We start from the raw sequence: 71,207 nt of genomic DNA, 5'->3' as shown, positions 1-71,207 counted from the left end.
TATCCACTTATTTTAGAAGAAAAATTTATTTGTGAAATTTAGTTGGGATAATCCTGCCCCACAGTCTTCCAAAATATTAGGGTGCATGACCCAGCATTGATACATTTCCCAAAGCCTGGATTGTCCTTTCTAAACAACACAACAGATGAAACACCAGTAACCTAGTGCAAGTAGCACGGCCCCAGGCCCAGTTCGCTCCTTCCCTTTTGCATAGCACAGCCCCAAGCCCAGTTCATTCCTTCCCTTTGTTTTCCACCTGACCTGACCTTAACTTACTTTCCCCCTCCCTTTCTCTTTTTCTCTTTTTCCTTTACAATGATCTCTCCCCGAGTGCAGAGAAGTGCAGAGAAGGCCAAGCTGTCAGGGTTTCTTACAGCCTGGGGTGCTTGTCTAGGGACCGCCTGTGAGGAGATATGCACCAACTCCACAAAAATAAGCAACAAAATATTTGTACATTGTGGTCTATAGCCATATTTGGGCAAGAAAATTATTCTAAAAAATTATTCTAAAGAATCACAATCTGCAGCAATGTAACTCTGACACAATAATTACAGCCTTTACATTATTATCCAAAGGGGTTAGCTCCTTGGAGCCTAAGCCGCATTATATCTTCTTCCCAGAGGAGGTTCATTCCCCACTGGGGTGATTTCCAAGAAGAAAGGCCTCAAAAACAAATTCAACTTTCTATCCCTTAGGAGGCAGGAAATCGCAGGAACTTTAAATTTACAACGTTTAAATATTCTCTCTTCATTAAGGATGTGTGTGTGTGTGTGTGTGTGTGTGCATGCATGTGTATGCGCCATTTATATATAAATAAAACTGGCTGGGAGCAGTGGCACTTTGGGAGGCTGAGGGGGGCGGATCACCTGAGGTCAGGAGTTCGAGACCAGCCTGGCCACCGTGGCAAAACCCCGTCTCTACTAAAAATAAAATAAAATAAATAAAAATACATTAAAAATTTTAAAAAATTAGCTGGGTGTGGTAGTGTGTGCCTGTAGGTCCCAGCTACTTAGTAGGATGAGGCAGAAGAATCACTTGAGCCTGGGAGGCAGAGGTAGCAGTGAGCCGAGATCATGCCACTGCACTCCAGCCTGGGTGACAGTGAGGCTCTGTCTCCAAAAAAATAAATAAATAAAGTAAAACCTTGGGATCTGGCCTCAACCTGTGTTTCATTATTATTGTTTGATAAGGAAGAGAATCCTGTATTAGGCTGGGAGCACTGGCTAGAAAATGTGGATTTTGCTTTGTTTTCTATAAGTGGCTACAGCATAAAAATAACCTCTGAATCCCAATGGGCATCTATTGATATCTAATGCCAGCTCCTTTTTCTAATTATAATGGTCCCTGGAAAGTGTTGTTCAACTTCGTCATTACAACGCTGGAATTCTAGTAACTTTGGAGACACTGGTCATTTCTCCTGTTGCAGAAGAGTTAGAATACGATTTAATGGGTGACAGCTGTCCTCAGGAAATGCCGTGAAGATCCCTGCCTTGTAGGCTAACAATCAAAGGAGTAGTTGACAAAAATATAGTGAAGAGATTCTGGAGCTGGTAGTTTGAATTCCTGTAAGTCCTTAAAATCACAAATGTTAGGGAACCTGGTGGTATTTAAAGAGAAGAAAACAGATTTTTTTTTTTTTTTGCCATTCGGAATTGTGTACTTTGAAAGAGGAAGTGGGATGAAGAAAGCGCTGTAAAGTGAGTTATCGTGTCCAGTGGTAGCCCGCAACAGCTTCCACTCAAAACAGCTTGAGGACACGCTTCATTCTCCGGGTCCTTAAAACCATGATCTCTACCCACACTCCCTAACTGAGGATGTTTAGCCACATCTGTCCCTCATCTGAGAACACCACATTTGTGCCTCTGTCAACATCTTGAGGAGCTCTGTGCCAGCAGCCACCCTTGCAGTTTAGTTCATTCCTCCATCAGGCTCCAGTTTGGAATCAAGTCCCGATTTGACCATAGCCTCATGGGAGATGCTGTACACTGTCTAGTCACGCTCGTGACTGCTGGAAACCTCCACACGCCACATGCAGCTGCCCAGCCTGGGCACCCACAGCCCAGCTTCTCTCCACATGCAGACCTGTCCTCCCTGACTACTGGCCCAGCTCCTGCAGTCACCCAGCAGCTACCAGAGGGCCCGGCCAAAAATCACACAAGACTTTTACCCAAGTTTTCTAAAATAAGATTGCTTGTAAATGCCACTGACAACCATGTTCATGGTTTCGACTTCTTAATTTCTGCCAGCATTTCTACCTTAGAAGTTTCCACCAGCTTCCTACCAAGCAGTCTTCATCTGTCCCCCTGATGGACTCCTGAGGACCTTTCTATCTGCACAAGGTAAGAGGGAGGAGCTGGAGGGTTTCTTCTAAGACGATTCTGTGGAAGAAAATCCAGAAGACAATATGTGGAAATTATTAGATAGGAGATTAGGATCCAACAGGACATGGTATTGTATCTGCTGCCTCAGCCCCCACAACAAAGAGTTCTCTGCCCAAAATGCGAAGAGCACTGAGGCTGAGAGACCCTGAGCTAAGAACATGAAGATACACCTGCTGACCCTCATCTCCTCAGAACTACAGAGTTATAAAAATTACATTTTCTGTAACCCAAAGTTACAGAAAAATAGGACCTAATCTACACCAGTGGTCCCCAACCTTTTTGGGAGCAGGGACTGGTTTCACAGAAGACAATTTTTTCACAGACCAAGGTTGGGGGATGGTTTGAGGATGCTTCAAGCCCATTACATTTATTGTGCACTTTCTTTCTATTACTATTACATTGTAATATATAGTGAAATAATTACACAACTCACCATCATGTAGAATTAGTGGGAGCCCTGAATGTGTGTTTCTGCAACTAGAAGGTCCCAACTAGGGGTGATGGGAGACAGTGACCGATCATCAGGCATTAGATTCTCATAAGGAGTGCGCAACCTAGATCCCTCCCATGCGCAGTTCACAATAGGGTTTGCACTCCTACGAGAATCTAATGCTGCCACTGATCTGACAGGAGGCGGAGCTCAGGCAGTGATGTGAGGGATGGGGAGTGGCTGTAAACACAGATGAAGCTGTGTGTACTATGGACAGGTACTGGTCCATGGCCAAGGGGTTAGGGACCCCTGATCTACAGGATACATTTACATTGGAGAAAAATAACCTGGACACACAGCATACCTAATAAAGACTAACAAGTGGCCCAGACAATAAGTGCTCTGAGTTCAGTGGACAAAGAGGGTCCTCCTGGGATCTGCTTCCATCTGGCACAGGTAGAGAAGATGCCTCAGTGAATTGCAGACTTGAGAAGAACGCTGAGAAATGGGTAGGAGAGGCAAAAGAAGGACATTTGCAAATATCTGATGCTGGAAATTTACAGATGTGTTGGAAGGCAGGGAGTAGACTGGCTTGTCTAGAATGGGGGATTGTGAAGAGAAGTGTTAGGAATTTAGGTTGTAATGGTGTGTTGGGACCAAATGATGGGGGCCTTCAGGTGGCTTGGGATTTTACTCAAAATGATTTTTTTTTTTTTTGAGACAGAGTCTCACTCTGTCACCCAGGCTGGAGTGCAGTGGTGTAATCTTGGCTCACTGTAACCTCCACCTCCTGGGTTCAAGCAATTCTCCTGCCTCAGCCTCCCAAGTAGATGGGATTACAGGTGCCCGCCACCATGCCCAGCTAATTTTTATATTTTTAGTAGAGATGGGGTTTCACTATGTTGGCCAGGCTGGTCTTGAACTCTTGACCTCAAGTGATCCACCCACCTTGGCCTTCCAAAGTGCTGGAATTACAGGCATGAGCCACTGCACCCGGCCCACAGTGATTTTATAATCACTAGAAGGCATCCAGTAAGTTTATAAAATAAATGATAAAGATGAGAAGGGAGACATGCATTTTGAGTTCTCCTCCTGCAGTGTGGCTGCTAACAATTCTATTTCATGCCTCTGCTGCCTTCCCCCTAGACCCAAGACAAGTAGACGTCCTCATGCTGCCAGTAACAGATGGCAGCAGAGGGGGAAGAAAGGAATGTAGATTTTTTCAACCATGGGAGCCAACAGCAGGGAGCCCTATATCCTCACTATCCTGTATTCATTCAGGCAACAAACATTTATTGCCAACTGTGTACAGATGCTTTGAACATTGATTCATTATGGAATCATAAATCTCGGGTAAGAATGAACCTAAACCGTAGTCCAGGGCCTTAAACAAGGGCCTTCAATGAACTTGAGTACAAATAAACCCCTGAACTGAGTGAGTTTCCAAGGCCACAAGAAGAGAAGACAGTCTGTTTCATACCTGTACCCAGCAGGCCTGTAGCCAGAAGCCCTGGGCCAGTGCAAGGAGGGAACTGGCTTTCAAGCTGTGTCTGGCAGTGGCAGTGGGATTGTCTTGCTTCACATTTTCAAACTAGAAACAACACCGTGTGGCACTGTTGGTGTTTGTTAAGACATTGGATACCAGTAATTCCAAGAACTAACTGAGCCGCAGCAGCTCTGCATCCCCACTGCCGGGTAAGGATTATGGTTGGGCTGTGGAGCCCATCAACACGTGAAAAATAAAACGGACCCCATGGTCACCTCCCCATGGTCACCTCGCCGTGGTCACCTCCCCATGGTCACCTTTGCCAGAGAATCAAGTCCACCAGGCAGTAAATTGCCAAGACCATCTCAGTCGGTGAGACCCTAACCCAGTGGCGCTAGAGGAATTAAAGACACACACAGAAATATAGAGGTGTGAAGTGGGAAGTCAGGAGTCTCACAGCCTTCAGATCTGACAGCCCCGAACAGAGATTTACCCACATATTTATTAACAGCAAACCAGTCATTAGCATTGTTTCTATAGATATTAAATTAACTAAAAGTATCCCTTATACGAAGGGATGGGCCAAATTAAAGAAATAGGTTGGGGTAGTTAACTGCAGCAGGAACACGCCCTTGAGACACAGATCGCTCATGCTATTGTTTAGGCTTAAGAATGCCTTTAAACTGTTTTCCACCCTGGGCGGGCCAAGTGTTCCTTGCCCTCATTCCGGTAAACCCACAACCTTCCAGCTTGGGCGTTAGGGCCATTATGAACATGTCACAGTGCTGCTGAGATTTTGTTTATGGCCAGTCTTGGGGCCAGTTTATGGCCAGATTTTGGGGGGCTTGCTCCCAACAGTAAATGGCAAGAGTGAGTCCTCTCCCTCAGAACTGCTTTTAGACAAAGACCGCTGCTTGCCTGAGGTCACAAAAGCGGTCCTTTTCAGACGCAGCTTCCCAGAGGCTCAACATCACTGAGCGGTGCCCTCGTCCTACTGCGGGAGCCCCACCCGGGAAGAAGAGAGAGAAATGCTGCTCCCTGGTGTCCTTCTAGCCAATAGCTTTGGCTCTGGGGGACAAAGTAACAGGAAACCATTTCTAAATCTTCCTTGTCTACGATTTTTGCCAAGGCAGTTTCAGGCAACGGGGAGGAAGCAGCCCTTCTGGAGTAATGTGTGCTCTTGGAGAGGCTGCCCCACCCTGCACCTCTGGGGGACAGCTGTTAATGGCCTGTGGACCAGGGCCCCCATCAGCATGGGGAGGGGCAGCTTGCAGACAGTTTTTTTGTGTTAAAACTGCTAACAGTGTCCCGTCCAATTCCCTCCTCCCCACGGGTGAGCAGTCCTCCTTATGAATATCTGAGCCCCACACCATAACTTCAAGTTTTTCACAAGCTGTATTTGAGTTCTACAAGACTCAGCCATATTCATGTTAAGATGTAAATCTCACATCGCACCTGTGTCCCTTCTCCTCCCGCAAAGCAGACCCAGACAAGCCCTGGGAGATTTGTGAAGTGTGTGCATTGTGGGGAGGGGTGGTAGGAAAGTAGGGGGCAGGGGCCGCTCTTTCCCCTTCCCTCTCCTGGCTCAATCTCCGACAGGGGCCGGGGAGGACGAAGAGAGACAGAGACAGCTCATCTCCAACACAACACCCCTGGCAAAGCCTCTCCCTCTGGGCTGATCCTGGCTGCACTTCCAGCCCTGGGTCTGAGGGCTAATGTGCAGGCTACAGGCCAGCAGCCCCATCCACCCAGCAGAGCCCTGTGCCCTGGTCCCAGGGAGGCTCGGAGCTTTCTCTGGCTCCACGGCCCTGCCTTTGGGATTGGAACCTTGGGTGACGGCCCTTGCCCCCTCCTCCTGGCTGTCCCAGTACACCGTGCCTGCTCCAGGAGCTGTGGGCAGGTCAGCTTCCCCATGGCTGAGCGGATGCCTTGCTGGGAAGGACATGAGGTGTCCTTTCCTCGAAGACACCTGGGACATGATGAGGGGTTCCCTTGGGCCTTGCTGCTCCTCTTTCCCCACTCTCCTGGGGAGGTGCAGGGTGGGGCAGCCTCTCCAAGAACACACGTACTCCAGAAGGGCAGCTTCCTCCCCGTTGCCTGAAACGGCCTTGGCAAAAATCATAACAATGAGAAAATTATGTGTCGATGAAGAGTTGAACTCTGTAAAATATTTGAAGAGATTTACTCTGAACCAAAAATGAATGGCCAGCCCTCAGGAAGTCCTGAGAACATGTGCCCAAGGTGGTCGGGGTGCAGCTTGATTTTATACATTTTAGAGAGGCAGGAACCATCAACCAAATACATTTAAGAAATACATTGGTTTGGCGGGCGCGGTGGCTCATGCCTGTAATCCCAGCACTTTGGGAGGCCGAGGCGGGCAGATCACGAGGTCAAGAAATCAAGACCATCCTGGCCAACATGGTGAAATCCCATCTCTACTAAAAATACAAAAAATTAGCTGGGCGTGGTGGTGCGTGCCTGTAGTCCCAGCTACTCAGGAGGCTGAAGCAGGAGAATCACTTGAATCCAGGAGACGGAGGTTGCAGTGAGCCCAGATTGCCCCACTGCACTCCAGCCTGGGGACAGAGCAAGACTTCGTCTAAAAAAAAAAAAAGAAAAAAAAGAAAAAGAAAGAAAGAAAGAAATACATTGGTTGGTTTGGTCCAGAAAGGTGGAACAACTCAAAGACTCAAAGCAGGGGTGGGGGACTTCCAGGATATAGGTGAATTTTAACATTTTCTGGTTGACGATTGGTTGCCTTTGTCTAAAGACCTGGGATAGATAGAAAGGGAATGTTCAGGTTAAGATAAAGATTGCAGAGACCAAAGTTCTTCTGAAGTCTTATAGTGGCTGCCCTTAGAGATAATAAGTGACAAAGGTTTCCTATTCAGATCTTAGTTAATCTCTTCGGGATTGGGAGGGTCTGGAAGAAAAAGATCTAGCTGTGTTACTAGAGATTCTTTACAGATGCAAATTTTCCCCCACAAAGAACAGCTTTGCAGGGCCTTTTCAAAATATGGCAAAGAAACATGTTTTGGGGTAAAATGCTTTGATTTTCTTCTTTGTCTCATAATGTTATGCCAGAGTCATTTTGGAAAGTACATCACAATATATAGGGTTAAATAAAGCCCATCTGATGAGAATTTGTGATTTGTAGGGCATGACTCCCCAGATCCCTTAGATAGGAATTTGGGCAAGATAAAAAAAATCAGAGTTTAGTCCTCATATGGCAGTGAGGGAGATCTGATCTAGCCAACACCCATCTTGCCTTTGGCCTTCAAATCACCCTTGATTATTCCTGGACTTGGGTCAAACTAACTTTGGGAGACAGGGAGTTTATAGTTTAGATGATAATAGCCTTTCCCTAAACTCAGTCACCTTTGTAAAGCTAATGCAAAGCTACCAGGCTAGGAGGATGAGAGGGGCCTGAATTCCACTAAGGTGTGGATACAAACATTACAAACCATTATTCCAGAGGCCACAGGATATGCACCTTCCCCAATTACTCCTGCAGATAACATCACTATTGTAGAACCTTAGAGAGGCCTTGTGAGATATCATTTCAGGCTTTTTTTTGCATGTCTGATGACTGAAGGCTCTACCTGGACCCACCAACTGCTCCTGTGGCCCCATGCAGAAGTGACTCATGGTGCATGAAGACCATTTCCCACAGCCCTGTGATTGCACCCCCAACCAGTCAGCAGCAAGCACCCATTGCCTAGCCACCCCCACCATTCTTCCCCCAAACTGTCCTTGAAAAACCCTAGCCTCCAAATTTTTGGAGAGGCCGATTCAAGTAATAAAACTCCGGTCTTCCATTTAGCTGGCTCTACGTGTGTAAATCTCTTTCTCTACTGCAGTTTGCCGGCCTTGATAGATGGGCTCTGTCTGGGCACCAAACAAGGACAACCCATGGGGTGGTTACAAGTCCTCCCCTGATGCCAGGTGGGGCTCCATCAATTGCTGCAATGGGGTCTTTAAGCAAGCCCCAGGGGATGACGATCCCAGTGGCTGTGGTTTTCTAAACAGAGTGGGGAATTCTTGGTGCCCCCAATCTTACCCCTAAAGGCAGCCGGTGTTAAGTTTCTTATGATTCCTTAAACCCCTTCCACACTGTGCTTCTCTAAGCATACATTAATCTATCCATTTATTTTTTAATGGCACTAGAGGGACCCTGCATGCACAGAGCCCCGCATCTCATTTTTCCTATAACTACATTTTGGAGAGTTTGTCATATAAGCCTACAGGTAACAGCTACGTCCTAGTCCTTCAGGTGCGTAAAATGCCATTCACCCACTACCAGCTCTGTACTAGTGAAGACATGGTTGGTTCAAACTTTGTGTGCTGTTACTGACACAGCTGCAGCAAGCACCCTTTCCTCGTCCACAGCATATGCTGCCTGCAGAGTTTGCTTCTGGTCTTTTTAATGCACGTGATTCTGCTAGGAGAGTATCAGCTCCATAGGAATTCCCCGACTTTGATGAAGGATCATTGTTACTAACACTCTGGCTAATGGTAACCCTTACGTGTGTGTGGCATCTTACACCAGACCAAGCATGCACACACCTACCTTCTATTCAAACCTCACAACACCCTGCCAGCCAGAGGATTTCTCTCCCTCTTGGACACATATTGGAACCCGTGGGTGGGGGACTTTAAACATCCCCGTATTTGTTACCAGTGGCAGGTATCTGAGTTACCACAAGTTACTGGTGGCATATTCGGACAGGTCTGCAGCAACTTCAGCCCTTGCCTCCTCAGAAGAAAGAATTCGACGAGGGGCATAAAGCAGAAGAGACCGAGAAAAGTTTCAGAGCAGGAGTGGAAGATTATTATTATTATTATTATTATTGAGGTAGAGTCTCCCTCTGTGGCCCAGGCTGGAGTGCAGCGGCATGATCTCAGCTCACTGCAACTTCCTTTAGAACAGGAAAGAAATATAAGATTCACTTGGAAGGGACCAAAGTGGGCACCTGAGGGTCAAAAAGCACGTGCCCATTTAACTGTGATTCTAGGACTTTATAGGCCCGCCTCTTTTCCATGATTCTCCCCTCCGGGCGGGCTTCTCACATGTGCAGTGCCCTCTTTACCCTTAGGAAGTGAGCATGCACAGTGCATTTAGGACGTCATATGCATGCCCATCTGAGGCTTTCTTCCCTTTCCCGTGGAGTGCCCCTGGAAGGTCAGACTTCGCCATTTTGTCTCTTAATGTGCACGCCCAGGAAGTCTTTTCTCCCTGGCTCTGCATTCAATGAACACTTTAATGTTAACAGCTGTGGATCATCAGGAGACTGTCTCTCCTTGGTGCGCTGGCACCAGCTGCTAAATTATCGTTTTCAGAGAGGCAGTGTGATAATTGTCGAACCATCACCCGGCATTCCTAGTGGATGGGAGGAGAGCCCTCTTCTGCCCCGCTCATGCCTGTCTAACTACCTGTAACATATTCAGGTCGTACCCTACAGCAGTTACACCAGAGCTCTGAGGATGGGACCCAGGTCTCAATGTTGCCTTTAAAACCCTGGGTGATTGCAGAGGGCAGCCAAGGTTGGGAACCTCAAAGCCATTCTGGAAATGTGAGCAGAGGCCAGACGGGAGGCGGTGGTCTGACTCCACCTCAGTGCATGTGGAGAGTAAAGGTAAGACACTCCTGGAGGTGTCTGTCCATTTATGAAACCAAGACAGACTCGCCATCTGCACCTGCTGCGTTTTCTCAGCACCCTTTTCCTCTTAGCTACTGCATTCTGACTCTCCCACCTGTGGAGTCCTAATGAGGGAAAGGGAGTCAGGCTGGTAGGACCAGGGGAAAGCAGAAAGAAAAAGCAGATAAGCTCTCAGTCTGCCTTTCTTTGTGGTCCAGGACACATAGCCCTCCTGCACAAATAACTCACAATCTTCCTGCACCTGGCTTATCCTCAGACACCTTGGCTGATAAAAACATGCAAGTTAGCTCACTGCAACCTAGGCAGCCCTCCCCAGCACAAGCACCATCCTAGAAAATGCCCCACAAGCCTGCATCTCCTGGCAGTCAGCTCCTCTCTTGCTAATTTTCGTCTTGCTTTCTTGCAACATATTTTCCTACTTTTTCTAATAAACCTGACTTTCTTACCTACAACTGTGTTGGTAAATTCTTTTTACCACCCACACCACAGGCCCCAGATACTGGCTACCCGCACCGCCACCCCCATCTCTTCACTGAAAATATCCCTAACAGAGGCCACCAAGACCAGATCACATGCCCCCCTCTCAGCCACTGCCATGTGGACTCACCCTCCTGTGACATCAAGCGGGTGGCCCCCCTCTTCCTCCTGAGGTGTGTCCCCAGGCTACGGGACACCAGCTGCCTTGGCTTTCTTCTGTCTTTGGTTGTTCCTCCACATATTCCCATTCATCCCCCTCTCCTTGTATGTTGTGTTCCCAGGATTCTGTCCTCCCTCCTACACTCTCCAGAGACCTGGTTCACTCCGTGGCTCTAATTACCACTTACATGCAAGCAATTTCCAGATCTGTATTTCCAATGCAAACCTCTCTGCCTGAGCTCGTTCAAGCTGGCCATCTCTACATCAGTGCCTAGTTAGCACCAATGTTCATCAGCAAATGCCTGAGTTCTGACTCTTACCATATTCTCCCTCAGTTGCTGCAATAACCTTCCCAGCTAGTTTACACATCTCTGGACTGGCCCCCGCAAACCTGATCCATTCTTACGATGCAGCCCGTGTGATCTTTCAAGATGTAATATTTCCATCTCCCAGATTTATAACCACGACGACTCCTCCAAAACTTTCAGAGGATGATTCACTTGTTTTGGCTTAACCTGCAAGCCTCACTCCTCTCTAACTTCATGATTGCCAGGACCCTTTTGTTCCCAATACAGCGTTACCCTTCTCCCAGGCCTTTGTGATCTTTCCTCTTGGCCAGAAATGCGTTTCTCAAGGTGGCATAGCTCTAAAGCCCACCTCCACCGCTCCCCCTTTTCTCACATCCGTGGAGCTTACATGCAGCTGTCATCTCACATTTACTTGGGCGTACCACCTCCCTCCCAAGCCATCAACTCCTTCAGGGCCATTCTGGTCTTATTTTGTTTTATTTTTTCAGCCCCAGCACCTGAGAAAATATTAAAAGAACTTCTGAGATCCTGAAATGAGTTGTTTTTATATATGTTATTTATTATTGTGCTAGTTCAACCAGCCAGAGAAGTGCAGTGTTGCTTCTTACATGAAATTAACTGGATACTTTTCTTTTGTTGTTAGTTTTGTAGCCAGAACAATGGTTGTTTACAGAAGGAACAAAAATGAAAAGGATCTGCAGGTACAAAGTCACCTGTTTCCTGCACACACCTCTCTGTATTGTCTGGGTCCTGTATTAGTATCTTTCTCATTAATTGAGAATATAAATGTTAGAAATAAATATGTAGGCACACATAAGGCATTGCCAGTAAAATGTTCATCAATGACCAGATACAAAGAGGTTGGGGAAGGCTTTAAAATTCCTGGCTTGGAGTGCAATGAAATTTCATCAGCCCCTTGGGCCTGCTGGGACCAGTGCAAAGCTGATGGGATGTGCTGCTTGAGGCTGCCAGGAAAGTGTTAGCAATGGGTGAGGCTGCAGTTGTGCCTCAGAGAACGGGTAGGGTTTTGGAACCTGGAAATGTGGATGCAACAGCAGATTCAGAAACTGGAAAATCCAACAGCAGGTAGGCAAATGGTTGGATGTACATGCAACTTCCAAGAGACATGTCTATGGCATGGAGGTACCTGCCACTGCACAACTCCATCTCATGTGTTGACTCCCTGAGGGCACAGAGGGCTGAGTAGCACCTACAATGGGTCCCCAAAGTCAATCCATGCAGGACCTACTGTGGGTCCACAGGCAGAATAGGCCTGAAAATGCCTTTGAGGTGCTTCTGGTGGATGGTGGCAGCCCAGATGATGGTCCCCAAAGCACGGTGCATCTTCAATGACAGTGGTTCCTAAATCCATGGAGTCCTCCCTTTGGCAGATTTAGTTTGGGCACCCCCAGCCCAATATAGTTCCTGCATCTGGTTTCAGTTTGAGGAAGCCAAGGTTGGGGTTGGAGTTCTCTGCATGGAGTTTGGGGAACACAGCCCATTTCTCTGCCAGGAAACCAGTGGAAGTGACATAGCTAGGCTCCGTGAGGAGAGCCTTGGTTTTGTTCAAATCACAAAGACAGAGCTGCCTTCCCCTCCCTGCCAGCAGGGCCCAGGTGATAGTTAATTTATGTGCCAACTTGACTGGCCCATGGGGTGCCCACATATCTGGCTATACATTAATTGTTTTTCCTCGCTTTGCTTTTTTTTGGAACTAATTAAACTCTAGACTTTATTTGAATTTGATTAGTTTTCCACTTAGGTTTTTTTTTTTTTTCTTTTTCTGGGATGCAATCCATGATGCCACACTCCATTTAGCATATATAGATTTTTGAGGAATGTGATTAAGCACTGGGCTTTTTATGGTTTTGCTTTAAAAAATCAAATTTGCTTAAACAGAAGGAAGGAAATTGCACAAAAATCAACACAGTTTGTTGAAACTATTTTTGTTTGACAAATAAAACTTAACCAAATCAACTCACAGGTCTGATAATTACCACACACACACACACACACACACACACACACACGTGCTCCTCTTGACAGAATATAAAATGCACAATTGGAACAAAGGGAAACTAGGTGAGCGATTAGTGCTGACTGCCTGCTGTCCACTCAGACCGCAGCCAGCCACCAAAAGCCTCCCTCCCCTGGAGATGGATTTGCCCCGTGACCTTCCCAGCATCAAGTCTGCTACTCACATGCAGAGTGGCAGGCTGGGGCCCAGAGGTCAACCTCACAAACTGGGACTTGCCTGAGACCCATAACGGAGGCACTGGTAGAGCAGGGGCCAGAAAGCAGGTCTCCCCGTGTGCCTGGGGTCTCACTCCGGGAGCTGGCTTCAGGCACACAGAGTACACCCAGGCACTGGCTTCCAGGACCAACCTGGAGCATGTCAGACTCACGCTGTGAGAGGAAAAGGGACAAATCCTAACACCATGAGAAAATGAAGGAAAGAAAAATGCTTCCAGACTATCGCTAACCTAATATTTTCTTATTTCTTAAACTTGGAAAACCTTTGCCCATTTTCAGATCTCTGGGCATGTTCCCAAGAATCCTGCTACTTCCAGTGATTAAAAGCCCCCTGGGAGAGCACTCTTGGGCACTTAGGATTCCAATTTCTATATTACGGTCTCATGTTTCCCAACTGGAAATACCGCAGTTAATGTATCTATGTTTAAAATACAGCACTCGAAGTATTTGCTAATGTTTCACTTAATCTTGCATTTCTCTGGCACCTGTAGAAATTAGGAGCCTGGGGAAAACAGTGACTAGCAAGCATTTATAGCTGATAGCACCCTGTAATTGCAAAAGGAACTTTTAAATGCTTTTAAGCTGTTCATTTCCCAGTCCCTCTCCTGTGAGAAGGTGGCTCTATTCCAGAAAGTTTGCTAGGCCATTCCAAAAAGTTATAGCACACATGTGCGGGAGACAGAATCCTCGCCATTCTCAAGCCCGAGTTTGTCTGCTCCTGTAAAGCACATGGAGGCGCTTCCTCAGCACAGAGCTGGGTATAAACCTGGGATCAAGTGGTTGCCCTCTGCAACCTTCCACCCCATTAGCACCCAAAAAAGAGGAACCCTTCACCCTAGCAAACTTCAGTACATAGAATGCACAAATCACTTGGATGATTTTTCTCTGACATGGTAAATCCCAGCTTCCTCAAGTTTCTTCATGTCATTCCATCACATCAGCATAATACTCTTTAGGAGACCATCTTCTTTTAAGCAATAAAACGTCAAGCGCAGGAACTACGAGTTTCCATCTTTAGTTGTGCAATCTAAAAAGCCGATAGTCTGAGGGGTGCAGGGCCAGGCCCCAGAAGGGGCACAACTTCAGTGAAACTGCTTCTCCGTTCCCCTGTTTTTAAAAGAGGAGGTGGTACCTAACATAAAAGAATGCATTACTCGGCCAGGTGCAGTGGCTCACACCTATAATTCTCAGCACTTTGGGAGGCTGAGGCGGGTGGATCACTTGAGGTCAGAAGTTCAAGACCAGCCTGGACAATGAGGTGAAACCTCGTCTCTACTAAGAATACAAAAATTAGCTGGGCGTGGTGGCACGCATGCACCTGTAGCCCCAGCTACTCAGGGGGTTGAGGCAGGAGGATTGCTTGAGCCTGGGAGGCAGAGGTTTCAGCAAGCTGAGACAACACTACTGCACTCCAGCCTGGGCAACAGAGCGAGCGAGAGTGAGAAGCAGCAGAAGAAGAAAGAACAAAGAAGAGAAGAGAATACATTACTTTACTCATTGTGGAATCTCAGGTATCTGCAGGAGTAAGGAGGGGCAGGAAGAGGGATCCTCCTCCTCAATGTCTCAACTCAGACAGTGGAAGCTGCCTGGGAGGTCGCAAGGCACCTATGGACTCCTCGGTGTACTCTAGGACCATGGTTCTCAAAGCCTAGTGTGCACCAGAATCAACTGTAAGTTGGGTTGGGGCCCGCATTTCTTACAAGTTCCTCGGGGTGGCTCCTGAGGCTGGTCTGGGGACCAGGGCACTCTGAGAGCCACTGGGCTGTACCTGACAAGCAGCATCCAGCCCACGCTTCTCTGACTCACTGTGCTGCCAGACACTGGATTTGAACTAAGATGTGTGCTGCAATTCCCCCCAACACCATCCATATTTTCTGTTTACTGTCTGCCATAACAGAATACCATAGACTGACAGCCAGGCACGGTAGATCACGCCTGTAATCCCAGTACTTTGGGAGGCCGAGGCAGGCGGATCACTTGACGTCAGGAGTTTGAGACCAGCCTGGCCAACATGGCAAAACCCTGTCTCTCCTAAAAATACAAAAATTAGCTGGGCGTGGTGCAGATGCCTGTAATCCCAGCTACTCAGGAGCCTGAGGCAGGAGAATCGCTTGAACCTGGAGGCGGAGGATGCAGTGAGCCGAGATCACGCCACTGCACTCCAGGCTTGGTGACAGAGGAAGACTTTGTCCATTTAAAAAAAAAAAAATACCATAGACTGAGGGGCTTAGACAAAAAGCATTTATTCCTCACAGTCCAGAGGCTGGAGGTCTGAGATCGGGGTGCCCACATGGCTGGGCTCTAGGGAGGATGCTTCTCCAGGGTACAGACTGCTGCCTTCTAGCTACGTCCTCACATGGCTGAAGGAGGCTTAGAGGGCTCTCTGCAGGCCTCTTTGTGTGTTTGTTTTGAGACAGGGTCTTACTCTGTCATCCATGCTGGAGTGCAGTGGTATGGCCATGGCTCCCTGTAGCCTCAACCTCCTAGACTCAAGCCCTCTTCTTGCCTCAGGCTCCTGAGTAGTTGGGAGTACAGGCACACACTATCACATCTGCCAATTTTTTTTTTGTATTTTTGGTAGAGATGGGCTTTTGTCATGTTGCCCAGGCTGGTCTCAAACTCCTGGGCTCAAGCAATTGCCCGTCTCAGCCTCTCAAAGTGCTGGGATTACACAGCACCTGGCCTGGGGGCCTCTTGTATGAGGGCACTAATCCAATTCGTGAGAGCCCCATCCTCATGACCACCTCCCGAAGGCTCCACCTCCTAGCACTACCACACTGGGCATGAGATTTTGACGTGAATTTTGGGGTGGACACAAACATTCAGTCCATAATAACCATGTTTAAAGTGACTGAACTAAATCACTTATAGGGAAAAACAACAATTTTTAATGTGGAAAAAAAATATCAACTGTTTTGTTGTTGTTTTTAAAGGAAAATTCCTAGGCTTTGAAAGTCTCACCTTTGGAACAGAATAGTGCTGATGCGTTCCTGTGGAGAATATTGAGCTACACAGGTGAACGTGTACTTCACTCTGCTTCCTAATATTAAGACTCACATTTTCTACAACCTCTGAGCTTATCTTGTTTTACCAGCCACAGAGTATATGTAAGAGTTGCTATGTTTTAAGGCAAGAGCAGAGGGATATTAAAGAACTCAGTCTAAAAGCAGAAAAAGCCAACAGACGCAGAGATTATTTAAAGTTCTAGCACATGTCCGTGCTTAAGATGAACGGGTTCCAAACTGCCCCATTTGCCACTTAACAACCTCCTTTCCCTCCACCCACAGCTGCATTTGGGGGATGGAACCAGAAGAAACATTTTCCCATGCTTAGTGATTCTCCTCTTCCTTTTCCTCTAGTAAGTTCTGGAAGGATTCTTATGCAATCAAAGAGCATGAAAAATGACTTGCAAGAGGAAAATAGACAAGTCAAAATAAAAACAAACAAAAAAAAAAATGTGAAGGGGGTACATGGGTTCTCCAAAACAGCGCAACTGTCATTCTGTGTGGGGAAATCAATGGTCAAGTCAAAGATCTTCAACTGGTCTGTCAGCTACAAAGTTCAAAGCAAATGTGCATCCAGCCTTCCTGTGTTTCTGTGGGCTTTGCCCCATGCTTTCACTGGCTTTATCTCAAGCCTATCTGACAATTATTTTTGGCTCATTCGATGAACGACTTTCAGTCAATTTCTTCTATTTTGAATGCTTAAAGTAGGGCTCATCTTCATATACTATAGTATTCAGAATATTGTTGGAATTATTATTCTGATCAGACTCAGTCGATTAAAAATTGACGAGCTATTAGATGGAGTGTGATGTTGGATGGGGGCTGGGGCATTCTAGACGGGTCAACACAGGCCTTGCTTTTGAGGGTCTCACAGCACCAGGAGGGTGTAATAGACAGAATCATGGTCCCCACAAGGAGGCTGCACATCCTAATTCCCGGAAACCATGACGATGTTGCTTTACACAGAATCAGGTACTGATAAGTAAAGGGTCCCGATGTGGGGACAGTATTTTGAAATATTTGGGTGGGTCCAATGTCCTCCAAAGGGTCCTTCTAAGGAAGCAGGGAGATGGGAGAGCCAGAGAAGGAGCTGAGACAACAGAAGCAGAGGTCCGAGGGAGGGAGGCGTGGAGGCGGTGTGCTTCTGGCACTGAGGGTCGGGGAGGGGGCCGTGGGTGAAGGAGGGCAGGAAACCCCCAGGAGCTGGAGAATGCAAGGACACAGATGCGCCCTTGCAGCCTGTGGAAGGAATGCAATTCTGCCATCACCTTGGTTTCAGCCCAGAAGACCCACTTTAGACTCCTCCAGGACCATAAGGGCATAACCTGCATTGTTTTAAGTCATGACGTTTGTGGTAGTTTGCAACAGCAGCCATAAGAAACCATATAGAGGAAGAGGGATGTACAGAGGATGTGGAACGAGCCTGAGTGCCCCACATGCCTGCCCCGAGCCAGAGTGCACCTGCCCCAGGCCCAGGTGCAGCAACCTATCCCCAGCTACCTGTCCCCAGCTACCAGCAGTGGCCTCTGACCTTGGCTTCCAAGTGCAGTGCAGACAGCCTCGGCCAGGGTTCTCCTCACCCCCACTGCTTACCACCAATCCTTAAAGACTCTGGACACATGAAATATTGTGTAAATTCTAGAACAGTATTTTTCAGATGTGGGATCTGAGAAGCAGCTCCTCAGTAGGGACCCCACTTGGAGTTCTTCACCAAGGTGAGCAGATAGGCCACACACAGCACCCATGAACAAGAAACTGGGCTAGGGACAAAAATATTTGTTAACAAGAGATACTTTCCAATAATATTCTGAATACTATAGTACATGAGGATGAGCCCTATGTCAAGCATTCAAAACAGAACAAATTGACTGAAAGCCATTCACTGAATGAGCCAAAAATAATTGTCCAATAGGCTTGGGATAAAGCTGGTGAAAGCATGCAGCAAAGCCCACAGAAAACATGGGAAGCCCAGAGGCACATTTGCTTTCAGCTTTGTAGCTAACAGACCAGTTTAAGTTGGTCCTTCCTGTCCTACACCCTACTTAGAAAGAAACCAAATAGGAGGTAAAATCCAGTCCCCCAAGGTCAGAGGAATAAAGACTCCCAGTGGCTCAGAGCATAACCGTTGTTCAGCCAGATTCTTTACTTGGCAAAGAGATACAAGACTTGATTCACTTTGGCGTTTGTGATGGGGACTGTGGCCACAGGAAAGAGGACCAGGGATTGTTGGGTTGAACTCTACACATCATTTATCCAACAAGCTCTGAGCACCAGGGCACCAGGTGCTATGCCAGGTAATGAGATACAATGGTGCAAGAAGCGGTTCTGGGCCCTCCAGGACTCCACCATATGGAGTAGAGGGGAAGGAAGTGAAGCACCCATAAAGATGTAAGTAATCACTTATAACAGAAAGTGTGGCAAGATAACTTGAGACCCCATGGGACGTACTTGGTGAGCAACTGGTGGTCTTGTCTTGCTCAGCAGACTGCTTGGCTAGAGTGTGCAAGGTGACAAAGCTTTGAGGATATCTTGGGGAGAAAATGGTTGCTTCTGCTTAAGAGGAGATCTGGAGGGTTAGAGAGGGAAATAATCGGAATTAAACAGCTGCCCTAGGGAAAAGTATCTTGGAGAAAGAACAGAAACATTTTTAAAGGGATTTTAGAAATTCATGTGGTTTGCAATATAATATCCTTCTCCATCTTTTCAGACATATTCATAAAATGGACATTATTTTTCCATGCTTCTAGAGTTGGTGGAGGGAGTTTTGAGTTGCAAGGACATGCTAAGTCTGTCAGTTAAGATTCTGCTTGGCCTATGTATAACAGAACTATCCAAAATATTAGTAGCTTAAATGACATGTGTATTCCTCTCTCATGTAAAGGCAGTCCAAGGCTGATATCGCAGGTGCATGATAAGATCCAGGCTCCTTCCAGTTTTCTGCTTCACTATCTAAGCAGTGGCTTCCATACTTAAGGAAACCTCTTTATCCGTCATGGCTGCTGGAGCTTCAGTCATCACATCTGCCTTCCAGGCAGCTAGAAAGAAAGACGAAGGGTGGCTGGGCGTGGTGGCTCATGCCTGTAATCCCAGCACGTTGGGAGGCCGAGGCAGGCAGATCACCTGAGGTCAGGAGTTCGAGACCAGCCTGACCAAAAAGGAGAAACCCCGCCTCTACTAAAAACACAAAATTAGCCAGGTGTGGTGGTGCATGCCTGTAATCTGAGCTACTCGGGAAGCTGGGTTAAGAGAATTGCTTGAACCCAAGAGGCGGAGGTTGCGATGAGCCGAGATTGCGCCATTGCGCTCCAGCCTGGGCAACAAGAGTGAAACTCTGTCTCAAAAAAGTAAATAATAAATAAATAAATAAATAATAAATAATAAAGAAAAGAAAAGAAAGAAGGAAGGGCAAAAAGGATATACCAACTCTAATGAAATAAGGTTTCTGATATTAAGGAAGAAGAGAATGGCCACTGAAGGCCAACTGAACAGTCTCTGCTTCCTTAGTCTAAGGTTTCTGATATTAAGGAAGAAGAGAATGGCCACTGAAGGCCAACTGAACAGTCTCTGCTTCCTTAGTCCAACCTATAAACGGGAGTGGAGTAAAAGCAAGAGGGTCAGCCCAAAAATCCCCATGTGAGTTACAAATGTGACAAAGCTGCAGTGACGAGGTTCATAAAGGCAGTTGGAGCTGACTCGGATTGCATGAGCTCTGAGAGGCTTCCTAGAGGAAAGTACACAGCATGTGAACTAAGCCTGAGGCATGTATGAGAGTCCACCCGGTGAAAGGGGAATGGCGTTCCAGTGCAGAAACAACCAAAGAACAGAAGCTGAGTGGCGCTTTTCAAACTCTCAAACCCTGGGCTCTTCCTACTCCATTTCTGTCCTGGCTGAGTTTCCTGCAGGGGAAGCCTGCAGCCCAGCCCTCTGCAAGTGGCTCTCGGAAGTCACCAGCAGCCTGCTTATCCCCAAAGCCCGAGACCAAGCCCCAGGCCTCGTCCACACTGCAGAGCCTCTGCTGGATTAAGCCTGCATGCCACCCTCTGGCTCTCTTCCCATCTCCATTGCTGCTGCCTCTCCTTCTGAAGAGGGAATAACTCACACTGTTTACAACAGCACCCCCAGCCACATCTGGAAACCTGTCCCCAAACGGCCAGCATGGAAGATTTGAATCAGCCTGCTGTGTGAACCCGCGGACCTGGGCTGCCAAAGTCTTCTCACTTCCAAAGATGAGTCTCTATGTGTGTATGAACTTCTTAGGACCAAGTTCTTTTCAAGAAACACTCTAGTACAAGAAAATAAATCTAAGTGTGTGTGTAAATGAGGCCATGGATATGCTGCTGAGCTTGATTTAATCATGCCACATTGTATACATATTTCAAAACAAACATCACATTGTATACATGTATCAAAACATGAATATAATGTATGCAATTATGATTTGTCAATCAGAAATTTTAAAAATATATATATTTTTTGAGACAGGGTCTCACTCTGTCACCCAGGTGATAGTGGTGCAGTGGCATGATCATGGCTCACTGCAGCCTCAACCTCCCAGGCTCAAGTGATCTTCCCACCTCAACCGCCGGAGTAGCTGGGACTACAGGCACGCACCACCATGCCTGGCTAATGTTTTGTATTTTCTTTTGGTAGAAACAGGGTTTAAACATGTTGCTCAGGCTGGTGTCAAACTCCTGGGCTCAAGCAATCTGCCTACCTCAGTCTCCCAAAGTGCTGGCATTACAGGTGTGAGCCACTGAACCCAGCCAGAAATTTTAAAAATTAATTAAAAATAATAAAAAATTCATAGAGCTGATGAGGAACTACATTCCTGAGACTAGAAGAAAGAACACAGACCTACCAGTAAAAACTTCCTCCTATTTCTTGGCTCTTTGCACATATTACATAAGGTGTCTGGCCAAGACTTTGCACCATTTTTCCTTCCATGCTCTTTCTCCTGTTAATTGATTTCAATTTTTTATGTATTCTGCATAGAATCTATTATCATAGCTGGGTATGGTGGCTCATGCCTGTAATCTCAGCACTTTAGGAGGCTGAGGCGGGTGGATCACGAAGTCAAGAGATTGAGACTATCCTGGCCAACATGGTGAAACCCTGTCTCTACTAAAAATACAAAAATTAGCTGGGTGTGGTGGCATGCACCTGTAGTCTATGCTACTTGGGAGGCTGAGGCAGGAGAATTGCTTGAACCTGGGAGGCGGAGGTTGCAGTGAGCTGAGGTCATGCCATTGCACTCCAGCCTGGCAACAGAGCAAGACTCTGTCTCAAAAACAAAAACAAAACAAATCTATTATCATATCCATGTATTGCAAACACTTTCTTCTACTCTGTGGCTTGCCAAATCATTCTTACTGGTCATTTTTGAACATATAAGTGGTTGATTTTAATATAGCTCAATTTATCAAATGTTTCCTTTATGATTAGTATACTTAATGTCCTATTTAATGTATCTTTTAGTACTCAATACAGGTATCCACCTACAAAAACAAAAACCAGTCATCTTCGGAAGAAACCTGTGCAATAACATTTGTCTGTCCTTAGCTAAGGGATGGAGAAGTATTAGCATCTCTCTTCTCTAACCAGCATGTTTTTTATTGTAGTAAAATACATGTAACATAAAATTTACCTTTTAAAGTGTACAATTCCATGGTATTAAGTACATTCACAATGTTGGACAATCATTACCACTACCTAGTTCCAGAACTTTCTCATCACCCCAAAAGGAACCCACGAACCAGCCCCTTTCAACATCCATCTCCTCCCGCTCACTGGCAACCATGGATCCACTTTCCCTTGCTCTGGATTTGCAGACTCTGGCTGTTACACATAAATGGGATCATAGGACACATGGCCGTTTGTGACTGAGCTTCTTCCACTCTGCATTATGTGATCAAGGTTCATCCGCATTGTGGCCTGTATCAGTGCCACACTCTTTCTGATGGCTGATGACACACCACTGTGTGGAGAGACGGCATTTTGTTTATTCAGCTGCTGATGGGCCTTTGTGTTGTTTCTACCTCATGGCTATTGTGAATGATGATACTATGAACATAGGCTTACAAATGTTTGAACATCTGTTTTCAATTCTTTTCAGTATATACCTAAAAGTAGAATTGCTGGGCAGTATGGTAATTCTGTTTTTAACTTTGAGGAACTGCCAAACCATTTTCCACAGCAGCTGCACCATTTTACATTTCTACCAGCAGCATATGAGGATTCTAATTTCTCCACATCCTCACCAATACTTGTTATTTTCTGGTTGTTTATTATTATTATGGCTACCCTAGTAGGTGTGATGTGATATCTCATTATGATTGATTGATTGATTTTAGACAGTCTTGCTCTGTTGCCCAGGCCTCAGCCTCCCAAGTAGCTTGGATTACAGGTCTGTGCCACCACACCCGGCTATTTTTTTGTATTTTTAGTAGATATGGAATCTCACCATGTTGCCCAGGCTGGTCTCAAACTCCCGAACTCAGGTGATCCACCCACCTCAGCCTCCTAATGTGCTGGGATGACAGGTGTGAGCCACCACGCCCGGCTGTCATGGTTTTGATGTGCATTTCCCTGATGACTAATGATGTTGCGTATCTTTTGGGGTGCTGTTGAGCATTCATATGCCCAACACTGGCTATGCCAATGAGGATTAGGTGTAGGTCCTAGGTGGCTTATCTAATCAGCAATTTTAAAAAGTTGTTATTTCATCATTGTCAGAGGTCAACTAGAGGAATATGAATTTAATCTATACAACTTCTATTCTTTTTCTATTTTTTTCTAAAATATATGAAGTTTTCCTCTCAAATCAAATCAAATACACATCTGTCATCACCACGGAGGAAAGGTCAGAGAATGACTTCCATTGAGAAACAATTTTGCAACCACCCTGGACTTTTTTTATGGACTAAACATTTTGTCTCTTTTCCAGGAAAGGAATGGCAAGGTTTGCTTCTATCTGCATGTTTGGCAGCCTATTTTTGTGTGGTACCCTTAGTCCCCAAGAATAAGCCATCAGAAGACCTGCATAGCTACAGTCAGCATTCATGGCATTGGTCACTCCTCATTCTAAAAATGCCAGCACTGTTTTCTCTCCCGCTGCCTCACACCAGGCACACTCTCCATTTCTCAAGGCAGGTAATAAATACACAACTATGGCTTAAATATAATTGAGCAAATCAAGAAAATGAATATGCTGCCTAGGTTTACAACTCAAAGACATCTATTCATGCTGGAAGAGGAGAGAAAAAAATGAAAAACAACAACAATGCAGAGATTACAGGCATGTGCCTAAATTGAATTGAACAATCCCTCCCTCACCACCACCTACTTGAGAGTGATATAAATAGGGCATTCTCTTTTGCTGTCTAGGACTGCTTGATTTTTCTTTGAACCATAGAGATGAAGTATCAATAATGAGACAGTTCTTGCACCATACAGACCAAGAACCTTCTCATTTGGAATCAAATATCATCTGGCAACTCCCTGTTAGAACCCAGTGCATTCTATGTGAAGCCCAAGCCTCGTGATGAGATCACATGCAGGTACTCAGGCGACATTCCCAGGTGAGCTACACTTTAAGTCATCTCAGGCCAGGAAGCAGCCCTGGGCGGGGAAGAAGCTATCTTGGAAGTGGATCCTCCTGCCTTGTCTGTTCTAGACTCAGACATAGAAGGAGGGCTTCCCCACTGCAGGCTTTCCGAACTCTGACCTCCAGAATCCATGAGCATAATAAAAAACGGTTGCTTTTATGTCACTAAGTTTGGGTGATTGTTTTTACAAAGCAGTAGCAACTATGACAAACTGACACATTTATAATATTATGTCTTCAAATACATAGACGTTGCAGGTCTTTGCACTAACCTGTCTCCTTTCTATCCTTTTTTTTATTTTTATTTTTAATTTTTTTGAGACAGAGTTTCACTCTTGTTGCCCAGGCTGGGATGCAATGGCACAATCTCGGCTCATTGCAATCTCTGCCTCCCGGGTTCAAGCAATTCTCCTGCCTCAGCCTCCTGAGTAGCTGGATTACAAGTGCCCGCCCCCACACCTCTCTAATTTTTTTGTATTTTTATTACAGATGGAGTTTCACCATGTTGGCCAGGCTGGTCTCTGCCCTCCTCAACCTCCCAAAGTGCTGGGATTACAGGTGTGAGCTACCCGGCTCCTTTCTATCCTTTTTAAAAATTATGTAATTTTCTACATAAAGGATATCCACATTTTATGTTAAATTTGTTGCTACTTATTTTTGTTCTTGTTACTGTTATAAATGGCAACTCTTTCAATTACATTTTCTAACCACTTGTTGCTTCCAGAAAAACTGCTACATTTAATACAATTAATTGGTTCTTTTTGTTTTTTAATTTGGGGTTTTGTTTTAAATGTATCCATCCTAATTGAAACTTTGTACTCTTTGACCAATATCTCCCCATAACCCCAGCCCTCATAACCATAACTTTATTCTCTGCTTTTCAGAGTTTGACTTCTTTAGATTCCACATGAAAGCGAGGTCATGCAGTATTTGTCTGTGCCTGGCTTATTTCACTTAGTGTAATGTCCTCCAGGTTCATCCAGTGAGTTTTCTGAAAACAAATTCTTTTTGTTTTCTACGTAGACAGTCATATGATCCAAAAAATAATGACAGTTTTCTTTCTTTCTTCTGGTACTTAAACTTTGATTTCTTTTCCTTATGTTACTGCATTGGCTAGGACTTTCGTCCAGGGTGGTGAGGATTTCTCGCCACTGCGGCATTTTTGTTTTCTATTTGCTTTGCTTCGTATTTGGCTCCTTTTCTTCATCATTTCCTTTTTTAAAATTGAATTTATCAAGGTTTAGTTTTCCTCTTTCTCTCTTTGTTAGAAAGTTACAGTTTCGATTTCTATTTTAACACACATTCCTAATTTTAAAACCTCTAAATGTTAACCCCCTACTTACCTGCCCCTAAGGGCAGGCTCAACATTCCAGAATATTCTGTCCAGATAGCTCTGGATCAAACTGCTCTGGATGAAAAGACATCAGGAAGAGCAGCCTTTTCCAGTTCAGGGGTTCTGGTTTCTGGGGTTTCTTCCCAAGCTGTCATGCTAAAAAAAAGCTTAAGACAATTTGGCATATATTAATTATTGTATGTGATTCATTATTCAACACTGATTCCACCCAGGATTATTGATAAGGTGTATGTCACAGCTGTTTCTCTCTTTCCTACTCAATGGTCACAACACCTACTCATACCTGGGTGGCAGGTATTGGCCCCTAGTGAGTCACCGCCAGATTCCCAGCTTCAAATGGCATCTAGCAAGCAGCCCACGACCCATCTCCCAATTTCCCACTACAATACTGGGGAATATGAGCACTCCTATCGCCAGTCTCCTTAGCTAAACTAAATAAACACAACTCACATTTGCCTAAAATGGCATCCAAGTGGTCAGAACCATTTGGATATTTCTTGAAGAAACAGAAGACATACAAGCCGTGAAAAGGATGGAATTTTAATTTTGATAATGGGTGACAGCTTGGCTTCTCTCCCAACGTGGTCTAGTTTACTTGGATTTCCTAACTTAGCTCCTTTAGATTTTCCTAGCTAAGCTAAAAGTCTTTCCGTCCCTTTGGAGAATAGGTCTCCCTTGAATACTCCGGAATTCATTTCCTCTCACTCAAAATTAAAGCTAATGAAAATTTCTATTATTTTCTTAAAAAAAGAAAAAAAAAAACCCACTCCCTCAGAATGTCTTCACCCCAAATTCCCTCCTACTTCCCACATCATTTTTGATTATCTTAGTTCCATTCTTGTTTCCCTAAATCAGTCATTTTTAAGAGCTATAACTTATCTAGGTTTCCTACCATATGCTATTGACTTCTTTTCTTCCTGTGTGCCTCTCTCACTCACTGCTCCCAGAAACCAATCCCCTTCTTGGATACACCCGTTGGTCATTCTTTCACAGAGGGCATGGGCTGGCAAACATCTTAGACTGCAAATGTCTTTATTTCACCCTCATTCTTGAAGGATAAGCTAACTGAGTATACAATTCGAGGATGAGAGCTATTTTGTCTCATTAAAAAAGACATGTTATTTGCTGGTGTTTAATGTAGGTTGAGCATCTTTAAGCCAAGAATCTGAAATGCTCCAAAACCGAAACTTATGTGTGCAGACTTGATGCTCAAAGAAACCCTCACTGGAGGATTTTGGCTTTTTTTTTTTTTTTGAGACGGAGTCTCGCTCTGTCGCCCAGACTGGAGTGCAGTGGCGCGACCTCGGCTCACTGTAAGCTCTGCCTCCCGGGTTCACGCCATTCTCCTGCCTCAGCATTCCGAGTAGCTGGGACCACAGGTGCCCACCACCATGCCTGCTCAATGCGTAAGTATAATGCAAATATTCCAAAATCCAAAAAAAGTCAAGATCTGCAACTGTTCTGGTGCCAAGCATTGTGGGTAAGGGATACTCAGCCTGTATTGCCGATGAGAAATCTGGTATTACTCTAATTGTCATTCTGTGGTAAGAGATGTGCTATTTTTCTCTGAAGTTTATCTTTGATATTTAATAGTTATGATGAGTCTAAATGTGAGGCTGCTTCTGTTTTTCCTGATTCGGACCTCACGTGCTTTTCAACAGGAAGACTTAAGTCTTTCTTAAATTTTAAAACATGGCTGGGCATGGTGTCTGAAGCCTATAATCCCAGCACTTTGAGAGGCCAAGGCAGGTGGATCACCTAAGGCCAGGAGTTCCAGACCAGCCTGGCCAACATAGTGAAACCCCATCTCTTGTAATCCCAGCTACTTGTGGGGCTGAGGCAGGAGAATTGCTTGAACTAGGGAGGCAGAGGTTGCAGTGAGCTGAGATTGCACCGCTGCACTCCAGCCTGGGCGACGGAGCGAGACTCTGTCTCCAAAAGTAAAAAAATAAAATCCTAAAAATGTTTAGCCTTTATTTTTTCTAACACTTTGTCTTCCCCATTCTCTGCATGCCTTCCCTCTGAAGGAAGCTCTGTGGGTTCGATTATGTCTAAGCCAGTTTCCATTTCCTCTGGGCGCGTGTTGGAAGTTTTCGTTTCGTGTCCCACGCTGTTCTGCGTCCCTCCTGCAGTTCCCTCTGCCGCGTCCTGTCCCATGTTCCCGGCGGCTTCTGCAGACCTTCCTTCCCGCTTGCATACGCTCTCGATGGCGGCTGGTTTACTGTGTGGTGCATCAGTTGAGTTTTCATTATCACAACCACATTTGTTAATAGAATTCCTACTCGTTCCTTTTTAATTTTGCCTGTACTTTTTTCATCCCCTCTCCTAAGACTTCAAGAACTGTTTTGTTGACATCTCTTCCAGATTCTTCCAGGGTGTGCTTTATTCTCATTGCTACATCCAGCCACCGACACCAGGCAGTTTGTTCCCCACGTGACGTGTAATACTTGGCTTCAGTGTGAGCTAGTTCCATATGTAGACATGCACCTGCCCTGGGGCGTGGGACATCCGCAGAGCTCCCAGGTTTCCTCATCTCTGGGCCAGTTTCCCATGTTCTTTTCTCAGCTCGTAGGCCGTGTGAATTCAGAACCCGCACCTTCAACTGGCCCAGGCTTCTGCCGATGCTTTTTCCACACCTGGCATGGAGGGGATGCCTCTAAGCTGTGTCTCCGCGTCAGATGGGCAGACTTTTCTAACTCCCAGATCACAGTTCGGGCGATCCTCCTGGCTCCCTCATGAATGACAAATCCCAGCTCTGTGCAGAGTGTGGGGCATGAGGCAGGGACAGAGGACAGCTGTGGGCTCAACTCCTTCCTCCAGGCAGGTGGAGGCAGAGCTCTGAGCACTTCACAGTCCACTGAGTTCCCATCTTGGTTCTCAGCTGTGGCTTGGAGTTGCCTTCGTTCTGGCGCTAGGGAATTTCAAGCGAGGATCTGAATTTCCAAATGTTTTGTTACTTTATGGAGCATATTTATGTGTTTGGAGCAGGGCCACTCTGTGAGGGGTTGATCTCCCTATCAGCTGCATCCACCATGGGGGTTACGGGGGCAGAATTGGAATTCTCAATTCGTCATACAACCAAGTTGAGCTTGAAAGAAAAACTCAAGGATGTTACGTCCTGGTGCTAGCAGTGGGCGCCTCGAGTCTGAGAGCTGTTGCATTTCCCTGGACGGTGGAAGGGGTCATCTCTGCCTCTCCTTCCATTTTTAGGATCCAACCTTGTGCCTGGCCCCGCCTAGGTGCCCGCGCAGCAGACAGCTGTTCCTTGCTCATGCTTTACAGAGGTCCTCCCTAATTCTTATACCCTTTTGAAGTAGATATGTTATGGCTTTTGTTCCTTTTTAAAATTTACCATTTTGTGCTAAAATACATTTGAAATAAAATGTACCATCATAACCATTTTTAAATGTACATTTCAGGATGGAATACATTTGTGCTGTTGTGCACCCTTCACCACCGCCCATCTCCAGAACTCTCTTCATTCTGCAAAACTGAAACTCGGCCCCGGGTGCCCATCCCGCTCCCTGCCCTGGCATCCGCCCTCTACTTTCTGTCTCTCTGATCTTGACTGGAAGTAGGTATGTACTTAGTCCACATTTTAAAGTGCAGAGCCTGGGACCCAGTGAGATGAAGTCACTTGCCTGTGGTCACTCGATAGAAAATGGCAAAGCCAGGCATCCCACCCGAGGTCTGTGTCCACAGCCCCTGCCTTGGTGGCCACCACACTGTGGCTTCTTTCAAGTGAGTGCTGAGGAGGATTACACTGCACAACCTCAGTGGTGAGATGAGATGAACGGGTGGAAACTAAATGTAAGGAATGGGTGAAAATATGCCAGTGAGCCTCCTGGAAGGGCAGTAAATTCCCAGACATTCGAAGAATCCAAGTCCTGAAAGGATGACCCAGCGGGGACAGGGCAGAGGGGATCCTGCCACAGCTGAGCGATGGCCTAGATGCTCGTTCTGGGTGCTGTCCCTTCTGGGACTCTAGCGAAACTGTTTTCCTGTCTATTCAGAGTCTGCCATTCATTGGACTATAATGCCCCATTTCATCTGATTGATGACCCAAATAGCTTCAAGTAGCTCTCTGCGGGTGGCCAGCCGCCCTGGAGGGTGTCCAGTTACAGGAGCTGAGTACACTGGACGGCTTTTCTCTTCCACAGTGGGCAATGCACGGTGGGTCCCCCCTCGTCAGGATTAATGAGAGCTTTGGTTGCAGCCCCCACCCCCAACCCCCGCCTGTTGCCACGTGACAGTCTCACAAGCTCACCCGGGAGGAGAGGGGAGAAGCCCATCAGGCCACTGCAGTGGGCAGTAGAACCCAGGAGAGGAAGAAAGAAAGGAGGGGGAGGGGTGCAGAGACAGAGCCATTGAAAGTGTTTTCCAACAATGGACTTGGATTGGCTTCCCCTGCCCCTGCGGCAGGGAGCTCGCTGTGCCCGCGCCGCTGCAGTACTGAGGAATTCATCCCTGTCCAAGGAGAGTGAAGTGGGGGTCCATGAGGCGAGACCGGCTGGCACTCAGGGTGCGTGGGGCCCGGCCCCGTGTCCAAGTGCCCCCTCCTTACTGAGGAGTTGGGTTGCCAGGCGCAGCGGCAGCTTCTCTCAGCCGCGTTCAGAGCTGAGTCACCAGGTTCTGTGTGAGAAGGGAGCCCACTCCTGAGCCTGTGGGACAGGTCTCGGTTGGAGCAGATGGTCTGTGCCCCTCCTCACCCCATCTGTCCTGGCTTGGTCTCACCTCGGCTTCCCGGCCTTCCCAGGGCCCTGGTCTCATCCTCACCCTAAAGCAGGCCCCTCCACCTGAAGGGCCTTCACACTGAGATGCCCGCTGATCTTCCCAGGACCCTCATCTCAGCGGCTCTAAGCTGTTCACCTTTACCCTGGACCCCCAGGAGGGCAGTGGATGAAGAACAAAGAGCAACAACTCTGCTGCCAGCACCAAAAAGCCCTCTGCTGACTCCCTCAAGTCCTCTTTTACAGATATCTACACAGGGCCTTGAAAGAAAAAAGAACTAGAATTATGAACAAATCTCTGATGTGGTGGCTGCTTTCATTCTAGTCTCATCGCCCCTGAAGACAGTTGGGAAGGACCTGCTTTTCCTCTGTAGCCCTGGGGGACACCAGCCCTAACAGCCCTCGTGCTGAGCTCCCAGCTGGGATGGCTAGAAGCTGGTGGCTCCAGGCCATCCTCTCTGCACAGGCATGGGTTTTCAAACACAACCCTGACGCCGTGCGTGCAAAGGGAAGGCGATCTGCCATCCTGTGGTTTTTGTCTTAGGAAGGTCCTCCCCACTGGAGGGAGCATAAGGATTCAAGGATTAACAGGGGGAAGAGGATATGAAGCCCCGATAGGGCGGCTTCATCCCAGACAGAGAGCAACTTCAACTCTGCAGAATGCGCTTGTGGATGTCTGCAGCTATTTACATCCTGAACCCTCTTCTTCTGCTCATTATTATTATTGTTATATATTTTTTGAGACAGAGTCTTGACATGTTGCCCAGGCTGGAGCGCAGTGGCTCAGTCTCTGCTCACTGCCACCTCCACCTCCCAGGTTCAAGAGATTCTCCTGCCTCAGCCTCCTGAGTAGCTGGGATTACTGGTGCATGCCACCAAGCCTGGGTAATTTTTGTATTTTTTGTAGATATGGGCTTTCACCATATTTTCCAGGCTGGTCTCAAAATCCTGACCTTAGGTGATTCACCCGCCTTGGCCTCCCAAAGTGCTGGGATTACAGGTGTGAGCCACCGTGCGCCCAGCCTCCTTCTGCTCATTTAGCCTAAGCTGTCCGCATTCCAATCAGCTCTCCTGTGTCACGCTGATCAAAGTGCTGGCACAGACTAGAAGGAATGAGAACAAAGTGAACATGCATGGTTCCAAAGACCGGAGCAGCACAGCCTAACTGATGTCAGCACTGTTTGGCTTGGGGAGAAGTGAAAACGAGAGATGAACAAAGCATCTTCATGTTCTGTTTTATAACCAAGGGGGTGCACCTGATCTGGGACAGGTCATAGTCTTGCAAGAAATCATTTCTGCGTCACTGATTTTCCTAAAGAATGGCCCAGGTCACCTGAGTCACACCGGGAGGTAATCGGGCTCAGGGACAGTGTCTCTTTGCCTTTGTCACCCAGAGCTAGGAGGCACCTGGACTTAGCGGGTATTCACAGAGGCGGTGGCCTCAGCACAGTGCAGCGGGGGCCTTGGTGCTCCACAGATGCTGAGAAACAGAGAGGCTACAGCACAGGCCTCTTGGGCTCTACATGTTGTTTGATGCAAGTCCACCTTAGAAACACAGAAAGAGAAGACAGGGGTGGGGGGAGGGCGCAGAGACGGAACCTTTGAAAGTGTTTCAAAGACAGAGCCTCATGGATGCCAGAGCGGGACTGAGACTGAAATTCACGGGAGTTACATTTACGGAAGCTCTTGGCAGGCTGTTGAGGGGTGTGTGGGGGAAGCAGCCCCTGTGAATGCTGGTTTAAGTATTGCTTGTGCCATTCAGAGCATGGTGGGCAGTGGAGGCCCATCATTCTGGGACCTGGTCGGGCGGAGCTTCAGCGCATCACAGACTTTTCCCCTCCAAGGTACAATTTTATTTCTTTCAAGTATAGACAACATTCTGAAATACTCACAAAGCACTCCTAGGCAAAGTCCTGTGTCTTCGTGCGTCACACTCATTTGTAATACGCAGGGCCTCGCTGAAGCTCTGCAGACTGGGCTAACCCGCTGCTATTGGTGAAAATTCCTTTCCAATGATGCAAATTGTTACACTTAAGCCCTCAAATATCATTCTTCTCTGTGGGGTCCTAGCGATCCTACCATGTTTTTCTTCTGTGACCTTCACAGCCTCACCTGCTCTCTTCCCCTGATTTCAGTCATTTGTCTTCGGCGGGAGTCATGCCTCTCTGCTGTTGTCTTTGGTGTCTGGCCACGGGGCTGCTTTCTAGATGCTACAGCCCCTATGCTGAGCCAGAGGGCGGACGATTTCCCACCAAGTCCTGTTCACACTGCAAGAATCTCCCAGAATATCTCAGCCTTGGAGCCATGCCAACCCTCCTCATGTGAGGGCTCCCTTCAAGTGAATCCCCAGGGCAGACCCGAGCCAGAGCTATGGGCAGAGGGGACAGCCAGGAGGCAGGGCCCCGGTGTCCAGCACCCCCATGTCAGAGCCAAATCTGGGCTGGGTGCGTCTCCTCAGTGCCTTGCTCCTCCCACAATGGCTGCAGTACTTAGTTTGGGTTGAATTAATAATTCTAATATAATCGTGTCGTGTAAGAAGAATAACTATCCATGTAGCCATGGAAATAAGTTTACAGTGGTCATCCCTAAATAGGAAAGTCAAGCCCTGCGAATGTTCATAGCATTTTTCTGAGCTGCAATCATCAAAGCATCATCCTCTATCAATCACAGTGGTCTAGTTAGAAAAACACCATCACACAATCACTCCATAAACACTCATTTGAGCACCAACTATGTGCCAGGCACTGTGTGTGATGCTAAGGATTCAGGAACAAATAAAGCCTAGTCTCAGGCAGTGAGTGCACAGTGCCCAGTGCTTCTGAGAGTTGACCACATCTGACCCACAAACAGGGAAACCAAGGCACGCATGCACTAGGTAGTGACGATGTGGCATGAACCACCTGTGCCCTTCGGCACTATGCATTGTTGCCTCCAGATCCTTATGAAGTTTGAGGGCATTTGATCCCACTTAATAAAGAAAAACCAACAAAATACAGAGCTCAGAAGGAGCTCTGAAACGCAGGAGTCTGTGTTTCCGCAAAATACGGAGCTCAGAAACACAGGAGTCTGCGTTTCTGCCAAAGTGAACCATTGACCACCAGCATTCCATGTGTCTTATATGTTGTCAGCCTCCAAGGCTGGCTCTTCCCCAGGTCTCTCCATTTGAAGTTGTGACACGGCACAGACCCCACGCCGGCAGTAAGTCTCCTACATTCAAGGGCAGAGGCCAGCAGGGCCGGGCATGTGCTGAGAGAGGAGAGCCTGGCTCCCAGGGCATGGGCTGCAGGTGTCATCGTCCCGGTGTTTTCTTTTCTGACCCCAATGGAAGATGGTGGCTTGAGATCCTGCTGTGGTCTCCAAGGCCTGCACAGAGGCACCCTCCCTAGGGCTCTCCTATTGGCCACCTGCCACAGGTCACAGGGCTCATTCTCCCATTGGAAGGCTTGCAAAGAAAGAACGCGTTCCCACACACCCAGAGAAGGGGACACCCACTCATTTCCAAGCCCGTTCCCAGTATGAGCAGTTTAAAAGAGAATTTCATTTTAAATGACTTCATTTGGTGGCAAACACAAAATCATCGTAATTTACTCGTGCTTTAAGGAAAAGAATGTCTCTTTTTAAAAAATATCGTTATTTAAGTTCAGGAACTTTCTATTTGGAATCTTGAGGTACGTTTAAAAAACACCCCCTTCCTTTCAACCTTCCTTAAAGACCTTGTCAAAAGCTCTGGGTGATTTGTAATCTGCTAGTCTCCATGTTAATATTTGCAGCTGTGAAGCTTAGAAACGCTCTCAGGTTAGCATTAGTGAGGTCTTGCTTTTGCAGGAGAAGAAAGTTTCTCAGAACAGTGTGGCTTTAGGTTAAAAGGATAAAATAAACAAAGCAAAAATTGAGTGTTTCCTTTTGGGAACTTGATACCTTGATATGGGCACAATCTTTGTGTACAGGTTACAGCAACGGTGTTAATCACTAACACATGTCTAAAAGTCTCTTTCTCAAAGTGTTCACAATCGGACACAGAGGTAGCAGGGCAGGTGTGGAATCCTTATCCTTTCCCCTAAAAGCCTCCCACAGGAGCAGGTGGTGCTTGCCTGGCCCTTCATGCCCTTTCCCTATAACCCACAGGCAGCCTCGCTCTGCTTCTCAGACCCCGGGGTTCACTCACCTCTGGCAGACGCAGGAGCCACCGCCTTCGCTCTCCTCACTCTGCAGTTCTCTCTCTTCAAACAAAAATGCACCTTCACTCTCCACAGCTGATTTTTGTTACATTTAGGAGGTCAAGTAACTTGTCCAGTATCTGCATGGTTCATTCATCCACACTAAGGTGAGTGGTCGGCTGATCATGACCCCCCTAAAGATGCCCACATCTTCATCCTGGAACCTGTGAACAGCGCCTTCTATAGCAAAAGGAACTTCACAGATGCAATTAACTTAAGGATTCGGAGATGATCCAGGTGGGCCCTAAAAGTCATCACAAGTGTCTTTGTAGGAGGGAGGAGGTGTGACCACGAAGGCAGAGCTTGGAGTGAGGTGGCCACAAGCCCAGGAACAGGGGCAGCCACCAGGCACTGGAAGAGGCAAGAAGGAAACTCTCCCTGGATCCTGCAGAAGGAACCAGCCCTCTGACACCTTGACCTCATGAACCTGAGTTTGGGCTCTGGCCTGCAGAATTGTAAGGGAATAAATTGTTGTTGCTTTAAGCCGCTAAATTTATGGTCATTTGTTACAGCCATAGGGAATGAATCCAGGTGTATTATATAACAATTGACTCTCCCTGAAATGCAGTTTGCTTTTGTAGAGGGGAGTCCTTGGTATTGGGAATTAATATGCACTTTGTGGAGTATTCGGCAGAGTGAAGGGCTGATTTGTGAAAGGGACATTTTTCACCCACTTCTAGCTGGCCCTGCCTCAGTTTACTAGTGTAACATTGGCCCCCTGGCAGTGAGGAACTATACCAAAAGTATATTAGTATTAGCTGTTCGAATTAGCACTAGTTTTCAAAATGTCCTAGTTGATTACTTTTCTCTACCGAAATTTGGCAGACCAACCTAGCTGATCATCAGAATGGCAGGGGAAGCTTTTCTTAAAAAAAAAAAAAAAAAATGCTGACTCTGGAGTCATCCCTAGAAATACTGATTAAGGAGGTTTGAGATGGAGCCTGCATATTTGCATTTTAAAACGTTTCTGTGGGAGTTTCATGGTTCGCCAGCTCGGGCAAACAGTTTCCCCAGTAGTTTAAGAAACCCAGTGCCCCAGTAGTTTAAGAAACCCAGTGCCCCAGTAGTTTAAGAAACTGTTTACTCTCTAGCCCTCAGGAAATGTTTATTAAGCAGAGCCTGCCTCCAGGGACTTGACTTCCTCCAGAGATAGAATTTCGTGATCAATTCCAGAGCCCAGTAATAACTGTGGCAAGGAAATCCTTCACCACACTCAACTCAAACTCCTTATTCTGCAGGGTAAGCTGGATACATCCATGCAAAACATTCACTGGGCATCTGTAATGTGCCAGGCACTGGGTGTATACAAGTGAACTAAACAGGTAAGAATACCTGCCCTTCCAATCTAAACTTGATCATCCCCTTCTGTCGCCCATGCTTTTCTTCCTGGGTCATCCTCCAGTCCATCCCTGACGCAATCCACTTACTAGCCTCATGGCTCTTCTTTACATTCACCTCCAAGTTCTCTTTATTCCTAGATGGTCAGGGATCTGTGAGAATCCCATGCTGATCACAGGTCACTCATTGACACTCACTGGGCACTAAGCTGAGTGGTGGGGACAGGGAGGTCCCCTCACGGTCTCAAGGAAGGACATGCGCTGATTGTGTCCACAATGACGGAGCTATGGGCCAAGGCTAAGGGGAGTGCAGACAAGGAGACCAGGGATCTTCTCAAAAGAGAAGGGGAAAAGGAGAAATGGGAGAAATGGGAAGCATCCTGAAGGACAGGTGGGCAACTTCCTGGTGGAGGAGGTGGGGAGAATATTCCAGCATGTGGAGAGGCAAGGAGGCAAAAGAGGAGCGTGGATGTCCTGGGGATCTCAGTCCTCATTATTCAAACAGCCACAGTAATGACCTAAGTGCCTGTAAAGTCCTCACTCAAAGACCCCCTGGTTTCAGGAGGCCTATTCTTGCCTCTGACAGTCCCCTCCTGCCTCGCTGCTCCCAAATCATTCCTGGACCAGTAGAATTCCCTCCCAGACCTCAGGAAAATGCCAGTCTACCAAAATGCCAGTCTACCAAAATGCCAGTCTACCTTCCCTGATCAGTAAACTTTGCCATGTGACTCTAGGTATCCCCCTTTTGTGAGCAGAGGAAGCAGCCCACCTGTGCTGTATGATTAACGTGGACAAGTCCCACCCGTGAGCTGGTGAAACTCCATCAAGAAGACCTCAGGTTAGAGCTGATGTCCATGACAACAGCACCCATCTGCTGCTGTGAAATACTTTGCTATCTCCTTGTGAATGAGTGGTAAACTCCAATCCTGTTGCATCAGGCGTCCACAAAGGATCTGTGGCTGCTCCTCATCCTCCTCCGTGGCATACTCATGCCCACGGAAACGTCTGTCTCCACCACTTTTCATTTACGGTTTTAGTTTTTCTCTCCCAACCAATTTCTTTGTTTAGTCCCCAATAAACCTTCTTTTATAGATTTCTATTTGTTTCTTCCAAGGGATTAGAAAGCTTAATGTCAATTTCAATCTCCAAAGCTGGTAGCAATTGAGAAAAGTGCTTTCTTCAGATCAATACTTCCTCCTGACTTGACATTGAGCTATTAATAATTACTTGATATATGCTGTCACCAGGAAAAACATAAGAGCCAATAGAACCACAGTACGTGGATATAAAATGAGCTGGTTTTCCCTGAGAGAGATTTTTATGGAGAGGCTTAAGTGCTTAAAAGAGACAGAAAGGTACCCTAGTTCACTTCACTCCTGTTATCCACTAAGCTCATTATCACATCACCAGAAGTGAGGTCCATTTGTTAAGATGCACTTCAGTAACTTGTTCTGCCAACCATGTATCAGCACGTCTCCCCCTCCAAGATTTCAAACTGATGACTCCTCTGCCCATTTCAGCAGCTTGCTCAGCATTGTAAGTTATTTACAGCTGCTAATTGACTTGTTGGGGTCCCTTATGAGTCAACTGAAGACATCTTAAGTGGGTTCCACTCCAAACATGAAATCCAGTCACCCTCCACGGGCTGCTCCCACACCTCCGTGGCTGCCCCTTCCTCTTACTCCTCTCCAGAATCCATGTCCTTGCTTGGGTACCCCAGCAGAGCAGAGGATGACAGTGGCCTCAGCGCCCTGCCTTCTCAGCCCCAGCCCTTCATTCTCTATGCCACGTGAAGTTGAATAAGATTTTCTTGAAGGGTTTAGAACATCTAAAGGGAAACAAGTGGTTGAATAGGAAGAGGTTCAACTGTGTAGTGTTGGACGGCCTCCATAGTCCAAAGGGAATGTGATGGCTAATATTAAATGTCAACTTAATTGGATTGAAGGATGCAAAGTATCGTTCCTGGGTGTGTCTGTGAGGGTGTTGCCAAAGGAGATTAACATTTGAGCCGGTGGATTGGGAGAGGCAGACTCACCCTCAATCTGGGTGGGCACCATCTAATCAGCTGCCAGCATGGCTAAAATAAAGCAGGCAGGAGAAGATGGAAAGAGCAGATTTTCTGAGTCTTCCCATCTTCATTTTTCTCCCATACTGGAGCTTCCTGCCCTCAAACATCAGACTCCAAGTTCTTCAGCTTTTGGACTCTCGGACTTACACTGGTGGTTTGCCAGGGGCTCTCGGGCCTTTGGCCACAGACTGAAGGCTGCACTGTCTGCTTCCCTACTTTTGAGGTTTTAGGACTTGGACTGGCTTCCCTGCTACTCAGCTTGCAGACGGCCTATTGTGGAATTTCACCTTGTAATCATGCAAGTCAATTCTCTTTAATAAATTCCCTTTTATATATACATCTATCCTATTAGTTCTGTCCCTCTAGAAAACCCTGAGTGATACAGAGAACAACACAAAACAGGCCAAGACCTGAGCAGGCTTAACCCCTTCTCTTATCCAGAAAGTTGCCCCAGAGACAATGTGGTTCTCACCAGCAGTACCTTCCCCTGCTGGGATTTCCCGTTTAGGATGTGCCTCTTGGTGCTAGAAGAACAGTCTGGGTTGGTGTGGGCTCTTGCCAGCCGCCACCCACATCTCCTCACCCATGTGTCTCTTTCCCCCAAACCTCACTCTGGTGCCAACTGGTGAAACACACACACTCCCAAATTCAACGTCACGAAAAGCAACAGGAAGAATACAAACATCCTCCTAAGAATACAATTTGCAAGATCTTGAATGCTGACATAGGAGCTGGTACATTATTCATCTTGGGCAGACTTTATTTTTGTCACCACAACTGTCTCTGCTATGATTTGAATGGGTCCCCCAAAGTTCATATGTTGGAAACTTAAACCCAATGAAACAGTGTGAAGAGGCAGGGCCTTTTAGCAGTGCTTACATCATGAAGTCAAAGCCCATTACTGCTGTTATCATGGGAGTGGGTTCCTGGTAAAGGGACATGTTCAGCCCCCTTCCCTTACTCTGCATTTCTGTCGTGGAATGTCTCAGCAAGAAGGCCCTCGCCAGATGCCAGCATCTAGATGGTGGACTTCCCAGCCTCTAGAACTATGAGAAATAAATTTCTTTTCAGTACAAATGACCCAGCCAGTGGTATTCTGTTATAGCAGCATGAAAGAGACTAAGATAGCCCCCGAACCCTTTCAGATTATGTTTCCTTGGGCCTGTTAGAGGTAAAAAATGGGACTGTTTCTGAGATGTCTGCCTGCTTTTCTAGCCTCACAAGGACCCAGGTACAACTTTAAAAAGGACTGCTTACAAAAGCCTGGAAAACACAGGCCATCCTCTTCACCTGGGAGAAAAGGGAAAGGAAGGGAGAAATTGAGGGTGAAATGTGATTTTCCTTTCACTTATATATGGCGGGGAGCAGGGGTGCATTTTAAAAGAAAACTTTCATGAAGGGGAGAGGGGTCAGGGTGGCTTTCCCCAGCCCCTCATTCTGTCACCTACCAGGAACACTGAGGGTTCTGCAAGCTTTGCAGCAGGTTGGCTCCACCGATGCACTTACGAGGACTTGGCACCCCAACTGTGAAAGGTTCCCAATTTTTGTACTAATTTATGTCATTTATACTTCCAGCAACATTGTAGATATTACTTCTCATAAATGGTACCATCTCACTCAATATTTTCTTTTCAAAATAAGAGAGCTTCTGTGGAATCTCTTTTTAGGTAAATACTACCATAAGATGGCTAGACGATAGATAGATAGATAGATAGATAGATAGATAGATAGATAGATAGATAGATAGATATGGATGGATGATGGATGGATGGATGGATGGATTGATAGGTAGGTAGCTAAGATAATAGCTTCTCTCTCTAAAGCTAACACATTCCAGCTGTTTCCTTAGAGCAAGTACCTAAACCTTCTGACTACTCGTTAGTTGAAAACGGGCCCCCTGTTTTAATCTTCAGACTCAGTTCAATCAAGCTGGGGAGGAGATGACTGTATTGACAACTTCATCAGGAATCTCAGGCATATATGTTCCAAGGAAAATTCACATTAGAATGTATTACGAGCCCATATGGACCCTTGGAAGCAGCAGCAGGAACAGCTGTCTTCTGAGGTCCTTGCCAATGGGCCCGAAAATCAGTTGCACCATTGACCTGAAGTCGAAATTTCCTCACCCACCCTGCCGTGAACTTTCCGAGTTGCCATATGGGGAGAGCCCCTCCCATATGGTCCCCTGTGGGGAGGTTACAGGCCCAGGAAGATTTGGAGAACAGAGTCCAAGAATGGATCCAAGAACAAAAGGTATGGCCAAGCTGCAGATGTGCGTACGTACATTTCCAACAGGCCCCTCCACACGGCTCATGCTGGACCTAAGAGGATGTGTTTAGTCATCCCTCTCCTTGGTCCAGAAAGGATTTAAGATAGATGGCTATGTTACAGCCATTGTTCACGATTTAGGAGTAAATATATTTTCTCAATTATCCTCAAGAAGAAAAATAAAAAATCAAACCAAAGCAAAATAAAGTATCAAAGACTCTAAAGGGATTTTAGCAAATTACTGTCACAAATTTTACAAACCTACTTTCTTTGCCCGACACATCTCAGTGTTTTTCCTATCCGTATCTGTAGAGTCTCCAAAAAAGGCTGCAGGGGTCCTATGTCCTTCATCAATTACGCTGCAACATACCCTGCGACAGCAACCACAGACTTACCCCATTTTTGTAGAGAAAGAGATTTTAAAGACACATCATTTGTCTCTATTTATATTTAGGTACACAGCCTACTTATCCTTGTTACCTGCTTTTCTTCCTCTCAAAAAACGAAATAAAATAAGAAATAATTACATCCAAAAAGGTGCAAAACATAAAGAAAAAGCAATGTCAGAAGTAAAGTCAAATTCTATCCAGACAACATGTGAGCAAATAGTGCCTCGAATTTTTTTTTTTTTTTTTTTTTTTTTGTGAGACGGAGTCTCGCTCTGTCGCCCAGGCTGGAGTGCAGTGGCGCAATCTCGGCTCACTGCAAGCTCTGCCTCCCGGGTTCATGCCATTCTCCTGCCTCAGCCTCTCCGAGTAGCTGGGACTACAGGCGCCCACCACCACGCCCGGCTAATTTTTTGTATTTTTAATAGAGACGGGGTTTCACCGTGGTCTCGATCTCCTGACCTCGTGATCCGCCCGCCTCGGCCTCCCAAAGTGCTGGGATTACAAGCGTGAGCCACCGCGCCCGGCCCAGTGCCTCGAATTTTAAAACATTTTGAGAATGAGCAGTAGATTCAAATAATGGAATTTTCTTTCCAACTGTGAGCACAGCATATCATAGAAACTGGGTTTATTCAGGGTTATAGTCACAAATACAAGTTCTATGTTCCTGACAACATGAAATCAAGCCTCTTACATGCACACAAATGTGAACGTGCCTCGATAGGTAGTGCATATTTTGGATGTAACAGCAGAGTTGCTTTGCTTCCCAACCCACAGAACAGTTCTGTACTAAGGATATGAGCAAAAAATAAACTTGATTTTTATAGACTTGTGTTTTTTTCCAAGGCCTTGGCCCATAATCTTATTAAATTTAACAGTTCAAAATAAGTTTCCCTGGGAAACTTCAAAAACTGACTCATATCTTTGAAAACACTGACTTTTAAAATGTTTATTACCGATTTTCAATTACCAAAAAAGTCAGAAATTTCCAGTGCGGAAGATTACGACTCAAGAAGTAAATATTCACCCTTTATTCCCTCTCAGAAACAATTGGAATTGTAGTTTTGTGTATGTACCCTTTCAGGGTTTAAAATTTATAGAGATAGATATTTGCATAGATACACACGCACCGACAGATGTGCTGTTTTTTCTTTAACGAACATGGGACTGGAATTTACCAATTGTTCTGCAGCTTGCTTTTTCCATGTAATGATCTATCCCAGACGTCTTTCAATTCCCGAGTCCCCTTTCTCTTGGGAGGCCCCACTTTCCCACCCCTGGTGTGGCTGGGACAATGGCCCCTTGCTTAGCCACCCCCTGTTGAGGGACAGTTGACAGGGGGTGGGTAGGCTGCTGATTGCTGTCGATTTTTAGTAATTGTGAGATCCAGCATTGAGTCTGCTGTGCGTGCGGCTTTCCTGACTTGGGCAAGCGTGTCTCTGGAATGGTGCTGGGTCCCTCAGTAAGGGACAGGATGAGCATGGCATGACCCTGCGGACAAGGAGAGCCTGGCTGGCCTCAGGAGGCGGCTTCCAGCCTCAGATTCACAGTCACTGGGAGCGGGCCTCGAAATTCCAGAAAATTGTTTCCAACTTTTTATTTTAAAACAGACAGATCGCTTTTCAAATAAAAGCTGACTTGGGCCCCCTCTATCTAAGAACATCGGGGAAAAATGTTCTGGCTGAGATAGGATGAGGGGCTCAGAGACAGGCTAGTTTCCCCTTTTCTCCCCAGGCCCGCTCAAACTCCTTGGGCTCCAAGAAGCAAAGTTCATCAGAGTGAGAACCAGCATCAGAGTGAGAACCGACAGGAGTCACCGACCTGTGAGACCAGGGGTAGAGCAAGGACCCTGTAAACAGGGCAGGGCAAACCCCAAATCACATCCCCCTGAGCCCTGCGGGCACACGGGGAGCCCCTTCTATGGGACAAACTTGGGCTTCAAATGGGAAAGAACTCTGCAGAGCACAGACAGGACGGGGTGCAAGCAGCAGCGTGCAGAGGAGCGGTGTGGAAACTGTGCAGCTATCCTGAAATTACGAAAATCGTCACGATACCCCTCATATTGTGTCCCTCTGCCCCGTTCCACCGTGTGCAGGCCTAGAAATCACCCGTGGGCAAGTCAGTTTCCCGTCAGGAAGGGAACTTTTTTATGACTGTTTTGAGCCTAGCAAGGCACCTTCCTGAGTTTCACAGATCTTAGGAGGAGACATTTGCAGCAGGTTCCTCATCTCAGTCAATAGCCACTGTGTTTATTGCACAGCCCCTCCGGGCCGGGCCTTGTGCCTGGTGGGAGAATTTAAAGAGAAGCAAACAGACGTGGCTCCAGCCCTGGCGTGGCTTCTTACATAAGTGGTGACCAACTGTGCGCTGCTATGGAGGCAGCGTCAGGAGCTGAGGCCACCCTGGAGAGAGGGGCTAAGCCTGCAGCATGGGACAACTTCCCTGGGGAAGAGCCCAGGAAGGGGATGAAGAAGGTGGGTGGGGTGCAGGGTAGAAAGTGTCACATGGAGAGGGCTTGTCTCGGTCCCATCCTGGGACAATGGGACAGTCACTGCTGAGGACTCACACTGTCCTCCGCTGACCACTTTTGATGTCTCTAGCCCTCCTCCCCGGGAATACCCCTCGGTTTACTCAATTTCTCTGCTTCAGGGGTGGACAGACACCCACACTTGCCTTGCTGAAAACTCTGCAGGCTCCTGGTCTCCCAAGAGACACTCCCCAGAACAACTGCATCTTCTCGCTCCAGTGGCCACAAAACACGGGGTGCTGCCAGGGTCCTCTCTTGGCCCACGCCTGGTCTGTCAGCAGATTCCGTGCAGAGGCCGCCACTCCCCGACGGGGCCTCGCTGGGCCCGGCCATGCCCTGAGCTCCCGCCAAAGCCTTCACCCTGGTCTTCCTGTTTCGCCTCCTGCAGGCCTGTTCCCGACACAGTCTCCAAACCCCCTTCTCCACTTCCCACCCTCAGAATCAGAGCCCAGCCTGTGGGATGGTCTCCCCGGACCTCTTCATCATCCTCTGCCACACGGCTCGCACCTCCACGGTCCCGGCTCACAGCCTTTGCCAGGCTTCTCCTCCCCAGACAATATCCCCACGTGGCCACCCTGCTCTGCTTCCACCCAGAGTGCTCACCATGTTTTAGCTTAAGGTAAACATAACTTGCTGTTTGCTGTATTTGTTATTTATTATTTATTATCTGCCTTCGGCACACCCATCCCCATGCCTCGGAATATCAGCTCTTTCAGGACGTGGATTTTGGGCCTGTTTTGTTCATTGATCTGTCCCCAGGGTGCCGGGCACATTGTAGGTGTTCAATAAAGTGTGTGGAAGGAATGAATCAGGTTTGAAGGAGGGAAGGCTGTGAACAGGGCCTTGGACTTCACCTAAGAGCGGGTTTCTGGAGGCTGCTGACCAGGCTGCCACATTGATCCAGGTACCAGAAGAGAGTGGGGCTGGGCCAGGGCAGGTGGAGGTGAATGGATGGAGTGAACTGGACAGCACTGATGGGCTTGTGGGGGAATTGAGGATGGGGGGGGAAGAGATGGTGTTGATGGACCCCAATTTCAGGATGGGGCACAAGGGTCTGAAAGCCCTGAGGAGCCCCTGGTCTGGGGAGCTGACACATTCCATTTTGGAGAATTGAGTTTGTGAAGCCTGTTAAGAACCAAACAAGAAGGAAGATTGATTCTTATGGAACTAGGGGTGTGGATTGGGAAATAAAATTGTATTTGGCTTCACCTTGAACACGAAATAGGACTACAGGGGTAGTGATGGGGAGAGAGCCCGGGGGTCTGTAGGTACAAGTCAGATGGGCAGTGTCCACGCACTGTCAGCTTGGCGAGTGCTCACAGACAAAGGGAAACAGATGAGAACAATGTGTCATGAACTATGCAATGATCTCGGATGCTAATGTTATTAGTTTCCCACCCAAATTCTGTAAAGGGCTGATTATTCTGGAACGCGTGACTGCGCTGTTGCTTTGGTGCTAGGTAAAATTCATAGTTTCCTATTTTTGGTGACTCTCCACCAGTTGCAATTTTCAAAAGTAGGTTTCCTTTGTTTTCCCACAGACAGAAAACCTTCAGTGACTTGGGCAGAGTGTCGCTTAAGTGAAATGGGTGCCAGTCCCGTTATGAAGGGTAAACAGGTCTGTATTGTTCATGATGTGGGAAGGAGAGAGGCAGAATGAGGTGGCGGCCATTGATTCATAGAATCTCTGACGGCGCTAGAGCCATACAGGCAAGTGGCAGTTCTGGGACTAGATTCCTGGTGTGTGTGTGCCTGTGTGAGCATGCACATGGGAGTGAGGATGTGTGCATGAGTGTGATGGTGTGTGTGCGTGTGTTAGCGTGGGGTTTTGCCATGTTGGCCAGGCCGGTCTCAAACTCCCAACCTCAGGTGATCCGCCTGACTCCACCTCCCAAAGTGCTGGGATTACAGGCATGAGCCACCATGCCCGGCCTGCCAGTGACTTTAGAGGAGGAAAAGGTAAAGTCTGAGCCCAGAGTAACCAAAGGAAGAGGCAGGAGAAGCAGAGAAGGGTGGGTGAGCTTCTGGAGCACAGAGACTTCCAAAGACAGGAAGAAAGTACTCTGCTTTTTTCTGGACTCCTGGCCACATATGGCAGGTGCACTTGACAGTGATCCGAGACGGGGGACAAATCGTTCCTGGATATTCTCACTTCACAAAGCAAAAGCGGCTAGTCCAGCAGAGGGCATGGCCCAGGAGCAGACAGCTCCCTCGAGTGCATTTTAGAAAACAAGCACGAAAGCCCTTCGACTTGGGGGCGAAAAATAGGCAGGCAGCCTTTCACCCTAAAGTGTATTCAACAGTGAAAACAAATATGTTTCTTAGCAAAAAGTAGCCAGCTTCAGTCATCTGTTTCCTCACTGACAGTGGCAGTCAATAATTAGACCATGCATTGGAAGAAAATATCTGCAGCATATATACTGGATTAATCATTTTTTAAAAAGAATGGCCTAGTGAAAAATGAGCAAAGTATGTGCACACTTCACCAAAAAAGTACACATGTAGCTAATACATGAGCACAGCCTCACCAGTGAGTGGAAATGCGAATTGATAACATCTGTGTCTCCCCCTTCTATTAAATAGGCAGAAACGGAATCAACCAATAATATCCAGTTTTTGTAAGGATATGAGAAAAGCGTGTGGGTAGGGGGGTAAATTGGTGTAGTCTTCCTCAAGGAAAATTTGTCAACATCTATCAAAGTGTGCTGGGGCCCGGCAACAGAAGCTGGCTGAGGATGTCAATGTCACTGATAGCAGCGTCCAGCTGGATGCACTCTCTGGTCGCCTTTCATTCAGGGGTCCCCAACACCTGGCCATGGACTGGTACTGGTCTGTGCCCTGTCAGGATCTGGGTTGCACAACAGGAGGTGAGCAGTGGATGAGTGACTGAAGCTGCATCTGTATTTACCACCGCGTCCCATGGCTCACATCACCACCTGAGCTCTGCCTCCTGGAAGAACAGCAGCAGCACTGGATTCTCATAGGAGCGTGAACCCTGTTGTGAACTGAGCATGGGAGGGATTTGGTTGCATGCTCCTTATGAGAATCTAATGCCTGATGATCGGTCACTGTCTCCCATCACCCCCAGATGAGACCATCTAGTTGCAGGAACACAAGCTCAGGGCTCCCACTGATTCTACATGATGGTGAGTTGTGTAATTATTTCATTGTATATTACAATGTAATAATAATATAAATAAAATGCACAATAAATGTAATGCACTTGAATCATCCTGAAACCATCCCCCCTGCCCCATCTGTGGAAAAATTGTCTTCCATGAAACCAGTCCCTGATGCCAAAAAGGTTGGGGACCGCTGCTTTAAGTCAATAAGGATAAACCCGGACAAACCGTTTAGCCAAGACTGGCATCCACAGAGAGTGGCTCCAGGTGCAATGTTGTGCAAAGCTAAAACCCACTGGGTCTTCTTGAGAGAGTGCAGGTGTAGTGGGATTCAGAAGCTGGTCACCTACCTGGAGTCCTTCTCATTGGCATTTGTCCACTGCTACCGCAGAACATTCGTGTGCTTGTTTCTGTACCAGACACTGTGCCAGGGGCTTGGTGCTCATCGTCTCCTTCAATCCTCACAATAGGCTGTGAGCGAGGTGATTATCCTCGTTTCAGAAGGTAGGGAACGGACTCTGAGAGGTAAGTTGTTAAATGAAAATCAATAATCAGCTCTATCAGCTTCAGCTGTAACACAGATAGCTTTTTTTTTTTTAAGGTACAGAAGTAAAAGGGTGGTTTTAAGGAGGGGCAGCCCATGAATATGAGCCGGGTGGGGGCATTTCTTTTTTCTGACTGAACGAATAGATGTTAGAGCCAGAGTGGCATTTGTTTACCAACCACAGGGGCTAGTGTGGTGAATGCAAGAGTATCTTTATGCGGTCATTGGTTTTAGAAATTTCCAACCAAAATCCTCCACTTACTGCTGTTCAAAGAATAGCTTCCAAATCAAGATTTAAAAATAGTTATTCTTCCAATAATTTAAGGTAATGTCCTGGATGTTCATCTTAGGTACTCTAGAAGGCCTGAGCAGGCTGGGCCTTAGTATGGGGCAAGATGCATGGGGGTGCTAAGCCTGGTGGACTTCTAGGAGGCAGCATGTCTCTGAAATGTTAGCTTTAATTTGTCTCATGTGAGATGAGAATTGAGAGGAGGGTTTTGCAATATTGGCAGTGTTTGTAAACGTTTGTGATGTTATGTGACATTGCCAGTTGACATTGGCCAACTGACTCGTTGACCAGTCCAGGTATCCACGAACTTGTCTCCTGAGCCACCTACGATTTCTGTACAACCCACAATGTGTTAAGGTTTGTCAGCTGTAAGCCAATAGAGTATACGATTATGGAATTCTTTCTTTTCATCAAATGAAGTTTTAACTATAATTTGTCAAGAAAAACTGTGGCAATGGAATCCTGATGAAGGACTGGAGGTGAATAAAGCACCATTTGCTTTAATTTGGAAAACACTTAAAGAGGAATAGCCTGAGCTTGATGAGTTTACTTTATAATCTTCTTCAGATCCCATCAACATGTCTCTGAGAGTGTTCTGTCTACTATGTGTTATTACAACAAAACATGGAAATCATTTAGGGAGACATTTTCCTCTATGAGTGGGGTGTTGCTCAGTTAGATCAACCAGAAAAAAACTGATTTGTCGTATTCAAAATACTAAATATAGATATACACAGTGTTAATTTATTACATTATAAATAAAAGCATTAATTTGCAAGGTTTCAAAATTAAAAACAAAACTGAGCTTCACCACAATTTAAGAGCCACTGCCCTAATGGGAATTCCCAGGCAGGGATGGAAAAGGGTGTGTGTGTGTGTGTGTGTGTGTAACTGGGTAGCCAAACATAAAAGGAAGAGATAAAACAGCTCCCTTTCAGCAATAAAACCACAATTGTGTTGTATAATTATATATTGCATAGTCTCCATTGTAAACAAAAACATTTGTTTCCATTTTGGTTGAAATGAAAACTGTTTCTCTTTTCCAGACTGTCTTTGCTGCCTGCTCAGTGAGCTCAGGCCACTAATGAATGGCTGGCATCCCAGCGTCTACCCACGAAAGACCCACTCTGACCTCCCAGAGCAAAACCCCACTGTTTAAAGGGCACAGAGGGCAAAGCCCTGGTGGCTTCCCTCCTTCCCTCCCTCAACCTCACACCCGTCTTCCTGTAAACCTTTTGGCTTGTAGGCAACTTGCCTAGAAGGTAAGCATGGCCCAAAGTATGCCCCTGACCACCACAGAAAGGCATTGCACCCAGCGCAGCTCTGGGGAAAATAGGAGCCTCCACCCAATAGCCCAAAGCCTGCCCTTTCTTTTGGAATCCACTAGTCCTAGGCCCGGCCGTCGAACTTTGGTTTTAATTTACTTGTGCCACAGGGTGACTGACATGGGTTTTTTTCTTCTTGCTAGAATACAATTGCAAAGCGAGTCTTCATGTCCATGATGAGGAGGCCCTCTATGGAACTTGGTGTCATTTGGAAGATCCCCAGTGGTGATGGGTAAGAATAGCAGCTGGCAGTGGGCCTTCCAACAGGTCTTTGGAAAAGGCAGAATATAGAGCTGGGGCCTCTGATCATCCTAGTCCCTCACACGCCATTTCTCAGCGTGCCCTGAAGGGCAGAGTCAGTAAATGTGACCCCAAAGTCTGGAAGAAGGCACTCCCGTTTCTCTGGTTCAGAAAGGGGCTGCAGGCCAAGATAAGAGACCATTTGGAATGTATCAATTTGTGACTTTCACAACATCCGATTAATTTGTCTTCTTTAATATGTAAACTGCCAACATGACTTCCTGATTCTCTCATCTTTCTCGATTTCCCTTTTCATGGGATTTCTGAAAAGGGGTGACCCGTTGGTTTGAGCACTCGTGGGTCACAGTTATGGGTAGAAACTAGGTCCCTTTAAGTGAAAGCTCACTGGCTCCACCTGGCCCGTCCCCCTGCCTGTATTTTGCTGGAAGAGCCTCCTTGGGATCACCACTGATGAGCGTATCATGCCGCCGTATGATTTGATGCCTATCACTTGGTCTTCCATCCATCAAAAGAAAGGTGCTGGTCTCTGGTCCTGCCTGGAGTCAATGCTGACCTCGGCATTTGCTCTACTTTCAATTTTCTCTGGAGGTGAAGACAATGCTGCATCAAGCCAACCTACAAGTCCCCGCCAAGGGGAAGGAGTATTGCAATATGGGGCTCCCTAAAACCCATCCATAACCTTGGTGGATTCCACAAAATGCAAAATACTATAAGCTGCCGTTACACACGCTCTCCAGTGCAAACTACATTCCCTAAAGATGCAATTTATTTTCTTTTTATTGTATTTAATTCCAAAAGAAAGGTCACACTTCTTTGCTAGGTAGGCAAGCTGTTCCGGAGGACACACTAGAGAAAGCAGCACTCCCCACCCTAACCCACATCCCCAACACACTCACCTGCCCACACTCACACAATCACATACACATGCCCACACTTATATACACATGCTGACACCCGTGCACACACTCATTCACACTCATACACATTCACACTCAGGCATACTCGTACTCCTCATGAGCACACCACACTCACCTGTGCACACTCACACACATGCAGACACTCATGGGCACACTCACACACATGCAGACACTCATGGGCACACTCACACACATGCACTCATGGGCACACTCACACATGCTGACATGCTCATTTGCACCCAGACACCGGCATACACATTCATTTGCATGCACACACACACACTTTTTAACGTGGTAACGATTTACAGGAAAGAACAGCTGGAACTCATGCTGGGATAACCAGGTACAAGTGCTCTCTGCAGAGAATAAGCGCACACAGGTTTGTGTCTTCTGACCGAGAGCCCTCCTGAAGGGAGGTCTGTACCTCCTCCCTCCACTCATTTTACATAAGGTGACAGGTCAGAGGCCAGGGTGGGACCAGAGCGAGGGAGCACCGTCTCTGGCAGCAGCACTTGCCAATCCACACTGTGGAGGCCAGAACAGCACCCCAGAGAGCAGGGGGGAAACGGCTCATCTTTAAAACAATGGCAGAAGAAATCCAGCAAAGGTCACTTTTCCTGTCTGAGCATGTTTAAGGCCAGAGAGTGGCTACTTCTCTGCCTCCTGCAGCTCCCTCAGCGTGGCTTGGAGGAGTCGGTGAAGCTTCCAGAACACGCTGGGGGCTGCTCTCCGGGTGTTCCCGCTGGGGACCCCAGGGTCTGCACATTCCTGCACCGCCTCCTGTAACTGCAGCTGAAGCTGGAAAGAGACCGCAGAGCTCTTGAGAGGTGCGGAAAACCAATGGCGAAATATTTTGTCACAGATGACCTGAGGGAATGAAGAGTGGACAGTTAATTTAGGGCAGCAAATCCTCCTAAAAGCTTCCCAAGCCCAGGATTGGTTCCGAAACAGATCTCAGCTTCTCTCCCACCCCCACCCCCATCCTTCAGGGAGCGCACTCCAGAGACCATCCGATTTGGAAACATGCCTTCACTTCTGCCCCTTAAACCCTTCAGCACCATGAACAAACGACGCCTCTGAGAGGAGAAGCCGACGTCTGTGTGAGGCAGAAACTTCCCTTTCCAGCCCCCTAGCAGATGGATGAAGTTCTGGGTGACACTGTAACAGGACTGGACACCTTTCTAGGGAGGAAGGGAAGCAGAAGTCAAGTCACAGACAGTCACCGCTGCAGGAGTTGGTCCTTTGCAGGCCTGAGGGAAGCCAGCTTTGCTGTCACCACCTGGAGATGAGATTTCTTATCCACAAGCCGGTCCTAGTGACCGCAATGACCATCTGACCGGGTCATCCAGAGGGCCAAATGGTGCGTGAGGGAGAAGTGTGTGAACTTGTGTGGCTGCCTGTAAGCACTTTAAGGCTCATGAAACAAAGGTATATTTGACAGAAAAGACTGCAGGCATAAGGCTCTTTGAAGGCTCTGTGAAATGTGTTATTCTAGAAGCAGAGGTAAAAATTAGACCCTGTCTTTAATTCTAATCGGGTATGAAATTCAATGATGCTGAGGATCACTAGAAATTTCTCCCTGTAAACATGTTGTTTGTCTTATAGCTCCTACAGCTCCCCCCACATTGGGAGAAATGACCTGCGAGCTGCATGATGCATCATGCTTTATTTCTCTTTATCACACGTTAAATCAGACTCAATTAACAAATGCCTCCATTGTAAAGAGCTACTGCTTCATAGAGGACAAAAACCTTCAACTTCCATTTCACAATCCCTGCAAAAGCAAGGATTCTTTTCAAAGCCTAATTATGGTTTTTTTAAAATAGAGAATACATTTTCATGTGCAAAATTTAAAATGTTCTTAAGGCTAGACCGTGATCTCAGGCTCCACCTCGCCCCGATGCTCAGCTCCCTCTCTGAGAATGAGACATTCTTTGACACACACATTTCCTTTTTCTTTTATTTTACACATAGGTAATATGTTGTACACACTGTTCTCAAACTTCCACCCCCATTTGTATGAGGGGGATCCCTCGAAATTGATTTCTTTTTCTTTTTGAGACAAGGTCTCACTCTGTGACCCAGGCTGGAGTGCAGTGGTGCCATCTTGGCTCACTGCAACTTTGACCTCCTTGGTTCAAGCGATCCTCCTACCTCAGCCTCCTGAATAGCTGGGATTACAAGGGCATAGCACCATGCCTGGCTAGTTTTTGTATTTTTTGTAGAGACAGGGTTTTGCCATGTTGTCTATGCTGTTCTTGAACTCCAGGGCTCAAGTGATTCACCCGCCTTGGCCTCCCAAAGTGCTGGGACTACAGGCATGAGCCACCGCGCCCAGCCATTCCCTCCAAATCAGTTCTTATGAGGATATTCCATGTGATTTAATGGCTACTTCTGAAATGTGTGCATGTGTCATAAGTTATTTAACCAGTTCTCTATTGATGGAATTGAGGTTGCATAATAACTTTTGCGATTATGAACAATGCTGCAATAAACGTCTTGCAGATATATGCTATTGCATTTTGTGCATGTGACTACATTTCTAGAAATAGGATTTCTGGGTCAAAGGGCATGTGCATTTTTTGTTTTGATAGATATGTTAAATTGACTCCATAAAATTTCTACTCATTTACACTCCCTGGCAATGTATCCAAGACTGCTCGTCCTCCCTTAGCCTCTCCAACGCAAACGCCACAGATTCATTTTGCCAACAGGTGGGTGAAAATGGTTTAATTTGCATCTTTCTTAGTTTGAGAGTTATTTGTGCTTCCTTTTCAATGAATGGTCAAGTTTATATTTTTGGCCTTTGTTGTGTTCATTTGTAGATGCTCTTTATATCTTAAGGACATCGCCCTTGCTTTAGGTTGGTTCCCCAGGAAGCAGACTCTAAGACAGAGGTTTGCATGCAGGGATTCTTTGAGGCCTGTCCTTGAGAACCACACTCTATGGAACTGAGGAAGAAGTAAATGTGTGGGGCTGGGGAGTCTCTATGGAGTTGTCCCTTAGTGAGGCACAGGGGGCTTGGTGTCGGGCCCACCCTCTTTAACCAATCACTAGATGCTGCCCCTGGAAAGTGGGTCTCCCCTTGGCGAAGCCAGTCCTGGGGGGAATGAGCCCCAGCAGCCAGGAATAAGGCCCTTCCACTCTCTACATTCCTGGTCTATAAGAAGAACTGCAAATGTTTTGCAAATTTTCTCATTTAACTTTTAAATTTGCTCTTTTTTTTTGTAATTTTATTTATGCCAACATGGGTTTTTTTTTTTTTTCTGAAAGATAATTGAATTTGTCAACTCTTTGTCTTCAGCTTTGTTTCATACTTATAAAGGCCTTATCTACACTAGAACAATATTTGAAACTCTCCCAGCTTTTTCTGGTACCTTAAGGATTTCATCTTTTTATGTGTAAGTATCTGAGCCATCTGGAATCTAGTCTGAGGTCAGGAGGAGGCAGCTACCACGGTGTTTGTTGTGCCTGGCCAGCCAGTTTACCAGCACCATTGACTATGCCACCTAGCTCTCCCTGCCCTGGTCTACAAGGCCCCGTTTATCAGAGCTAAATACCCGTATTTCATTAGTCTATTTCTGAGATGGTTTTTATTCCATTGCATTGATTTGTAAATTTATATAGAGCAAGAATTTTGGGGGTAATTTGGGTTCAAAATGCAGAAAATTAAGGCTGGGTGTGGTAGCTCAAGCCTGTAATCCCAGAATTTTGGGAGGCTAAGATGGGAGGATCACTTGAGACCAGAAGTTTAAGACAAGCCTGGGCAACATAGTGAGACCATGTCTCTGCAAAAAATAAATTAAAAAATTAGCTAGGTGTGGTGGCACGCCCCTGTAGTCCCATTTATTTGGGAGGCTGAGGTGAGAGGATCACTTGAGCCCAGGAGTTCGAGGCTGTAGTGAGCTATGATTGTGCCATTGCACTTTAGCCTGGGTGATGAAGCAAACCCTGTCTCTAAAATAAAATAAAACAGAAATAAAAAGTAAAAAAGTAAGAAAATATAAAATAGATAAAGAAAATTGTAATCCTATCTTTCAGAAATACTTGCTTTTGACATTTTGGTATATAAGGGATCATACACTTTTTTTTTTTTTTTTTTTTTTTTTTTTTTTTTTTTTTTTTTTTTTTTTTTGGGATGGAGTCTCGCTCTGTTGCCCAGGCTGGAGTGCAGTGGCTCAATCTCAGCTCACTGTAAGCTCTGCCTCCCAGGTTCACACCATTCTCCTGCCTCAGCCTCCCGAGTAGCTGGGACTACAGGCTCCCGCCACCACGCCCAGCTAATTTTTTGTATTTTTAGTAGAGACGGGGTCTCACCGTGTTAGCCAGGATGGTCTCTATCTCCTGACCTTGTGATCCATGCAACTCGGCCTCCCAAAGTGCTAGGATTATGGGATGATATTGTAAATATTAATTTGTAACCTGCATTTTTTTCACCTAATAATGCTTCATATTTTCTCATATCCTTGAAGAAAATGTAATTTCATTTCTAGGACTTTATTCAAAGTCAATAATCAGATATGTGCACAAATAAAATTGCTCAGCTAAAGAGCATGGCTATGTCTAACAGCCACATCCCCTCAAGAGAGAAGTAACTCACAATCACGTTAACAATATAGACACTTTTCTATTTCCCTGAAGCCTCAACTGTTAATTAATAGCATTTAAAGAACTATTCCCAATTGGTAAGTGAAATTTACTATCATTGGATTTTAATCTGAATGTCTTTGAATGGTAAGATAAAATACTTTTCCAAGTTGGTTGGCCATTTGGATTTCACCATTTGTGTATTTGGTGTCTGTTCTCCTGCCAGTTTTCTCTGTGTTCCTCTTGCCCCTTAATGAATCAGTAAGAGCGCTTTCTACAGAAAGGGTGTAAACTCAGCCTCTCATTACATTGCAAAAAGCAGGCATTTGTGTTCCCATTTTGTGGGTTGGGATCACAAGGCGGTGGATGCTCAGGTGAAAATTATCTTCTTCCCACAGATCAAGAAGAATGATTTCATGACGAACCCACATTAAAGAGGCTGGAATGGAGACGCCTCTGAAGGCCACCACATTCTTAGGCTTCCTGAAAGGGGAAATACTCAGTGATTCTTTGGCCCAGAAGGTCTGTGTAGACTCTGGGGTGGTAGAGTCAGGGTGTTTGGCCTGGCTGGGACCACTAGGTTAACAGCAGACCTGTCCCAGCCTTCCCAAATCATCCCCCATCACAGCTGATGCAGCACCATGCTGGGCTCCTCTCTCCTGCTCCCACCTCACCTGCGTTTTGGGTCTGCAGTGGGCTCACATTGGCCTTTCAGGTTTAAGGAATGAAGAGGACAAGCTACAGCGGAGGGCCCTCTAGGGGAGCGGGTTGGATAGTGTGGGTCCAGAGCCTCCCTAAGCCATCGCATGCAACCAGGCCGTGGGGGAGGTCTGCCTGGACACTGCGGGGCCTCCTCCGGGTATGATCAGCACCTGTGGGCCCAGATACATCCTCCCTCACCTGAGAGCCTCAAGTGAGGGCAGAAGGAGACAGCTTCTGCCAAAAGAAGAGAGATGCTCCAACCCTAGATGGGGGACCTGAGACCCGCCAGCCCTGAATGCCTGAACCCTGTATGTATTCCACTTGTAGCTGATCTCCTGGACTTGGCTCCTTTCTTCCTGTCTATACCACCTCCTGGTCCTGACCTCTGGCCTGTCTGGATGGTGGTTTCTGTCTAACCTCTAGTTAGGCCAGTGTCTCGGGACTGCTTTGCACCCTTCTCAGTATTATCTTTGATGGATTAGCCTCGGGGTTCTCATCGTGTATGTGCCCATGTTTATGAGAGGTTGTAGATACGTGGGGTGGAGCCTGGGCAAGAGGAAGCCCAGCAGCCAGCTCTGCAGGGAGCTCCTCATCAGATGCCCCTGGTCGCCTGACCAACAACCCTGGGGGTAGGCAACCAAGATCACATGATTGCCCCATCCCCACCGTCCTGCCTTTATTAACCACATCGCTCGGATGGACGGCCTGAAAATGTTGACCTTGAGCTCCACTGAGGGTATCTGAAGAGCTAGTGGGCAGAAACAGCCAGACAGCACCTTCTCTTCCCCCAGCCCTGGCAGACTCTGCATACCTGCAGGTTGTTGTTTACGCGCTGCGCTCCGCACTTGTTGACTCGTAAATCACATCTTGAAAAACAGTCAAAGAAATTGCAGTCTTCATCTCCTGTGCAATTTTGCTCAAGGATTTCCCTCATTTTAGGTTCAAAAAAGGCCATGTCCACATCAATAGCCACCACCTGTAATCAAAACAGCACGGGGCTATCAAAGGGCTACTGTTGGGCTCCGTGGAGAGGGAGACTGTTCACAACTTCTGTTCACCTCGTGCGGGTGCCACTGTCCAGGTCACAGGTGATCCCAGAAGTCCCAACGAGCCAAGAGGAAAACCCCAGCCATGCCCTGGGGAGTGAATTCATCCCCTAAAGTGTCTGCATGCATTTTCTTTTACACAGGCCACTGTCATAGCTACAGTGGAAGGCTTTAACTGCAAAAAGGACCTCTGCAGCCATGGGTGAAAGCCCAGGATTGGGAACTATCACCACAAGTATCACTTTTCATCTTTAGATGCTTTCTCAGCTTTGCAAGTAGGATCTCTGAGAGGTGTTATACATGAATTTCCCCTCCACTGCCTTATCACTTGGGTCTCTGACCTTCAAGGGTCAGGACTGTAAAAGCTGTAAGATACAGAGAATCTATTCCCGTGAATACAAGCAATCCAGGGAAGCCACGTTCGAGTGGCTGGTCTCCGGGTGTGATGGAGAAACTGAGGTGGGCAGTGCCTACGTTCTCTTCATGACACATCTGTTACCTGAGTCAGCTGGTTTCGGACTGACCAGTCAGACGACAAAGTAGGGGAAATATCAAAGTTCTCGAATTAGGACTGATACACAGAGGCCCTGAACAGGAGCGACGCCTGAGTTCCACTGACATCGTGAGAACCTGATGACCCCTGGAACTTCAGATTTATCTCCCTGGCATCGAACCAAACAGACTTCAAAACCAGAGAGAGAATAACTTCTAAATTATGCAGCTCTTCCTCTGCCACCTGGATGCAACAACAAAAACAGATGAGCTCAAACCTGAGAAAACCTGGAATCTGCCCAAATCAAGCCGTTTATAGCTTCGAGGTATTAAACAGCCACTAGGAAAGCTGATGAATTTGATGGAGTCAGTGGCATTTCACAAGCCTTCACAGGTCAGCATTGAAATATCAGCCTTTCTTTCTCCCCCTGGCAGTTTCAAAAAGAGTTGCATTTGTTGATCACTCCCTCTTCAATTCTACGCAGTTTGGGAGGCACCTTTTGGTTTTGGTTTTAGTTTTTCATTCAAGATTGATGCTAGAAGGCAATGAAGTTTCTTAGGGATTATTTAGTAAAACAGAGTAGGGGGGAATTATTTATTTCAAAATACGTGGAGAATAATGAAGATAAACAATATAGGACCTTTTCTCTACGTAAGGGGTTTTGCCTAATTACTAATTCAGGTGCTGTAAACAACTTCTCATTTTAATCTTTCCTATCCCATTATTTAGCCACAACAAATAGCCGATTTCCTTATTTACCCTGGTTAATGCACTAAAGTGAATAAGGACTATGCTAATGAATCTCCCATCTTTATAATTCATTACTGGGGCTACACGACTCTTCTTTCTATGGTTTCTGGCGATCTCCCCAGCCTCCCCTGGGCCCCTACTTAGAATTTTAGCTTCTTGCAACTTCTCCTTCCCATTTCTGATAGTTTCCTTCTTATCTCCCAGGGAGAGCCAGATTTATTTTTTAATTTTTAGTGTATGGGGTCTAGAATGGATTACAGCTGTTATAAACATAACCCTATGCACCTAAAATAAGAACAGTATTAAAAAAAAAACCAGAAAAACCTATATCATGTTTCTTAATATCAGGAGAATCATAAAGTCCTTCCTGCATAAAATTACCTAACTTGCCTCATCTTCTTCAAACTTCCTCCTGGCATCAGAATAGGAAGATGAATGAGAATTATTTCATTCTTCACCAAAAACTGTGGCCCTGGAGTAAGAAGCCATACCATCTGTCGGAAAAGAGCACTGGCTGGCAATAGTTTCGGATCATGAAGGTTCCTAGTTATTCATTTACAGCCACTGGACACATTCTCAGGATCTGCAAGTGAGCACCTGCCCTGCAGATGAGAGAATGACTGTGAATGACCAATTCTTACACCTCTGCTGGGAGGCGCCCCTTCCTTCTGCCAGGGCAGCCCAGCAACCTGGGCTCAAAGGCAGGACCCACCCGCCGGGACTCTGAGATCACTAGCTCTCAAACTTGAGCACGTATGAGAATCAACTAGGAGCCTTGTTTTGAAGACAGGGATTGCTGGCTCCCACCCCATCGTTTCAGATTCAATAGGTCTGGCATGGCGTCTGAGAATTTGCATTTCTAAATGAGCTCTCTGGTGAAGCAGATACTGCTGGTTTTCACTTAAAAGTTGTACAATCTTGGGTAAAATAACTCCTTGAACCTCAGGGTCTGCAAGAAGGGTCGCAAACAGGACTGGTGAAGGGGATTCCTCCTGCCCTCGCCTCCCTATTCTTGCCCAGGCTAAGGCTGCAGTACAGGTAAGAGCCCTGAGCGGTGCAGGACCAGCCGACAAAACACAGTCCGGGGCTAGGTTGAGGAGGCATAGTCATGATTTCATTGAACAAATATTTTCTGCTGGTGGTGTGCAAGATACTGGAGGCACAACTTAGGTGGCTCCCACAAACCGGTAACTGGATAATCAACAAGTATGTAGGTAAAAGCATCTGATGTCGCCCACTTGGCATCACAGACCCCATCGGCCCCAGCTCCTTTGAGAAGTGGATATCCTTGAAATTCCCTCAACAATTACAGCACCTGCTGGGTCCCACTCATTGATGCCCACTGATACCTGCTGGAGGAAGAAGGGAGTGACTGAGTGGCGAGAACTGGCCCGCAGCTGCCCGGAGCTGGGGGGTGGGGGTTGTGCGTGAACACTCCCTGACTTCCTCCCCAAGGCCTCAGTGTGGCTGTGGGTCATTACCCCCCGACACACATATCAGGACAGTGTCTGGGAGACGCACATCGCACTCAGAATTGCAGATACAGGTGAGTTCCCCCAGAGCTCCCAGCCCAGCACACAGACCTCCTGGAACCTCCCAGAACTTCCTAGTTATTTCCTTGCCACACTTTGAGGCACCCCGAGCTTGTCAGCCCGTCCAGGGCAGCAAGGAGCAAGGCATTAGGACAAAGCACTGACAAAGATGTATGATGCCCTTCACAGGAATGAGGACATGGTTAGAGAAGGGATTTACACCAGCAGCAAATTTAGTTTTCCAGCTGCTTTCAGAAGACCATGACACTCCTATGCCACCTGCCTTAGAGGCCATGACTGGCAGTCGCAGTGCCTGCTTTTCGTCCCTTTATGTTGCAACCATGCTGAAGAGCATGACCCCACCATGAGCCAGGTCCCACAGTGACCAGCATGCCCGGGTGACTGGAGCTAAGCTGGTCTGGCCGTTCAGCGGCCGGCACTGGCCGCATAAGAATGAACTCGTTACAGCAGGTGGGGGAGCAGAGCACTCCGCCCTCCCCAAACCCATCCTGCACCCATGACATCCCTGCCAGTCTTAGTACTATTTCCTGTTGGATGGTCCCAGCACCTGGCACAGCGTGAGGGCACTGGGACGATCGCAGCAGTATTAATCTGACCCATCAGTGTTTGCCTAGCTGGGTGAAGGGAGAGGGGTTTGTGTTACACGGAGACACTGAGGCTCCTGCTGCTGTTCTTCCACACCTCCCTGTTCTCACGCACCTGCCTGGCCCCACGTGCCCCGTGGTGCAGTGGCAGATATTTCCACCTGGCAGGGCTTTCCCTTGTGGAAGGCACTAAAACCCCATTTGTTCCTCTAGAAGTCTCACATATGGAATGGAAACTGACCGGAACCTCTCCAGACAAAAAGCACTGGGAAAAGTTACATGTTGTCACAGAGCATGGGCAGCTGGAGAACAGCGTCTCCACACCGGAGGCCACCCTCCCTCATCATGCCCTGCAGCTCCTTGCCTCCTGCGGACTGTTTTCCGCGCAAGTTAAACAGACCAGCAAGAGAGGTTGCTGTTACGTGAGCTCAAAGCAGCCACAGAGCTCAGATGAAGGATCCAGAACAGCCCTCTGCCTCCCACTGTGGCCTCCGTTCCTTCAGATTCTCACTCGAGATGCCTCTGTTCCTTACTGACACCCGGAAGGAAGCGTTCTGGGAGGTGGGAGTTCTCTAAGGCTACAGAAGCCACAGTAGTTTGCGAACTCAGGCCAGGAGCTCAGAAACCTTCTCATCTCCTTCCCACCAGACCCGAGAGCTCCGTTCTCCGCACATAAACACACCGCCCCGCGCCACTTACTGTGAAGTCGCTCCGGATGGCAAAGTTTTCCGGCTTGATGTCGCAGAGGTGGAGGCGGTGGGAAAAGTCACTGTCAAAATGGTTCACCATGTCCAAGAAGCTGAGTGCGATGTCACTGATGGCCTTGGCCTGGCCACCCCCAGGGGCACCTGGGGCCTGGTCCAGGGGGAAGAGTGCCCCGTGGTGGGGGCTGCCCGCGGCCAGGAACTCCACCGCGTAGAAGTGGCCGCAGGAGCCCAGCACGGGCAGCACGTGTGGGCTGAGGTCCTGCAGCAGGCTGAAGTAGACGTACTCCTCCTGCTGCAGCAGCGCCCACAGGCTGGCCAGCTGTCCCCGCCAGCGCGGGCCCCGCCTGCGCGACCACCACGACCCCAGGCTGCTGTTGGACAACTCCAGGCCCAGAGCGCTCTTGACCTCCCCAGCCACCATCAGGAGGAGTTCTGCCTCGGGGATGTCCTGGCCACCCTCCCCTGCCTCCTCTCCCAACAGGCTGAGGGGCGGGAAGCTGGAGAAGGCCTCCTCCTTGGACTTGAGGACCACGGGCCGGCCGCGCCAGTCGGCCTGCAGCACCTTCTTGCCCCTGTCGTAGTGCAGGCAGCGTTGGAACAGCAGCTTTCCCGCCACACACAGGTCCTCGCAGAGGTCCCCGGCCAGCGCGCCGCCCCGGTAGTCCTGGCACTGGAAGGAAGGGAACAGTCAGTCACCACGGGGAGGGCCTGGTGCCGTCCATCTCTCGGCTGGGGTTAGGGAAAGGGACAGCCTGGCCTCTGCCCTCAGGACACTGATAATCCAGCTGTGCAGAGAAACGTCAGACCTGTGGATTGCAGAGGCCACTCAGCCAGTGAGTCATTCAGGGGAAGGTTAAAGGAGCCACTCACAGTCATTACACGACTCAGTCAGGCCTAGGACAGGTCTGCAGAATCAGGACACCTGCGGCCGGGAAGCGCGACTTCCCATCGTTCAGCTGGGTGACTCTGGGAAAGCCAGAGGCCAGGAAACCAACAGGTGAAAGGGCTGGACCAGGCCAGTAGCTCTCGACTCTGGCTACACTTCAGGGTCACTGGGAGAGCTTCTAAGTCCCGCATCTAAGCAGCAAGTCAGGTCTCAGCAGAGGGGACCCGGGGAGCCCTATCTGCCCCCAGGCTTGACCACAGTAATGACCCTTCCTGCAAGTACATTCCTTGAGCTTACTGTTTTCCACATGAAATGGAGTGGCCTATAAAGCTTGCAGGCTGGAGGTTTGCAGATGTTTAGAGGAGAAGCCTGTAGAGGACACAAGTGAGCACAGGGCTCATGGCTGGTGACCTGGAGAAGAGGAGGGACCAAGGAGGACCCATGCAGGATGCAGGAGTAGGGCCTGTTTGCATCTGGGCGGCGGTGAGCAAGGCTGTCCAGGAGCCCCCGGATGGGGTGTTTCTCCTAAACCTCAGGAGGCCTTAAGATGGAGCCACTAGGGGACCTGGCCACCTTCCCCACCACACCACAAATTCCCTGAGAAGCCCGTCCAGCCTGATAATCCTGCCAGAGGCAGAGAAGGAAGAAGTGCAGAATGGAAGGAAGGAGAGGACTGTCATCCTCTTCTCTCTTCTGTTTTTCAGAAAATCTAAACCATGGGACCACTTTGATTAGGGGTTGAGTGTATTTCCTAATCCTGCCCGTTTCCCCGACAAATGAATCTTCCTCCATGTCAGCAAGTAAAGGCCTCTCTTCCTCCCGGGAACTTCTACAGCACATGAACAACAGAGTCACCCTCGTTCCTCTAAGGCCATGAGAAACACCAAATCCCAAAGCTGTTGTTCTCACCCCATTTCATTTGTGAGAAAGGACCTTGAGGGCTCCGCAGTAGCAAAGGGCAGCTTGGTGCTGGGACAAAGGATGGGGCCAAGGGCCACTGAGCTTGGATTCCTTGGTCCAACCATGCTGCCACATCCTTACCTGCTCTGGGCCTCAAACTCCTTCCCTGCGTCACACTCCCTGCCTCCCTGCATGGTGACTGTACCGGCGAAGAGGGAAGTGTGTGTGCACGCCACAGCGTATGCAAGAGCACCAGGCATCAGGAGAGGACTGAGAACAGCCTTGGGTTCACAATCAGATACTGCCCAGCCTCGCAGGTGGCCAGGTAGATCAGCTTTACCCATCCCAAGCAGATTACAAGTAGCTCCTTGAGGTCAAAAGCTGGGCCTCCAGCGTCTAGATGTATAAATAATTCCAAAATCAGACTGAGCATGGTGGTTCACCCCTGTAACCCCAGCACTTTGGGAGGCTGAGGCAGGAAGATCACTTGAGGCCAGGAGTTCTAGACCGGCCTGGCCAACATGGCTAAACCCGGTCTCTACTAAAAATACAAAAATTAGCCGGGCATGGTGGTGCACGCCTGTATTCCCAGCTACTAGGGAGGCTGAGGCAGGAGAATCACTTGAACCTGGGAGGCGCAGGTTGGAGTGAGCTGAAATTGTGCCACTGCATGCCAGCCTGGGCAACAGAGCAAGAATCTGTCTCAAAAAAAAAAAAAAAATCCAAAATCAAACAGCCTCTGAAAACTACGAGTTTTTCATGACTCATTTGACCTTATGTGGTGTCAAAACCCAGCTGAAAAGACACGAGCCTATTTGTGTCTATATGTGTTTGACTTGGTGTGAATTCGCATACATTTTGCTGTAGAATTATTAACTTGATTACTGGCACTGCCCCATATGCAAAATATAAGGTACTATATGATCTTTCTAACATTCAACAAGATTTGAATTTTGAGACACACGTGGCCCCAAAACAGTAGATAAGAGAGGGACTGGGGGCCTTTATAAACATTGCGGGCTAATCGTTCAAAGTGCTTATTGAAAAGAAACACTCCCAGTGCTTAAAAGAAGTATCTATATATTTTTCAGGACTATTTCAGGTAGTACAACAGCCTGAAAGGCCAATGCCAAGCTGTCTGCCCCCCTGGCTTCCTGCTGAGGGGGGGCTCCTGCCAGCTGCTGCATTTTAGATCTCTATAATGCACTGGGGTGGGGGCATGGGGGTTCTTGCTTGGCTAACACAATGACGCAAGCGAGAGAGGCCTGTAGATAGAAACTCATGAACCTGGTCCTGGAGCTAGTGACACCACCCTATTTGCCTGGGGCTGACTTTGTGTCTTTGGAAACCCACACCCGTAAGGAAGTTGTATGAACACACACTCACCAGCTGCTTTAAACACGTTTGGAGCTGTGCACCTCCTGTGTTCATCTTGGAATCGAACTCAACAGAATCTTGGTTAAATGTCAGTCTTTGGCTTTAACCCTGGTCACTCTTTCCCAGGCACGGGGTCATGAAAGGCGCATGGGAGGATCCGGACCCTTTGCGCCCAGCATGCTTTGCTCGCCATCGCCTCCACATTGCCCTTCGGAAGAACGCGGCAGCTGGTCAGGCTCCTCTGAGACCTTTCAGGAGAGCCCTGAGAGGTGAGGTGAGGATGAATGATAAGGAACTGAGGCCACCATGAGCAAGAAGATATAGATGGCAGGAAGAGTAAGGCCTGTTCATTTTACTTGTTGGGGTTTGTCCCCTACTTGATCTGGTATTTACAGAGTTTCACGTCTCTATAAATCTGATAAGAAAGTGCGAAAAAAAAATTGTTTCCTGATGTCCTTTTAAATTAAAAAAAAAAAAAGCTTCTGTGAGCATGATACCCAAAATAGTTTGATTCACTCCCATAAAATTTTATAGTGTTATCACATATTTAATTTAATGAAAAGTACTTTTGCATAAAGTAGGGAACCATTGAAAAAGAAAGAAAAGCAACAATAGGACTCCAGTGCAGCCAGAGGTGTGATCCCGAGCTGGGAGCTCCAGAGTCTCACAGTGCTGAGGAGGGGAGGGCGGGGAGACATGGTCCTGGTTGCAACTGAGAGAGGAGGCTCAGGAGAAAAATGTCAGAGATGCTGGGCCCGGTTTTCTATTAGCCTGTGAAAAGCAGAGTGAGGAGGGTGCCTACTGTGACTGCCAGGGCCCTCACCCCTCTCATCTGAACTGTGGCCACCATAGCCGCTAGCCATGAGAGACACCTGCCGGCCAAGAAGCCATCTCCTCTCTGCCTCACTGGGATTGGGACTGGGCCACCCCCAAATCAACAGCTCCAGCTTTCCCAGCTGTGCATGAGCCTGGATGGGCCACCATCTGGCCACAGCTGCCAGGTTCCAGAGTTCACGGAGCAGAGGGGACAGCCTTCGAAATTCCTAAATGACATTAGAGTGACAGGGCAGGGCCACAGTGAGGCTAAGCTTGGCACAGATTGGGTCTGCCTCTGGGCTCTGCCCCTGGCTTGCTGTGTGGCTTGTTTCCGAGTCTGGAAAATGAGGTCAATAGTACTGTGTCATGGAGTCAAACAAGGTCACAGGGAGACAGTCCCAACACAGTGCCCGGCCTAAGGTGGCTCGCTCAAAGCTAGTTCCCTCTCCAGCCCCGGTTAGGAAAGGATGGGGGGCAGGGCATCTTCTTCCTGGGGGAGATGCCTCTGAGCTCAGTTTTGAAAGGGAATTAGAAGTCTGCCTTAGCAGACAAGGGAGAGGACAGCTGAGTCATGGAGAAGAACTTGTGCAAAGGCCCCGAGTTTCAAAGTAGCCCTGTGTGTTCAGAGAACCAGAAACGGCCCCTGGGAGGAGAGGGCACAGTTGAAGCAAGCACCTACTGACAGGCTGGGCTGCGCCATTCGAAATGCCATTTCGGGTGTCTCCACTGGACTTACATGCTTCCTACCCGGCCTGGCCAAATCAACCTTTGCCCGGAAGCCAGCCCCACCCCTAAGTGGAATTCTTGTCTTCCTCCCCTACCCCAGCAATCATTAAATCATGGCCATGTGAGTGCGGCACTGGGTCAGGTCCCCACAGCACCGTGTTTAATACAAACAGTGCCTCATTGATGAAATACAAATCTATACGAGATTTGCCCCTGTGAATTTGGAGGGCAGTTCCAAACAGGAGTTGTGAGACATTTAGAACAATGGTATAACTTTGAATTTGGTATCCAGCCTATGGATTTTGGAAGGAAACATTCATTTTGGCTGTTTTTCTGAAGATCAGCACATTGACTTGTAAGCTTATCTCCCTGACGCCTGCTTCTTGCTGCGACACTGGGTATCAGAAAGGGCAGAAAGTGCAGCAGGTGACAAAAGCCCTGACCAGACCTGCCAGCTTCCACAGGTAAGGTCTTGGGTTTATAACCTAACTTTTCAGTATCCCAGTCACTGCACTTGTCCTAAGAGAGCATGTACATTACAGCAAAGCATGCCCGCAAACACACACAGCTCTTCCTCAACCTAAAACGGGTGATATCCCAACAACCCCAGAGTATGTTGAAAATGCGTTTCATACACGTAACCCACTGAGCATCATCGCTTAGCCCAGCCTACCTTAAACATGCTCAGAACATTTACATCAGCCTATGGCAGGGCAACATCATCTCATACAAAGCCTACGTAAAATAAAGTGTTGACTATCTCATGTAATTTAAAATACTGCCCTGAAAGTGAAAAGCAGAATTGTTGCATGGATCCTCAAAGTGGAGTTTCTACTGAATGCATCTCACTTTCACCCTGTCATAAAATTGAAAAATCATAAGTGAAATCATCATAAGTCAGGGACCATCTGTATACAAGTGTGGTTATGGAACATATGTTCCTTGGTGTCCTCTACATTGAAGTATTTTTGGCGTTTCAGTTCCTACTCTTCTTATGTGGAGTGCAAAATTCATCTCCCATGGCTTACCAGTGTTAATGTAAGTCTGCAGCATTGTTCTGCATGTCTGTGCCTGCTAAGCACAGAAAAAGATTTCATCCAGCCTTTTAAAAAGAACAGTCAACTTAATGTACAAATTGCAAGTTTGAATTTAAAATTTTCATCAGGCCAGGCACAGTGGATCACACCTGTAATCCCAGCAGTTTGGGAGGCTGAGGCAGGAGGATCACTTGAGCCCAGGAACTCAAGACTGGCCTGGGTGGGCAATATGGCAAGACCCCTGTCTCTAAAAAAAAAAAAAAAAAAAAAAATTAGCTGGGCCACACTTATAGTCCTAGCTACTTGGGAGACTGAGACAGGAGGATTGCTTGAGCTTGGGAGGTAGAGGCTGCAGTGAGCCACCCTGTCTCAAGAAAACAAACGAAAACCCCCAAAACTTCCATCATGTTAAAGATAATAGTAGAATTATTTTATTAGCAGCATGTCCTGTTGAAATAGCTGTTTTTTTTTTTTAACTCAATAGAAGTAGTTTATGCAGGTCCATTTTAAAAATCGGTCTTTCTCAGACTCCTTCTGTGCACAGGAGGAGTTCCTAAGGCCAGCTTAAAGACAGGTACATTTTTGTACCCAAATGTGTGCACATATAAAATCCACAGGTATTGCAGTTGAAAATAAACTGAAAAAAACAAGTTAAAGTCTCATTGCAGCTAACTCTGGCGTGCTTTTAAAATTAATTACATTTGCAGCGGATTTGTGCTTCTCATGGATGTGAAAATATCCACACAGATGCACATTCCCATCAAATCAGCCCCAGCTTTGGTAAGAAGCACTCTTTGCAATCGTTGCTTAGTATCGGGACTCTAATTTATGTCATGGTTCTCAGGCAAAAATAAAACCTGTCCACTCTAGTCTAGAAAAACTGTTGATAAGGTCCCAGAGGTCGTGTCTGAGGGCTGGGTTTTCTTTTGTGTGTTTGTTTTTAAGGAGCATTAAGCTCTATGCAGTTAGCAACATGCATCCTTGACAGTGGTATTCTTTCCCGAAGCAGCTATGCTGTGCTTTGCAGAATCTCAGCTCAGCTCGTCCACTGTGTAAGCGCTCCCTACTTTAGGAATGTGGCCGAGCATTCAGGCAGAGCCATTCGCTGCTGAGAAACCTCTCTGGATATGTGCCCTGGATGCTGTACTCCCATTGGGACCTTGGCAGTTTCTATCACAGCAGCAAAGAAAGATAAGCCTGCCCCATTAAAACCGAATCTCTAATGTACATGAAATTGCATCTAGACCTAACTAGCCAAAAGGCAGTTAAGCCTTCAGGATAACAGAGTCTGTGGGAGTATCTTTGACATGCTTTGAAAATATTCGCTATGGAAGGGTTAAGTATATGAGTTGTTATGTAGGATTTCCATTATCAGAGAAGCCGCTAACTGTCACGTCATTGCTACCATCAGACGACACAGAGCCATGTCCTGGCTCCTCACCAGATTAACCATGTGAAGCAGAGCAAGTCACTTCACCGCCCTGGGGCTCAGTTTTGCCATCTGTAAAATGGGGATACTAAAAGCAAATACTTCATAGAGGTTCTTGAGGGAATTCAGTGAAATAAGCCCCACGAAACAATTCGCACAGTGCCTTCCCGGAGGAAGAGTCAACAGGCAGCAGCCCACATCTTCAGCCTCTGTGTGAAGAGCCCAGCCTGCAGAATGAATGAGAAGCCAGGTGTGTGAGTGATCCAGCACCAAGCTAGCTCTCCAGCTGGCTGGGCCTGCTGACACAGCCCACTAGAAAAGCGGAGCTCCAGAAATCTGAGTGCACCTATTTCTTGATTACGGTGTGTTGTTCCTCTTAAAGCCACCATTAAGAGTAGCCCTAGAGTCTAACCAGGAAAATCCAAGCTGGAAGAACAGGGCCTCAATTCCTTTGGAACAATTCAGGTTGGCTCTTCTAGAAACTTGTCAGTGGGATGTGGTTGGCTAGAGGGGAACCTCCCTGGGGAGGTGGAGTGTGGGCTTGGGGAGAACATGGAGACCTCTGCCCCCCATCCCCTGACTCGCCCCTAAGCTTTTTCCACTGATTCTTTTATCCTACAGGTGGGTTCACCCCTGGCAGGCCAGCAATGCCCCCCGCCAGGCGAGAGCCTGGGAACACTGGCAGCCACCCGCTACCAGGGGCGGGGAATCCACCACAACTCCCTGGGCTCTGCCAGAAAGTCTCCCTTCGGCCCAGCTGACAAAGTGGTTTCTTCTGCGCTCCGGTATTCAGAGTGAAAGCTAATGAGAGTCTGGAGGCCCATCAGGAAAATAACAACCCGTTTTATTATTAAGGATAAAAGCCAGGCAGAATGAATTGGAAAGTGCCGGGGGAGCGGAGACAGAGGCTCAATTCAGTTCAAGTCCTCGGAAGCCACAATGCCAACCTCTACTTGGCAACTCAGCCCAGCAGAGTTGGGATTGTGAAGATTCGGGTCGTATTTAAACCCTGTCCTAACTGAGAGTGTCCTGGGTAAAACTTGAGCCACCGCACTGTGTGGGTCTCGCACCAACATATCCAGGATGAAAACGGTAGAAAAGGAAGTGGCAGGAAGACGGGGGGGAGAAAGAGTTCTGCGAATGCGTGAGGAGTAGGGAACTCAAACAGGGCCTGTGGCAAAGTCTGCTCCCCCACAAACCAGTTCACGGAGACAGCGTCACATCAACACCTAGGGAGATGGATGTGGCCTCCGACATCGTTCTTTTGGCAGTAGGAAAGATTGCAGGCCTTCAGGGCAGAACCAATCTCCCCAGCTTTATGTCTGACTAGAAATGATTCCATATGGCTGCCATTGAAGATATATTGGTAAAGCCTCTAAACAGTATTGGTTTTAATTTATGACCTGGAATGCTGGGAAAGTTATGATTAGCAATTACTTAAATTATACTAGACGATTTAATTTCCATTATTAAGCCTTTCCTCATTTAACCAAAGGTAAAGAAATGAAAAACGGCATTTGTTTTCTATCTTAATCTAAAGGATTACTGTATTAAATTTGTAAATAGGTATTCCACTCTAGTTAAACCATCAATGTTTGTTTACTATAATTAGTCTATCAGCACTCCCTTCACAAGAAAAGAAAACCAGGGGAGAAAAATTTATAAATGAAAAGGATTTTTATGGGTTACTAAGAAAAATCAATGAGCTTTTGCAACTTAAAACTTAGTAAAACTGGCCTGGCGTGGTGGTTCACGCCTGTAATCCTAGCACTTTGGAAGGCAGAGGTGGGCGGATCACCTGAGGTCGGGAGTTCGAGACGAGCCTGACCAACATGGACAAACCACCGTCTCTACTAAAAATACAAAATTAGCCAGGCATAGTGGCGGAGGTTGTGGTGAGCCGAGATCACGCCATTGCGCTTTAGCCTGGGCGACAAGAGCGAAACTCCATAAAAAAAAAAAAAAAAAAGAAGAAAAGAAAAAAAAAACCAAAGCAACAACAACAAGACTTGCTAAAACTTCAGTGTAACACTAGAAGGGGTCAATAGAATCTATGAGTGACTCACCTACATATGTTCAATTCACGATGACACGATGACACCGGTCAGAATCAATTAGGAGCATAACTTGTTTTAGCTAGTATACCTGGCTCATTTTTTAAAAAAACAATTTCAATCTCACTTTAAAAATCATTTACTTTAAAAACCTTTGTGGTCCCACATTTTGAAAATCTACAATCTCAAAAGCCCCACTCATATGTAAGCAACTGGACTGAAAACTTCCCATGTGTTTCTTGAAGATTTTTTTAGAAAATAGATCACTTTTCAAACCAAATGCTTAGATGGTCACTATTTTAGGAAATGAATAATCGCTTAAGAAGTCATGTAAGAGTAGTTGCTACTGTCTTCCCCTTTCTGGGATTTAGGGGACTCCCATCTTTATTCAAGTCTCCTTTGCTCCCGAAAGAACGGCTAGCCAAGTTTCCAATCAACTAAAGGTGGGCGTTTCTTTCTCATGATGTGAGCCCAGCGCACGCAGCAGTCTGCAAAATGCGAAATGTTTCTTTCTCTCCCTAATTCTCCGGCTCAGCTGAGGAGCTGCTGGGTGCGAGCTTTCGGGCCCTCCCAGGTTAGGAGGCTCCTGTAGAGGACTAGGACCCGGGATCCGCTCGGTCCGAGACGCCTCCGCAGCGCTTTCTGCTCGCCCGCTGCATCGGTTCCCACAGACCGCGACCGCGGAGAGCCTGGGCTCTGGAGCGCAGGGGGGCCGGGGTCAGACCAGCCCTCCGCATGGGCTGGGTGAGATGGGGGGTGACCTGGCAGCTCAGGGTGGAATCACAGAACGCGGGCTGGGCTGGAGCGCTGCGGACCCGAGAGACAGAGGCGTGGCACCCCCGATCCCGAACCCCGCACTGGCTCGCGCCCCGAGCCTGGCGGCCTGACTCCGGACGCGGGCACCGAGGGGCTGTCCGGAGGCTCGACCAGACCCGGCCACTCGGATCAGACACGCAAACTTTCTTCCGGAGCTCGGGCTCAGGGGTGGCGAGAGTAGGACGGAGAGGCTGTCTGGGGACAAAGGGCGAATTCTGGCGAAAAGGGGAGAGACACCCCCAGCGCGCCCACAGAGCACTCCCGGCTGCGTCCCCATTCGGGGGACCGGGGCGTGCGCCTCTGGCATTCCACGCAGGTGTCGGGAACCCACGCCCCCGGCGGGTGCCACCGCCACCCAAGTCCCCGGGGAAGGCTGGGGAACGAGGATGGGTGTGATGCCCCCTCCCTGGACGCGCGGCGCGGGGAAGAGCGGCGGCGGGACCTACCAGCGCGGCCAGGATGCGCCGGCTCTTCTCGTCTGTGCAGCGCTCGGAGAGGACACCCGGGTGCGCGCGGAGCAGCAGCGCTGCCGCCAGCACCCAGCCCGCGGTCCACGCGGCGAAGGCGAGGAGCGCGCCCCGCCCGCAGCGCCAGCGCCTCCCGCACCACCTGGTCGGGCCCCGCGCGCCCGCCGCCCGCGCCATGGCCAGCCCGGCCCGCGCCCCGGCCCCACCGCCGCCCGCGCCCCGAGTTCCGCACTCGCGTCGCGGCTCCGCGGCTCAGGCCCGCTCGGCGGGGAGGGGGAACGGGGGAGGGGCCGCGCGAGGGTTGGGGCAGGCCCCGAGCCTGGGGCGGAGGTGAGGGGAGGGCGTCCAGCAGCAGCAACACCCCGCGCGCCCGAGCACCCGCTGGGGGTCCACTCGCCGCATCCCCTGCTCCACCCTCTCCACTTTTTTTTTTTTTTTTATCTTTTTGCACTTTTTTTTCCCCAAGAAGACCAGCTCCTCACTTAAACGAAATCCGGATAGATTCAATCCCCTCTCTCTTTGGGGACTGATTCCTCAGACTACATATCTTTAATTGTCACATTGCCCCCCCAACTTCTTCTCTGAGAGACTGCCAGGTGCCCCTGCCCCCGGCGCTTTTTACAGCACACCCTCGCCCCAGGGGGCTGCAGCGTGGTCCCCACCCGTTTACCTCTCCACTAGAACCGCCCTCCTCGGAGTCTCACCCCAACTCGGGTTTTCTCCGGGCCCTCCCGGGAGTGAGATCCGGAGCGTGCAGAGAGTCGGGGGTCGAGGACAGTCAATAGGTTCTGAGACGACCCAGCCCTCCCCTTCCCACGGGCACCCCTGTATCAAACCCCCCGCCGTCTCCCAGGCTGCACAAACTCACGGGCGTCCTTCTCCGGGCTACAAAGATCTGCTCTCTGGAAACATCTCCGCTACCCCGGGGAGGAGAACGCGTCCACTACATGTGTCTAAATCTGTATTTATAGATTCGCAGCATCATCCGGGAGAGCAGGCATCGGTGTTCGCATCCCGATTGTTCTGTAAAGCAGGCTGGCCCTGGGCCCACAAGGCGTCCCTGGTTCTCACCAGCATCCCCTACCCCACCCAGGGATGCTTCTCACTCCCTGAACGCCTTTCTCCAGGACAGAGGGAGGCGGCACCACCCCAGGGGAACTGTCACAGCTG

General features: G+C 47.7%; 1 protein-coding gene and 1 long non-coding RNA gene across 4 annotated transcripts; one reads left to right on the top strand and one right to left on the bottom strand.

Annotated features, from left to right (window-relative positions):
- Positions 1-26,438: 26,438 nt before the first annotated feature.
- On the top strand, positions 26,439-30,141 carry LOC116468044 (uncharacterized). The gene is made up of 2 exons (XR_004247967.1): positions 26,439-26,522; positions 28,536-30,141. It is a non-coding gene; the product is annotated as an uncharacterized LOC116468044 (long non-coding RNA).
- An 18,792-nt stretch (positions 30,142-48,933) lies between these two features.
- On the bottom strand, positions 48,934-70,939 carry DIPK1C (divergent protein kinase domain 1C). 3 transcript variants are annotated; one of them, XM_032152060.2, is made up of 4 exons: positions 70,906-70,939; positions 59,522-60,199; positions 55,208-55,372; positions 48,934-49,974 (listed from the first exon to the last, which is right to left on the bottom strand). In XM_032152060.2, exons 2-4 carry the CDS (start codon positions 59,948-59,950, stop codon positions 49,756-49,758), a joined length of 813 nt encoding a protein of 270 aa, XP_032007951.1. In that variant the 5' UTR covers positions 59,951-60,199; positions 70,906-70,939; the 3' UTR covers positions 48,934-49,755. The 3 variants fall into 3 exon arrangements, with proteins under 3 accessions (XP_032007951.1, XP_032007950.1, XP_058295734.1); XM_032152059.2 differs by lacking the exon at positions 70,906-70,939 and adding an exon at positions 70,017-70,243; XM_058439751.1 differs by lacking the exons at positions 48,934-49,974; positions 70,906-70,939 and adding exons at positions 54,462-54,566; positions 70,017-70,243.
- Between the last annotated feature and the right edge of the window lie 268 nt (positions 70,940-71,207).

The sequence above is a fragment of the Hylobates moloch genome, unplaced genomic scaffold (genome assembly GCF_009828535.3).
Source record: "Hylobates moloch isolate HMO894 unplaced genomic scaffold, HMol_V3 SCAFFOLD_5, whole genome shotgun sequence".
Lineage (NCBI taxonomy): Eukaryota > Metazoa > Chordata > Mammalia > Primates > Hylobatidae > Hylobates > Hylobates moloch.
Note: the sequence above shows the minus strand (reverse complement) of the source record. Positions and strands in the feature narration are given on the sequence as shown.

Excerpts from the sequence above, each read along its gene's own strand:
- DIPK1C (XM_032152059.2), bottom strand. The coding sequence starts at position 70,214 with ATGGCGCGGGCGGCGGGCGCGCGGGGCCCGACCAGGTGGTGCGGGAGG. Across the intron at positions 55,373-59,521 it reads CCATCCGGAGCGACTTCACA|GTGGTGGCTATTGATGTGGA; the intron begins GTAAGTGGCGCG and ends TTTTGATTACAG. Across the intron at positions 49,975-55,207 it reads GCGTAAACAACAACCTGCAG|GTCATCTGTGACAAAATATT; the intron begins GTATGCAGAGTC and ends TCATTCCCTCAG.